General features: G+C 50.6%; 3 protein-coding genes and 1 long non-coding RNA gene across 25 annotated transcripts; 1 reads left to right on the forward strand and 3 right to left on the reverse strand.

The window, feature by feature from the left end:
- Positions 1 to 210: 210 nt before the first annotated feature.
- Positions 211 to 17237, reverse strand: LOC102938292 (killer cell lectin-like receptor subfamily B member 1B allele B). Of its 8 annotated transcripts, XM_037915097.2 has the most exons (7): positions 15126 to 17237; positions 12545 to 12783; positions 10455 to 10565; positions 8120 to 8314; positions 5228 to 5382; positions 3898 to 4010; positions 211 to 1053 (listed from the first exon to the last, which is right to left on the reverse strand). In XM_037915097.2, exons 2-7 carry the CDS (start codon positions 12591 to 12593, stop codon positions 930 to 932), a joined length of 747 nt encoding a protein of 248 aa, XP_037771025.1. In that variant the 5' UTR covers positions 12594 to 12783; positions 15126 to 17237; the 3' UTR covers positions 211 to 929. The 8 variants fall into 8 exon arrangements, 7 of the variants coding, with proteins under 7 accessions (XP_037771025.1, XP_043384192.1, XP_037771026.1 ...); XR_005227780.2 differs by lacking the exons at positions 12545 to 12783; positions 15126 to 17237 and adding an exon at positions 11696 to 12534 and having other exon boundaries at positions 4887 to 5382; XM_043528257.1 differs by lacking the exon at positions 15126 to 17237 and having other exon boundaries at positions 12545 to 14643.
- A 262-nt stretch (positions 17238 to 17499) lies between these two features.
- Positions 17500 to 24708, forward strand: LOC102938070 (killer cell lectin-like receptor subfamily F member 1). Of its 8 annotated transcripts, none has more exons than XR_006285779.1 (8): positions 17500 to 18265; positions 18743 to 18784; positions 19146 to 19241; positions 20145 to 20167; positions 20265 to 20409; positions 21034 to 21531; positions 22620 to 22732; positions 23874 to 23892. XR_006285779.1 is itself a non-coding variant. In XM_043528336.1 (8 exons), the coding sequence occupies exons 1-8, from the start codon at positions 18181 to 18183 to the stop codon at positions 23995 to 23997; spliced, it is 714 nt and encodes a 237-aa protein (XP_043384271.1). In that variant the 5' UTR covers positions 17503 to 18180; the 3' UTR covers positions 23998 to 24708. The 8 variants fall into 8 exon arrangements, 6 of the variants coding, with proteins under 6 accessions (XP_043384271.1, XP_043384266.1, XP_043384267.1 ...); XR_006285780.1 differs by having other exon boundaries at positions 17501 to 18265; positions 21034 to 21188; positions 22279 to 22732; positions 23874 to 23909; XM_043528336.1 differs by having other exon boundaries at positions 17503 to 18265; positions 21034 to 21188; positions 22689 to 22732; positions 23874 to 24708.
- A 2-nt stretch (positions 24709 to 24710) lies between these two features.
- On the reverse strand, positions 24711 to 48415 carry LOC122462897. The gene is made up of 3 exons (XR_006285781.1): positions 48405 to 48415; positions 42224 to 42230; positions 24711 to 27620 (listed from the first exon to the last, which is right to left on the reverse strand). It is a non-coding gene; the product is annotated as an uncharacterized LOC122462897 (long non-coding RNA).
- On the reverse strand, positions 24711 to 52601 carry LOC102938510 (C-type lectin domain family 2 member D). 8 transcript variants are annotated; one of them, XM_043528340.1, is made up of 7 exons: positions 51963 to 52494; positions 45950 to 46046; positions 39711 to 39920; positions 33529 to 33645; positions 30608 to 30786; positions 28847 to 28950; positions 24711 to 28371 (listed from the first exon to the last, which is right to left on the reverse strand). In XM_043528340.1, the coding sequence occupies exons 3-7, from the start codon at positions 39793 to 39795 to the stop codon at positions 28248 to 28250; spliced, it is 609 nt and encodes a 202-aa protein (XP_043384275.1). In that variant the 5' UTR covers positions 39796 to 39920; positions 45950 to 46046; positions 51963 to 52494; the 3' UTR covers positions 24711 to 28247. The 8 variants fall into 8 exon arrangements, with proteins under 8 accessions (XP_043384275.1, XP_043384276.1, XP_043384277.1 ...); XM_043528341.1 differs by lacking the exon at positions 51963 to 52494 and adding an exon at positions 46945 to 47063; XM_043528342.1 differs by lacking the exon at positions 51963 to 52494 and adding an exon at positions 46626 to 46682.
- Positions 52602 to 52872: the final 271 nt, after the last annotated feature.

A 52872-nucleotide genomic window follows, 5' to 3' on the forward strand; every position in this document is an offset into this window, starting at 1 on the left:
GGCACAATGAGGCCCTGATCTCAGCTGGGGCAGGGTCTGTCTCTCCCTGTGTGTCTGGGCAGCGCCCGGCACAATGAGGCCCTGATCTCAGCTGGGGCAGGGTCTCGCTGATTGTCTGGGCAGCGCCCGGCACAATGAGGCCCTGATCTCAGGGCCTCTATCCCACTTCACAATATTAGCAGTAAATAAATAAAAATCTGGACAGCAACATAATGTTTTTACAAAAGTTTATTTTCCCATAGAAGTGAACGTTCAATGCATCCAGCCAGGACACACAGATGGGGTCTGCAACAAGGGAAAGGCGTTGCAGCCTGTAAAGGGTTAACTGGTCACATGGCTAGTTGGGGAAGCATATTAGAGGAAGCTGGGTTAAAGGGGAACAAAGTGGGGGTGGAAGTGGAGGTTCCCTGGGGATGGGGGCAGGGAGACAGGAAGGAATTGTGTAGCGAGGTTCTGAGACTTAGCATTTTGGGGGGAAGGGGCTCCAAGCTGGGAGGGTTGGTCCCTATCTGCTCCCAGGCCCGTTCCAGCCTTCTTGGTCCCACTCTTACTCTCCAGCCCCCCAAGCTGTGTGCCAATTGTGCAAGGTTGCAATATTTCCCTTGCAGGGGCACTAGCTCCCTGGCTTTGCCACCCCTGGGGGGGAGGTGCGTGTCCTCTTTATTCCTGGGGGGCTAGAGTGGGGAAAATCTCTGGCAATTAGGGCCCAGTGGGTGGATTTGCTTTTTTTTTTTTAGTGGGCAAAGGCACAGATGCACGTCAGCTGGGGGTCTGGCCCCCTTGACTCCGGTGGAGCTGTGGCTGATTCACACCAGCCTGAGCTCTGGCCCCAGATGTGCAGCAATCCGACATTATAAGTAAAGCTGAAAATACTGTAGATGTTTCAGAGACTGAAGGCCTTTTACTTTCCCGCTCAGTCGTGCCGCAGTCTATACCAGGAAAGCTGCTTTCTGGCAGAGCCATTTTAATTCACTGCTGCAGATTTCAAACTCAGTCTTAGACATTCCTAAGTGTCCACAGCTGTTCGCTTCAGCCTGACTTAATCCTGGGACCCTGTGAAATGAAGCAGAAAGTCACAGTCAGTTTGTTTAGGTTGATGAACGAGCCTGTAGCAGCTCTTCCTCGTGGGGTGTCAGGTTGTGGTTTCTTCTTTCATCTCTGTATTTTCCCCCACAGACCCATTGTGGGAAATGGGCTGGTCAGATGGGGTCCTGGAGAACCCGTGTCCATGTTACCAAACCTTAAGCAACACGACCCCATTATGCCCGTCTGGGTGCACCCCCGGGGGACTCAGCTCTGTAGCACACCCAGTGTAGCTCTGTGCCTAAGAGACACAATCTGGTCCTGAAAGCAAAGGTACAGCCCTGCTACTCGAGCCCTGACCGCTTCAGTTTAACAACCCAGGGCCTGTCTACACAGGAACCGGAACGGAAATAAGGATATTAGTTGTCATTCACACCTTGCTGCAAGTCTGCCTGGGGACTCTTTTATTGAGGACTAAGAAGCAGGGCCGTCCCGAGCTATTCTGCGGCCCTATGCAGCCCCCCCCCTCCATGGGGGAGGGGTGTGGGGCCCCAGGCCTCCGTGGGGGGGGCAGGGCTACCTTGGGGAACGGGGGAACCTCCCCCCCAGCATTCACCAGTGGCGCGGCTGGAGCCAGGTCGCTGCACTTCCCGCAAGTGAGTGCAGGCCTGACCCTTGCTGCAGTCCTCAGGGGCGGGGCTGGGGCAGAACAGGGGCGGGTAGAGGCAGGACAGGCCCTGGAGTAGCACTCAGCTGCACAGGGCACCAGGAAATTTGGTGCCCCAAATTTCCTGGTGCCCGACGCAGCTGCGTACTTTGCGTATGGGTCAGGACGGCCCTGCTAAGAAGGCCTTCCTTGAATTTAGCTTAAATCAGTAAATTACTGCTATGTTTTTGAGTCCTTTCAGTTCTAGTTACTATGTAGGGTGACCAGATGAAACGGACAAAATACCGGGACACGTGGGGGAAGCAAAAAATACCGCCGGAGCGGAGTTGCCGAAGTGCCAAAAAAAAAAAAAAGAGCGGCCAGAGCCTCGATATCGGGACAAATGGCATCCTGACCGTGCATCGGTCGGGACGCGGGACAAAGAACTAAAAATCGGGACAGTCCTGATTTTCTCGGGACGTCTGGTCACCCTATTACTAGGCAAAGAAGCCCAAAGGAACACTGTCGTCGTAAGGCCTGTGTTAATTCACAAATGAGCATCCGATGAAGTGAGCTGTAGCTCACGAAAGCTTATGCTCAAATAAATTGGTTAGTCTCTAAGGTGCCACAAGTACTCCTTTTCTTTTTGCGAATACAGACTAACACGGCTGTTACTCTGAAACAAATGAGGATGTTACCCGCTTAGACATGCTTTACTAGTGTATCTGCGATACGGCTTATTATGAGGAGCAGGCCAAATTTTTTCCAAGGGGACGTTTTCCCATTGGAAAATGCTGACGGAATTGAAATGTCCCGTGGGACTGTATCGATTTCGTTGAGATTCTTGGTATTTTGCTAAGGTTGAAATGTTTTGCTTTGTATTTTTCTTTTCCTTTTGCCTCTTTTTGTTCTGACTTGAATTTTACCCTCGCATTATCACTCTCAATCTCTGTCGTAAGGCTCCAGGATAGTCTGTCTTCACACTGAAGCCTGGATGGCTGTAGCGTCACTGTGCAGTGATGGAGACAGCTACGTGCACGGCTCAGAGCTCTTTCTGGTCAGAAAGTCGCCCAGTCCAACCCTCGCTGCCGTTTGTTCATGACTACGGTCCAATTTTTCAGTTCTCAGCGATTAGGACAAATTACACCCTGGGACTGCAAGGCATGTAGCGGTGTCCTGCCAAGAGTCCTAGGCTGTTGTGATCTCAGAGGTGACGACAGCCAATCACCATGATTATTCTACAGCTAATTTGAATGCAACTGTGCCATTGGTTGCATGAGCGAAAGGGTAGAGATGCTGGTGGGGCAGGGGTAGGGCCTCATGGAAGGGGTGGAGTGGGGCTGGGGATGGGGATGGGGGGCGTTGAGCTCCCAGGGGAAAGAGGGGAAGTCGGCGCCTATGCAGCAGGCTGCAGGTCTGTTTTCTCCCTTGGCCTCCCTGGCACATTTCCTGGACACCCCCACGCTCAGTCCGCCACCCCTTCTTGGAAGTGGAGCCCCTCAGCCCACCCGCCTTAGCAACCTGCAACTCGCGCGAGTAGTTTAAACACACCCTCTGCCACTAGTGTACCGAAGGTCAGAGCCTCCAGTCCCGGGTGACTGTTTCACATGCTCAGGGCACATGGAGCAGTCATAGGGTTCCCAACTCTCCCGGACCGGACGCCATTTTGCCGCAACAGTGTCCCCCTTTGCATCAATGGCGTCCAGGAGAGTTGGCAACCCTAGGCAGCTGAGAAGCGTGAAATGCAGACAGGCTTTTGTCTAGGACAGGTATATTTCAGTGGTCAGGCATTTAAGTGATTGACCCTCTTTTGCTTGTCCTTTGCTCCCCCCACCTCCATGCCTTGGATTTCCAGGTCAACCTGGAGGCAAATACATAAAAACATAACTAGCGCCCACCCACCATTTAAAATGCAGTTTGCAGCTTGGTAAAGATAACAGGAGAGTGCATAATCTTGCTCAAATTCCTAAACTGGACAGTTTCCACAAAGCATTACCGGTGCAAGGCTTAAATAAGCCGCGGTTTGAGGAGTGGGCATCTAAAGCAGTCTTAGATTATCACGACAGCTGAGTCAACCGTGAAATTTGTTCCAGTGCCCTACATTGTGTCTCTCAACTGCTTCAAGTCCCAGAGGAGCTGGTGTGGGACACTCTGCATGGGCTGAACCAGCAAATTACATGGCAAGGCATTTTCTAAACATGAAATAGTAAAACTCGGGAGACACTCACAGTTCTTCACTGACAGGGGCACCGTCCGCCCAGGTCCACTTCCTCTGTGAAGAGTTGAATGTTAATCCAATCCAAACACTTTGACCAGCTGGTATGAGAGGCTGCAGGTAATCCTGCAACAGAAGCGTCTGGCTGAAGGTATGGTTCTAGAAGTCTTTTATTTCTGCCCCAGTGTTAGCAGCACATGGTATTAGGCAGACCCCGAGATGCTGCAGTGCAGAAAAATCTAACGGCAATAAACCGGCACAACACGCTGTGCTGGAGAAAGTTGCTCGACTTCTCTGGGCCTCAGTTTCCCCTTTGTAAAATTGGGATCATGAGCCTTTGTTTGACAGTCTGGTCTATTTGGATTGTAAACTCTTTGGCTCAAGGACCATGTCTCCCGATGGGCACAGCCAGCTCCCCACAGAATAAGGCCCCCATCCTAATTGAGCCCCACCAGTTGTGCTACCTTAATGGAAATAAACAATGATGATGATGATGACATTATTATTCATGCTAGATCTAGAATCAAAGCTCTCTGAGCTGCTGACCTGTCAACAAAATATCTGTAACTCACTGCTCGGGTTTGAACCACATTCTTACCCATTACCTTTTCATGGAGATGCCTGGCAGGTACTTAGATAAGTATTGTTATTTGTGCTCTGGTAGAATTTAGGAACACAGGAATGGCCAGATGGGATCAGACGCAGGGTCCATCTAGCCCAGTGCCCTGTCTCCCACCGTGGCCGGCACTGGCTGCTTCAGAGGAAGGCGTAAGAGCCCCGCAGTAGCAGCCATAGGATGATCTCACCCCACACTGGTTCCCATCCTGATCTCTAGTAGATAGATTCTAGATCTCTAACAGATCAATGGCTTAAGCCCTGCAGCGGGAGGTTTACTATCCTGTACAAAGCTCTTCCAGCATTAACTGATGTCTCTGGATATTCATTATCCACATTAGCTTCCAATCTCTTTTTGACTTTTATTTTTGAGCCCCAATCAATTACCTGGGCCCCATTGTGCTAGGTTATGCAGCGGTTCTCAAACCGTGGGTCAGGCAGGATCCCAAAATGGGTTGCGACCCCATTTTAATGACTTGCTGTGGCCCGAGGGCTTCAGTCTCAGGCAGCAGTGCTCGGGCTTCTCTCCCCCATCTGCCCAGGGCAGGAAGACTTGGGCTCCAACTCCATCCCCACTCCCCCGTCCGAGGTCAAGTAGTAATTTTCGTTGTCAGAAGGGGGTCGTGATGCAATGACGTTTGAGAACCGCTGTATAGAGACACGTAACAAAGAGAACAGAGACATGACGAACGGTTCTCTCTGTGCCCCTGACATAAAATGTACGTTACCATCTGTTCCCAGTCCTGGAGCACCAGCATTTGAGACCCCTTCCTTGAACAGTCATCACGGCTCTCGTTCCAGGCCTTAGTCTCTTTAGACAGCCAGAAGCACTTGTCCCTGTGCAGCATCCACTCCGTGGGGCAGAGTTTGCACCCGGATCCACCTGCGGGGGGCAGTGGGAAGAGGCGGAGGTCATTAATGCTTCTGAAGTTTCTGAACACTGGGGAATTCTTTCCCTCCAGTCCACTGCGGAGTCAGAGAAATCTCCCAGAGCTAGACCCTGCAGCCTTTTTCTGTGGGCTGGCCTGCTCTCCCCTCCTGGCTAACCCACCATCTTCCCAAGTCCTTGAACTGAAATGGGGACGGCTCAGAGAAAAAGGCCCAGCGCAGCTACAGCAGGGGAACCTGCCAAAATCCTCAGAGCCCAGTTGCTCTGGATGGGAGGGAGGAAGGGCCGGGAAGCCGCCTCCCCTGTTGAATAGGCCAGAGTCACACCCCGACACGGGTCCTCAAGCGGAACTGAACCCCAGCCCTTCAGCGCTAAGAGCACACGCCACTTGAGCTAAAGTAGGTCTGTAAGTTTTGGGGTTACTCTGGACCCAAACTCTTAGGAGGCCGGTGGCGTGCCCGATGTATCGCATCTCGGAGGCAAGCTCTGTCCGCACTTCAGCAGTCTGGCCATGTAGGGGCTAGCCCCGGTGGGTGCCAATAACCCCTCAGGCACATGGCTCAGGGAAAGGGGATTTGACTAGGCAGGAAGGGGAGAGGTTGCAGGTCGCCTCGGTGCAGAGGTTTAAACAGTTACAGTCATAGGCGCCGACTCCGTGAGGGCTCCAGGGCAAAAGCAGCCACAGCTGCGGGAGGAGCTCGGGGGAAGGGGGGCATAGCGGGGGTGGGAAGAGGTGGAGTGGGGGGGGGCCTTAGGGGAAGGGGAGGAGCAGGGGTGGGAACAGGTGGAGTGGGGGCGGGGCCTCAGGGCGGAGCGTGGGGTGGCACAGCCACCCGGAAAAATTAAAATCAGCACCCGTGGTTACAGTTCAACGTGAGCAATAGCGGACCCTGGGGGGGTCCCTCGGGCCGTCCGGTTGAGAGGCAGGGTCTTCTTCCCCAGTGCCTGGGCTGTCCGCTCCACTCCAGCCTCTACTCCAGCAGATAAGCGTTTGTGGGTTCCCAAGCCAGGCTCAGGTAGCGTCTCTCCCTGAGGCCCCTTTGCACCAGTTCCCTGCCCAGCCGCGGCTGCTCCCCCATGAGCCCCGCACAGGCCTGCACCCAGCTGTGATGTCCGGCCGGCCCAGCTTGTTCCACGGGTGGCTCTGCCCACAGTTCCTGGGGCTTCTCTCCTGCTGCCACGTGGCTCCCCCTTTTCAAACAGAACCTGGCCACTCCCTGGGCCAGAACCTTGCCCCCTCCCTGGGGGGGCGGGTAGGAGCAGCGCAATTTGGGGGATGTTATATAGTCCCTGCTTGGCCAAGAGGAAGGGGCTATACAGAGGTGAGGGGGCTGATGGGAGTTGTAGTATCCAGCTTTGCAGCTCCATCACACTGCCCTCCCCTGGTAGCTGGCCTTGACTCTTTCATGGACCAGGAGTCCCTGTGGCACCTTAGGGACTAACCAATTTATTTGAGCATAAGCTTTCGTGGGCTACAGCTCACTGCATCGGATGCATGGATAGAACATGCAGTATGAAGATATATATACATACCGAGAACCTGAAAAGGTGGAAGTAGCCATACCAACTGTAAGAGGCTAATTAATTGAGTATCCAGTTCTGAGAGCTCATTCTTAATCTTTCCCTGTTTGCTGTAGAGGATGTTGATCAGGTGGTTTCGCAGTTTCTCTGAGAGCGTGTGGCACAAGCTCTCAGCATAGCCTGCGTGATATGTAGAGAGACCTGTTGCCATAACAACAGGCACAAAACCTGCAGCCTCCTCTCCCCTGCTAGGGTGATCAACACCCCCACAACACCCCTTTCAAGATCCACGAGGCCGGCACAGGCCTGTCGCCACATGTGGTTTGTCTCATCCTGTGCCCTACACCCTGCATTCAAAAGAATGGGTGAAACCACACAATCGCTATGCTCTTGAATGAACTCACACAGGAAAGTGATAAAAGACAAAAACACCACATCACCTGTCGGCGAATGCTTTTCACCGAGCGACTGCTCTATATCTGCCATTTCTCTGTCCTCGTCCTCAAAGGAAACCAGCAGGACACCTTCAAAAGACGAGCCTGGGAGCTTAAATTCAAAACCTGGCTGAACACTAAAACCCCTGGTCTTCGTAAAGAGACTGGATTTATGGTTTATTACAAGAAGCTGTAACTCTTTTTTGTCCTACGACTGCAGAGGTGTTAACCAACCACTTCACCTTGAACGGTCTCTAACAAGATGTGTTTACTTGTGCTAAACAATCTGTTCTGCCTGGCATTTAGCTGTGACACTCTGGGGATGTCTACGCTGCGATAAAACACCCACAGCTGACCTGTGCCAGCTGACTCAAGCCCAGATATCTACGCCGTAATTTTATAGCCCCAAAGCCTGAGCCGCATGAGATCAAGTCAGCTAAAATGGGCCAGCCCCGGGTGTTTTACTGCACTGTCGACATGCTCTCAAGAGTACCTTTCCCAGCCCCGAGGAAGAGCTCTGTGTAGCCCAAAAGCTTGTCTCTTTCACCAACAGAAGTTGGTCCAATAAAAGATATCACCTTCCCCACCCTGTCTCGCCAGCCACCAGACAGAGGCGCATAGTTTACATTGAACCATTGAATTGTACTAACACAGTGGATGTAGATGGGAGGGAGAAATCCTATAGACAGGTCCCCCCCGCAGCACAGTGGTGAATGGGTCAGACAGCAGTCCCTTAGATGCAGGTGTGACACGTGCCACAATGAACTGAATGTTACCTGCTGAGCTTATCTGGGCCGGATCACACAGACTCTGCTTCAGACGAAAAAAGAAGTCCTCCAGGCCGGCGTTGCATTCTCTTCCACTTCTGGTTCCCTGAGTGACACCGTCGCTCTTCAAGGCTGGTCCTTTATTAGAGAAGCCCTGAAAAACTTCAGCACAGCATCCGTGGGAAGGATCGTTACTGCTTATTGCTTAGGAGAGACAGAGCGTGGGGTTGTGACAGATCAGTGACTCTGGCCTGGTCTACAGATAGACTTACACTGAACTAACTAAAGGGTTAGGGTTAGGATATAGTGTGGCTATAGTAATGTTGGTATAAAGGTAAATTTACAGGGAGCTGAAAGAAAAGAGGATTGGAGAGAAAGCAAGCTGGTTGAAAAATGAAAAAAAAAACCCCATCAAAGTTAGATTTGTTCAGGTTTCCAAATGAAATATTATTTCATGGTTTGAATGTTTTCCATCAAAATGTTTGTTTTCAAATTTTTATTTTCCTCCCCTTTTTTTTTAAATTTTTTCTCCTTCCCCCTTTTGCCTTTCCCCCCATTTTGCCACTGAATGCAACAGAACAAATGCTGGCCACGGTTTTCTCATTTTTCTGTTTGCCACCCTGTAAGTTTTCAAAAGTTGCAAAGTGAAAAGAAACGAAAAATGGAAAAAAAAAAAAACCCCAACCCCCAAACCCTCAACAACACAGGGCATTACCTGAGAGTGATTAGAAAAGGAAAAGAAGAAAGAAAAAAAAGGTTAAAGAGGAAAGATGGAAAAAACCAGGATAAAAATGATAAATGAAAAAGGTCAGAAAAAATAATCTGAAAAATTTCATGAAAATATCAGCAAATGGATAAATGAAAAAGAATAAAAAAGGGAAGGGAGAAAAAACCCAAACAACCCAAAAATGGGGAGAAAAAAGGCTATTTTTTATTTTGTTTTCAGTTTCATCAAAAAGTTTTTAAAAACAGGGGAAAATGGGTTTTAAAAAGTCCTTTTTATATTAAAAATGTTTTGATCTGCTCTGGAGAAAGCCTCCTTCATTATGGCAGATGATGTGAGATTAATGCGCCAAGCCCACAGCTGCGTCTGGTCCATGTAACACTTTGCCCTGCCTGTTGGGGATGAGGACATATCACACAGTTCACCTGGCAGACAGACTGGATTTACAGCTGAACAAGAAAACGCATTATTTGTGTTACAGTAGCACTCAGAGTGATATTGGCCTTCTGCTGTGCTATGCAATGCAGACACAGCCTCTGCCTTGAACACCTGACAGTACATAGACCAGACAGAGGATAGGAGGGGAAGGGAGGCAGAAAGAGGGGAAATGAGATGCTCGAGATCACACAATAGAGGGGAAACTGAGGCACGGGGAGGGTCAGCATTTAATTGAACTGTGTTAACCCCAGAAAGGGAGAAGGGTCGAACTTAACTAGTGACTCAGCTGGAAAGCTGGGGTCAGAAGGGCTCTCTATGGAGCAAAGAGTCACCAGGCAGGGGCCCTGGTACACTGCTCTGTAACAGAGCGGGCACCATTGGAAGTTAGCCCAGGAGGGGCTGAGGCTAATCAAGGTACCGCGATAGGCCCTGTTAGACTCACTGAGTCCCGAGACAGGGTGCCAGACCGAGACGTTACAGAGGGCACCGTGAGAAGCCACCACAGGTAATGTGAAACAGAGTGCAGGGGCAAACACGCCCGGCCGGCACGGGTGCTCACGAGAGGTGAGTGGCCCCATCACATAGGGCCGGAGCACTATCAGCCAGCCTTCCATGTCCAAATCTAACTTCCTCACCCTCATACTGTTGGGGTGCCCTTATCCTATAGGTTAACCTATTAATGCCATTTAACTCATTATCCTATACGTCCCCTGTTTCTCAAGCGAGTTTGTGGTTAGACATCTGCCCCATGATTCTATCCTAAAATGTCCCAGCCCAGTATCACTTCAATGTTCCCTGAGGTTCCAACTCCTGCTATTGTGCAAGCTGTTCCTAGTTCCCCATTCATCTATGCCAAGGGCCACGGACCACTTCTACTCAACTATGCTTCTGCTAACTTACTCAAGCTCATGTCTGACAGGACACAGGCCTGTAGCTTCCTTGCGTTACTGCTGAATATAAGAAAAGGCTAAGCGAGCTCTCTGGGCGACAGCCACTGCATCACACTGCATCGCACGCACTCATTGTCCCCACAAAAAAATCCTCTGTTAAAATAACGTTAGGGGCTTTGATCTTACAAACAGACGTGTCTTTACTCAAACGAGTAGCCCCATTGACTTCAGCGTGGTGCATTTTGCCTGCAGGAGACTCACACAGCTGAATAAATGTCCTGGAGCGACTTACCCCAAGCACTCAGCACGGCTACCATCACCAGCAGGATGATGACCCCGGCGCCCCCGACCTTCAGAACGACCCCATGCCAGCGCGGGCACTGAGGGGATTCTAGAACATTCCCTGTTTGATTAAATGTGAGGAAATTGGGTGGTTACCTGGTTATTTTGTCTTCTGAGAGCTCGCACAACGATTACACACCTGGCTAACGAGGTGCTTACATAGCCCCCGCTGGTTGCAGTTTCAATTACCCCACGTAGTATCAGTTACTCTGTTTAACATCCTATAGTGTCTTTATTACTACCCCATCCCCAACCTGCTTCTTTCTCATCCACCTATTATGTCTTGTCCATTATGTCTTGTCAATCCCTCCCATTTGACAGATGAAGAAACTGAGGCAGAGAGAGATAAAGGTTAAAAGTTTTTGCAGGAGCCTAAATGGCTTTGGAGTCCAAGTCCTGTTGACTTTCAAAGTGACTTAGGAGCTTAAGCCTTATTGGTAGACAGTGGGACTTGGCTGCTGAGTCACTTTGAAAATGCGATTTATTGGCATTTTTGAAAACTTTACCATTTAAGTGCCTAGCGCAGGTTGTACAGGGAGTGCGTGGGAGAACACAGGTCTCTTCTCAAGTCCCACTCCAGTGTCTTAGGCACAAGCCAGTGTTCCTTCCCCAAATTACATCAAGCCAACCAACCCAATGGTCAGGTTTTTCACACCCAAAGCGCAAAACATGCACCCTCAGTCTAGATCGCTTCTATCTGAGATGCAGGAAAACAACACAGAACGAACAAACAGAGACTGTCTATGAGAGAGAAACAACAAACCTACAAGTAGCCTGCGAATAAACCGGGTGAAGTTTTCAATAGTTCCTAAGAGAGAAAGGCATCTACATCGAATTAAAAATCAATGAGATTTTGGCCTCTAAGGGCAAAATTTTTAAAGGTATTTACGAGCATAGTGGGATATACAAAAGCAACCAGGTGCTTTTAAGACCCATTGAAATTAATGGGTGGTAGGAATCTAGGTGCTGTGGAAAATTCACCTACTCAAATAGTTTTAAAAATCCAGCCCTATGCCCCTTAAGTACCTTTGTTACCCTGTATCTTTCCCAAAAGAAAGTATAAAACATATTTTACAAGAGTCTACTGCTACTCCAAATGTCTCTTCGCACTCACCAGGTATTAGAAAACTGGGATCCCAGCTAAAATCCTCCCAATTTTGGCAGCAAACTAGGCAATCAACCCCCACTTACTGTGAGCTTTAGATGAAGGTGACAGCCTGGCCCCAGGAAGGTTTAAATCAGCATACACTATCTCCCCAGCCATGGCATGTACCGGAGGAGGCAAAAACACCCACCCGATAGCGTTGTGCAAAGACAACTGTCTAGCTATGTATGAACTAAGCCAGCCGACACACCCAACATCAGGAAGTAGCGTCATTCGGGGTGGCCACTGAATTTCTTTCCTATTGCTGCTCTGTGGTCTTCCCTCATAAATTAAGGTTGCTGGCTGAACATTCTCAGCCCAGGTGAACCTTAAATGCTACAGACCCGGAGGAACTTGGGCGACTGGAGTTACGATAAAGACACTGATGCGTTGGCCTGTCGTGCCCCATGCTGCGTTGGCAGAAGCAGCTCTGAATGGTCCAGAGGCAAGAAATGGATGCGGCGATAAAGTTTCCAGTGAGAATTGGCGCCAGCGGGGTGGGCGGCCATCTTGAATCTAGAAATGGCCACCTACCCTTTTCCCCCACAGATTTGGGAGCATCAGATCCTTGCATTGGTGTGTAGAGATGGAATAGCTTTGGTGAAGTCTCCTTTCCCACGCTCTATGGCAATGCCCCCTGCTGCATTGTGAGGGTGGTGACTTTAACTTGGGATGCAAATTTCTGGTCGTAACAGCCAGAAAGTTAAATGATCAGGTTCCCAGGACCTCCCCAATGGGTAACAGATCTGCAGCGTCCCATCTGTGTATCTTAATGGCCCCGTAACTATAGTATCTGAGCCCCTCATACTCATTTTATGCCCCTCTGAAACAGGGCAGTACTATGAGCCCTATTTCAAAGCGGGGAACTTGAGGCACAGAGACACCAAATGAGTTACCATAGCAGAGAAAGGACTTGAACACTGGTTGTCCACATTCTAGGCTCATGCGCTAACCGCTGGGGACCACCTTTCCTCAGAACAGCTTGTCAACCTCTTGATTGATTATTGACCAGTTGATTGCAAAAACAGACGACCAAAAAACAGAAGCTGAATTTTTCATCCATTGCAGCAAACCCAGCCTCCTCCTCTGAACAGCAAATCAGCTACCAGCCGGATATCTGTGGTTTTGACCTTTTCTGGTAAGGAGATAGAAAACAGCGATATTTTTTACACAGTTTTTCCTACAAAATGCTAAAACAGAGCTAAATAATCTTGGTAGGGGAATCGGCAAAATCAGATGAGATTGTTACCCCTTTTAGCCCGAGTGGTTACCCAATATTCAAGGCCTTGCAGGTTGTTTTGGTTAAGAGAGACTGATGACGAGCAAGGGATGTCTTTGATTCAATCCTCTGTATTTACATAGCCTGTTCACGATATCCTGTTTTCCCAGAACTCAGCAAGAATCAAACAACAGGAGGAAGTTTCTTTATGCACAGTTCCAAGCCTCTTTCTGGCCCTCACTCTGCCCAAAAAGCTCTCTCACTTTGCTTGCTTTCAGGGACACATTTCCAGTCCTGATCTTGCTGTCTGCTTGGCTGCTGCTGCATGTTACTACTCCCAGACACATCTCTCAATCGGCCAACACTCACCAAAACCCATCCACATAAGCAACTCAGTTTCTGAGAGGCCTTGCATATGGCCTGTGTTTTGGGTGGTGGCTCCTATTCTTTCAGCTATCTCACTCCAAGAAGAAGCTTAATTGCTTTTTACATTTATTCTGATTGAATAAATTGTGCCCACCAATCTATTGTGCCCACCAATTTCAATGACGTTTCACCAAAACTCCATCAAAACAATATCCAATGGCTGGAAGTTGAAACTGTACAAATTCAAACTGAAAATAAGGTATACAATTTTAACAGTGGTTCAATTTACCAAAGGGCAGTTGTGGATTCCCATCACTGGCGATTTTTAAATCAAGACTGGATGTTTTTCTAAAATGCTCTAGTCAAACAGGAATTATTTTGGGAAAGTCCTACAGCCTGAGAGATGCAGGACATCAGACTAGATGATTCTGGTGGCCCACTCTGGCCCGATAATCTAGGAATCGATAACATTTTAGATACTCAGTGTTGCCAGCTCATGAATTAATTGTGCAATATTTGGTGTGTTTCTTAAAACCCCAACTCCTGGAGTCATGTTATTCCTCAAGAATCTCAACTCTAATTTTCTGGCCCTTATGATTGGAGAGAAAAGCTTGAAGATGAGACCCCTAAACGCTCCAACACCAGAAGGCAAATAAACAGACCTACACATTATTGTTTTTTAAGTCTCCTCCTCTCGGTGCCTGCTAGTTCCCGCCAAAGTTATGGGCTTGATGCGGGAACGCTGCTGGTGTGCTCGGACCTGTCATGCTGGCCAGCAGCGTCGCATTGTTTCCTCATGCTCACGTCTGTCTGTCTGTATCCATCGATTGTCTTTTTTTTTATACTCTTTGTGACAGGGACCATCTTTTGATCTGTGTTTGTACGGCGCCTAACACAACTGGTCCTCCTCCACAACTGGGGGTATGTCTACACAGCAAACAAAAAAACAGTGCCAGTGAGTGGCAGAGCCCAGATCTCCTGACTCGGGCTTGCGCTACCGGCTAAAAATAACGGAGCAGACCTTCGGGCTCAGGACGGAATCTGGGCTCTGAGACCCCAGGTTGTTACAGCCTGAGCCCAAACATCCACACTGCTATTTTTAGCCCTGGGACTTGAGCACCGTGAAGCTGGGCTCTGAGACTCACATCCGTGGGTCTTTTTTTGCAGTGTAGAAAATACTCCGGGGCTTCTAGGTGCTCCTGTAATACACCTAATGTAATACACCTAGTGTCCAACAGAACAGGGTGTGATCCATGACTGGGGCTTCTAGAGGCTTCCATAATAGGCCCAATAATGTGCCATTGCGTGGTGGGGGCCCTGGTCCATGCCTAGGGCTCCTAGGTGCTATGGGACAATAGATAATTAATAATATCTGGGGCACAGGCGCCGACTGTGTGATTTTCCGGGGGGATGCTCAACCCCTGCTCTGCCCCAGGCCACGCCCCCCCACTCCACCCCGTCCCCGCTTCTTCCTGCCCCGCCCTGCTTCTTCCTGCCCCGGCCCGCCTTTCCTGCCCTGCCCCGCACCCTCCACCGAGCACTCCCTGCACGCCATGGAACAGCTGACCGCCAGCAGGCGGAGGCGCTGCGGGAGGGGGAGGCGCTGACCTGCAGGGCTGCCGCTGGGTGTAGAGCACCCCGTATTTCTCTCCATGGGTGCTCCAGCCCCGGAGCACCCACGGATTCGGTGCCTATGATCCAGGAGGTCAGACTAGATGGTCATAAAGGTCCCCTCTGGCCTTGAAATCTACGAAGCTATTAAATCATTCTCTGAAACACCCCAGGACAGCAGCAGACTGTGCCAGATCCAGGAGGCCCTCCTACCCCAGGAGCATTCAATTCATTCACAAACACATCTTAATGCCTAAGGCTCAGACACCTCTGTGCCTCACCGACAAAGCTCGATCCATTCTTCTAGGAAGCCAAAGCTCTTTCTGGTCCTGATCGTCAAGGCGCTCCGTGGCCTGGGCCCAGGATCTCCGAATGGGTCTACACCTCTGGGGTGAAAACCATGGGCGATAACTTTGGTCTTCTGGGCCGACTGGACTCTAAAATAAGGGGAAAGCTCACCCGTGCAGGAGACAGAACTCTCTCCAGACTGCCGTGAATTCTCCCAGGAACAAAGGACCTTCCCAAACCGCCCCACCTTCTGCTCCAAGGGCAAGGAGCGCCTCTTTGAGTGGCCTTCTCTAATTTAAATACATGACTCCGGTGCACCCAATTTTCCCCCTGGGGACAGGGTGAGAGAACAAACAAGTGTGACGGATGTTAGTCATGTTGCTTAATGCACGACTGGAAGATGCTCAAATGCTATGGTGATGAGCATGGTATAAGAACCTATATGGAATAGAACAGAATTTCTAGTCCCACGTATTGCTGAAACCCCTGGTCATCTCCCCCGCCTTCCCCCAGATGCATGTGAACTGGGGGAAGATTTTGCTTTAAGCCAGAGCGATTTATTTTTAGAGCAGCCCCGAATTCTCCGGCTTCAGGCCTATTTGTCTAATGGAAAATCTGCACCGCAGAAGCCGCGAGGTGATGAAATGCTGCCTTGACCAGCAACTTGCTTCATTCTTTCTTTTCCTGTGTGATCTCAAGCCACTGCTGTTCTGCCTGCTTGCAAAAACGTGTCAAAAAAGTGCTCTGGTTTCAGAAACACTTTGCAAAGGACCCCCTGCACTCTGCATACTCTTGATAAACAGAACCATTGTGGTATAGGCCAAGGATGTTGTTGTGGGAGAGAAATCTACATAGGGCCTCAGAATGGGACAGCGAGTGAGAAAAAGGGGTGGGAGGGCTTGATTGGAGAAGATGTGAGAGATAACTGGAGGAACCACGGGGATTATTAAGACCTAGAAACTAAAGGCCCAGCCCCAGTTTCCGGAGTCATGTGATTAGAGCAGAATCTCAACCTTCATTTAAAAAAAAGAGTAGATCTCTACCTCTCATGGTTGGGAAGAAAAGCTTGAAAAGGTGACCTGAGTGATGTGTGCAAGAGCTTGAGATAATTGCTCTGAGAGGAACTGCCCCAAGAGTAACCAACACTGCAATGTCTGCCTGAACCTGCAGAGAGCCTGAGCCAAGTGCGCTGAAAGGGGGGGATCTGCAACGAGTTTAACACTGCCTTAGTCTGCAAAAGAGCCTCTGCTAATTGCTGTGAATGGGGGAAGTGACTCCAGTGTAACCAATGCAGGGATACCTGCCTGAGTTTGCAAAGAGCCTGAGTCAATCGCTCTCAAGGAGGAACTGCCCTGGTGTAACCGACGCTAGTGAAACATACAGGTGCTATGGAGACAGATTGCAGGCTTTGGCTGTTTTTCACCTGTGCCTTTTCACTGATGAGGCTGAGGTTACGTTTATTTTTTTTTTATCCTCCTTATAATCATCTTGCATCTGAAAGAGCTGAAATCTCCAGCCTCATTAATACATCCATAGGACTATATCACCTGGGCCAGATTCTCAGCCCTCTATATGGCTCCTTCGTGCAACAGCGCAAAGTGTCCGTCCATCAAGTTGCCCCCACTGTGCAGCTGAGAATACGTTGGCATGGGGGAGCCAGTGGCTGGCATAGAGGAAGAACGGTCCAGGAATGAAGTTGTTAGTGTAGAACTTCAGGAATCTGCGTTCAATTCCCTGCTCTGACACGTGCTTCCTGTGTAACCTTGGGCGAGTCACTTAGCCTCTCTGTCTCTCCATTCCCAATCTGTAAAATAGAGAAAACAGCATCGTCCTACATCACAGGGGTGTTGTGAAGAGAAATACAACAGAGATTGTGAGATACTCATAACGGTACCATAGGCAGAGCGGGCATAGATGTCTCTATTCCCCTTGGCACAGAGGGTGATATAGGGGCTGTGGAGATGTGGCCAGAGAGCTGCTGCATTCTGGTGATCTCCAGCTGACATAATGGCTTCTTAGATCCCATTTGCTGCCTGGTTTGAGCCAGAACATAAGAACGGCCGTACTGGGTCAGACCAAAGATCCATCTAACCCAGTATCCTGTCTTCTGACAGTGGCTAATGCCAGGTGCTCCAAAGAAAATGAACAGACCAGGTAACCATCAAGTGATCCATCCCCTATTGCTCATTCCCAGCTTCCAGCAAACAGAAGCTAGGGACACCATTCCTGCCCATCCTGGCTAATACCCATTGATGGACCTATCCTCCATGAATTTATCTAGTTCTTTTTTTAACCCTGTTATAGTCTTGGCTTTCACAACATCCTTTGGCAAGGAGTTCCACAGGTTGACTGTGCATTATATGAAGAAATACTGCCTTTTGTTTGTTTTAAACCTGCTGCCTATTCATTTCATTGGGTGACCCCTGGTTCCTGCACTGGAGAAATGCCCTGATTTCAGGCATGCCTGTAGCTGGCACAATGCAAACCACGTCGGAAGGCAGCCTCTGGGTCCGTAGAGTATGAAGGTGACATGTTTGCAGAAGATCTTTAAAAAAATATTTTCCCAGATCTTTTATAAGAAGGGGGGGAAAGGTTTTTAGTTCCACCCCCTCTTTCTCTAGCTTTCTCCCCTTCTCTTTTCCTCCTTTTTCAGAGGTAAAATGGTAAAAAGATAAAACAAGAGAGAGAAAGGGGAGGGGAAAAGCAGAAAAGCACCTATTTTTGTCAAATAACTGCAAACATTTTCGAAGAAATGAACATTTCCCATGAAGATTTGCAACTAGAAAAAAAGCCACTTTCTGTTCAAAAACGTTTCTGAATCACAAACAGGGGCACTGAATACGTCCGACACCAGAGCGCCACTCAGCTGGACCTGAGAATTGGGCAGCATGTTTTGACCCACAAATCTAAATTTCCTGTGTGGTTTCACAGTCCCAAGAAGCTGCCAGGACTTCTCGTAAAGGCTGGTCAGTTTCACTCTTGTGTGCACACTTAGTTCTCATTTCAATCTGTTTGCTCGAAGAAGCAGCTCCGCTGAGTTTGGGGAAGATGGAGGACGACGAAGGTTACACGGTATTGAATCTCCGGCCGAAGAGGGGAAACTCAGCCAGCCCGTCCCCAGCTGGACGCCAAGGTATTGACGTAGAATGTCTTCAGTTTGAGACATACCCCTGTACCGCCATTGAGATCTGGATTTTTATGCCAGAGATTTCAAGGAGGGAATGAGTAGAAAGCATTTTCCCTGGATATGAGAGCTGTCCGGTCTAGTGAGTAGGAGATCTGGGTTCTAATCCTGGATCTGTGACCTTGGGCATCTCCAATGACTGTACAGAAATACTCTGTAGTAGAAGGAGGCCCCATCTGAAAAAACTGTTACTTGAGTCTGGACTCTGGCATTGCTGGTGCTCGATGTGCAGTTATTATTCTGGTCTGAAGGCTTCCTCTTCTCAGGTCAGAGTTAGGTTTGCAGATTTCCAGTATTTCCCGCTGCAATAATTTTGCAAGCTAATTTTTTCAAACTCAATTTAAATGACAGTCTTACCGACCTGCCGCTAGAGCTGAGAAGAGCATTTGTTATTGTTGTTATTATTTCGTCTTTGTTTTTCAATAGTGCCTAGAGACCCCATCCATGATCGGGACCCTTTTGTGCCAGGTGCTGTACAGACATATAACCAGAAAGAAGTCCCTCCCCTAAAGTATTTACAGCCTAAAGAGAGGATAGTGGACAATGAGACCCGAGATTCTCCTCGGTTCCAATCCCATGCTCATCACCACAGTGTCGGAGATTGAGTGAAGTTGCTTGGGCTGATGCCAGGAATCTGTGGCCCGGCAAGGAATTAAACCCCGATCACCACTGTCATCTGGCAACACGCCGGTTGGCTGCAGGGAGAATTTTGGAACTAAGATTCAGGGCTGATAACATCTACTCCTGCTCTAGCATCTTTCCTATTCAAAGCACTTTGCTGGAGTTAACTAATTAGCGATGATGTTTCACGAAATCTTTCATTTTCCAGAGTCTCCTACGAGTGCCCGTTGTTACAAAATCGCCCTAGGAGTTTTGGGGGCCTTTTGTATCATACAGATGTTAGTGATTGCACTGGGTGCTTGGGGTAAGTGTCCAGGATCCCAAGTAATCTTTTAAATCTATCGAATCCAATCTGTTTAAGGTAGATTTCTAGAGTCTCTCACCCTAGCTAAGCACCAGTATAACTAGGCTTGGCAGATTTCATTTCTTTTTTTTTATAATTTCAACAAATAATATCAGTGTTTATTTTTAAACACTTTTTTCCTATTTTTATCAAGTTAAACTTTCAAAATTACGGGTTTTAAGCTTTTTTGTGTTTGTATCTATTTAAATTTTCATGGGTGTGGGAGATTATGGGAAGGCAGGACAACAGTGGGCAGACAATAACTATTTACTGACAGCGGACGTTGAGAGTCTAACAGTTAAAGCTTTATAATTAGTCTACAGAAGAGCCTCTGCCAATTGCTCTGAGCGGGGGAAGGGCCTCAAGTATAGCCGATGCAGGGATAACTGCCTGAGTCTGCAAAGAGCCTGAACCAATAGCTCTGAGAGCCATGATGTAACTGACGCAGTGACTTAGTGAAATAAATAATTCTATGGAAACAGACTGTGAGCTTTGGCTATTTTTCACCTGTGCCTTTTCACTGATGAGTCTGGAGTTACGTTTGGAACCAATGTACTGAACTAGTATAAGCCCCGAATGTGGATGTAGTTATACCAATATAAAAGTGTTTACATTGCTGTGAATTAACTGATATAAACACTCGAGTGTCAGTATAATTGTGCGCACAAGAGGGGCCGCATTGGGTTAAAAGAGAGTTAATCAAAAACAAGATAAGCAACTCTTAAGCCTTTTGCACTAATTTAAAAACTGATTAAGTTAAACTGGTGCAAGTCTGTGTGTCAGCCAAGCCAGAGTCACTCCTCCATCACTGATCTGTCACAACCCTGTGCTCTCAGTGTTCCCATCCCTGACTGTCTGTTACAGGATGTTGTTACAAAGTTTGTCAGGCCAGAGTCACTGATCTGTCACAACCCCACGCTCTGTCTCTCCTAAGCAATAAGCAGTAACGATCTTTCCCACGGATGCTGTGCTGAAGTTTTTCAGGGCTTCTCTAATAAAGGACCAGCCTTGAAGAGCGACGGTGTCACTCAGGGAACCGGAAGTGGAAGAGAATGCAACGCCAGCCTGGAGGACTTGTTTTTTCGTCTGAAGCAGAGTCTGTGCGATCCAGCCCAGATAAGCTCAGCAGGTAACCTCAGTTCACTGTGGCCCACTTCACACCTGCATCGCAAAGGGACTGCTGCCTGGCCCACTCGCCGCTGTGCTGTGCTGTGTGAGCCCTGGGTATAGGAATACTCCCCCCATCTACATTCACATTGATGGCATAACTCACTGGTTGGGTGTGAGCTATGGGTGTCTCTCTCTAGTGGCTGTTCCACATAAAGGATAGGAGTCTACAACCGCTACTAGCTGAGGGAGCTGCTTCTTTAGTCCAAGTGTGTGTGCTTTTAGCATTCAATTTCTGTTGAGGACTGACATGGTGGGGTGTCATGCTGGCCTATTCAACGAATCCCTCCCATTCAGCAGCACCAGGCACTAGAGACTTGTTCTGTTTCCTCTGCTGCAATGCACTGTGTCTTTAATGTTTTCTCGGCAGTGGTTTACTGACAAATAACCCGATTTCAGCTCAGGGAATTGGGAGGGTGGTGGGTTAGCCGGGAGGGGAGAGCAGGCCAGCCCACAGGAAAGGCGGCAGGGTCTAGCTCTGGGAGATTTCTCTGACTCCGCAGTGGACTGGAGGGAAAGAATCCCTCAGTGTTCAGAAACTTCAGAAGCATTAATGACCTCTGCCTCTTCCCACTGCCCCCCGCAGGTGGATCCGGGTGCAAACTCTGCCCCAGGGAGTGGCTGCTGCTCAGGGACAAGTGCTACTGGCTGTCTAACGAGACTAAGACCTGGAACGAGAGCTGTGATGACTGTTCAAAGAAGGGATCTCAAATGCTGGTGATCCAGGACTGGGAACAGATGGTAACGTACATTTTATGTCAGGGGCACAGAGAGAACCATTCGTCATGTCTCTGTTCTCTTTGTTACGTGTTGCTATACAGCGGTTCCGAAACTTCATTGCATCACGACCCCCTTCTGACAACGAAAATTACTACATGACCCCGGGCAGGGGAGTGGGGATGGAGTTGGAGCCCAAGTCCCCCTGCCCCGGACAGATAGGGAGAGCCGGAGCCTGAGCACCGCTGCCTGAGACTGAAGCCCTCGGGCCACAGCAAGTCATTAAAATGGGGTCACAACCCATTTTGGGATCCTGCCTGACCCACGGTTCGAGAACCACTGCATGACCTAGCATAATGGGGCCCAGGTAATTGATTGGGGCTCAAAAATAAAAGTCAAAAAGACTTTGGAAGCTAATGTGGATAATGTCAGGTTTCAGAGTAACAGCTGTGTTAGTCTGTATTCGCAAAAAGAAAAGGAGTACTTGTGGCACCTTAGAGACTAACCAATTTATTTGAACATAAGCTTTCGTGAGCTACTTCCGATGAAGTGAGCTGCAGCTCACCAAAGCTTATGCTCAAATAAATTGGTTAGTCTCTAAGGTGCCACAAGTCCTCCTTTTCTTAATGCGGATAATGAATATCCAGAGACATCAGTTAATGCTGGAAGAGCTTTGTACAGGATAGTAAACCTCCCGCTGCAGGGCTTAAGCCATTGATCTGTTAGAGATCTAGAATCTATCTACTAGAGATCAGGATGGGAACCAGTGTGGGGTGAGATCATCCTATGTCTGCTACTGCGGGGTTCTTATGCCTTCCTCTGAAGCAGCCAGTGCCGGCCGCGGTGGGAGACAGGGCACTGGGCTAGATGGACCCTGCGTCTGATCCCATCTGGCCAGTCCTGTGTTCCAAATTCTACCAGAGCACAAATAACAATACTTATCTAAGTACCTGCCAGGCATCTCCACGAAAAGGTAATGGGTAAGAATGTGGTTCAAACCCGAGCAGTGAGTTACAGATATTTTGTTGACAGGGCAGCAGCTCAGAGAGTTTTGATTCTAGATCTATTATGAATAATAATGTCATCATCATCATCATTGTTTATTTCCATTAAGGTAGCACAACTGGTGGGGCCCAATTAGGATGGGGGCCTCATTCTGTGGGGAGCTGGCTGTGCCCATCAGGAGACATCATGGTCCTTGAGCCAAAGAGTGTACAATCCAAATAGACCAGACAGTCAAACAAAGGCTCATGATCCCAATTTTACAAAGGGGAAACTGAGGCCCAGAGAAGTCGAGCAACTTTCTCCAGCACAGCGTGTTGTGCCGGTTTATTGCCGTTAGATTTTTCTGCACTGCAGCATCTCGGGGTCTGTCTAATACCATGTGCTGCTAACACTGGGGCAGAAATAAAAGACTTCTAGAACAACACCTTCAGCCAGACGCTTCTGTTGCAGGATTACCTGCAGCCTGTCATACCAGTTGATCATACTGTTTGGATTGGATTAACATTCAACTCTTCACAGAGGGAGTGGACCTGGGTGGACGGTGCCTCTGTCCATGGAGAACTGTGAGTGTCTCCCGAGTTTTACTATTTCATGTTTAGAAACTGCCTTGCCATGTAATTTGCCGGTTCAGCCCATGCAGAGTGTCCCACACCAGCTCCTCTGGGACTCGCAGCAGTTGAGAGACACAATGTAGGGCACCGGAACGGATTTCACGGTTGACTCAGCTGTCGTGATAATCTAAGACTGCTTTAGATGCCCACTCCTCAAACCGCGGCTTACTTAAGCCTTGCACCGGTGATGGTTTGTGGAAACTGTCCAGTTTAGGACTTTGAGCAAGATTATGCACTCTCCCGGTATCCTTACCAAGCTGCAAAGTGCATTTTAAATTGGGAGGGGGGCTAGCTGTCGTCTTTGTTGTGTGTTTGCCTCCAGGTTGAACTGGAAATCCAAGGCGTGGGGGTGGCAAAGGACTAGCAAAAGAGAGTCAGTCACTTAAGTACCTGACCACTGAAATATATGGAGGAGTTGGGGGTGTGTATCGGGAAATCCCTGGACTTCACCTTTTCGTTCCTAAGATTTGACAGCCCTATAGTGGTTGTCTAGCTCTGTAGCTGCTGACATCAATAGGACAGGAGCTGGGAAGAAATAAAAGGTAGCAGGCAGGATGCAAGCAGGGCTAGAATGTATTTGGGGCTAACCCTGTGCTGAGGGTGTTTTCCTGGCTGTATAAGTAAAAGGTCTTGTTCTGTTAGCATCCACGCGGCATGTATTTTAATTGGTTCGGCAATGCAACATTCCTGGGTGGGGTGCAGGTATTGAACTCATGGCCTATGTGCCTAAAAGGCACAAATCACTCCTGTGGGAGCTAAAGGATGCAGCTCGAGCATACTCCTAATATCTGTCATGCAGCCACTACGGGAGCGAGAGCCAGACCAGAAGCACAGGTGACGGCTCGGCTTTTGTGGCCTGAACACCCAAGCTACACCAGTAATGGGGTCAATGGTGTTGCTTATGGTTTGGTAACACGGACAGAGGTTCTCCAGGACCCGCAATGGACCAACCCATTTCCCACAACGGGGCTGTGTGGGGAAAATACAGAGATGAAAGAAGAAACCACAATCTGACGTCCCACAAGGAAGAGCTGCTACAGGCTCGTTAATCAATCGAAACGAACCGACAGTGACTTTCTTCTTCATCCTACAGGGTCCCAGGATTACGTCAGGCTGAAAAGAACAGCTGTGGAGAGTTAAGAAAGACTAGGATTGATTTAGAAACCTGCAACACGGAATTAAAATGGCTCTGCCAGAAAGCAGCTTTCCTGCTATAGACCGTGGCAGGACTGATGTGGGAAGTAAAGAGTCTTCAGTCCCTGAAAGTATGTTTACTTATAAATGTAATATCAGATTGCTGCATATCTGGGGCCAGAGTGTGAATCCGCCATACTGGAGTCAAAGGGACCGGGACCCCAGCTGACGTACATCTGCACCATCGAAGTCAATGGTTTTATTGTCCACTAAAGAAAAGCAACCCCAGTGACGCACTGGGCCATAATTGCTAGAAGTTTCCCCCACTCCAGCCCCCCCCCCGGAATAAAGAGGACACGCACCTTCCCCCAGGGGTGGCAAAGCCAGGGAGCTAGTGCCCCTGCAATGGAAATATTGTGAGTCTGCATAACTGGCATGCTCCTGGGAGGTGGAGGGCAAGAACGGGACCCGGAGGGCTGGAACGGGCCTGGGAACAGGTAGGGACCAACCCTCCCAGCTTGAAGCCCCTTCGCCCCAGAATGCTAAGTCTCAGAACCTCCCTTCACAATTCCCCTCCTGTTTCCCTGCCCCCACTCCCAGGGAACCTCCACTTCCACCCCCACTTTGTTCCCCTTTAACCCAGCTTCCTTTAATATGCTGCCCCAGCCAGCCATGTGACCTGTTAACCCTTTACAGGCTGCAGCACCTTGTCCTTGTTGCAGACCCTGTCTGTGTGTCCTGGATGCAAAGCACGGGTCACTTCTTTGGGAAAATAAACGTTTGTGATAATGTCATGTTGCTTTCGAGATTTTTATTTATTACTTAATGTCATAAAGTGAGATTAAGGCTCCAGCTGAGATCAGGGCCCTGTTGTGGAGGGCGCTGCCCAGACACAGAGCGAGAGACAGTCTCAGCCCCAAAGAGTTTGCAGTCAATAAGTATGTTTGTAGCTGATCATGAATTGTGTGCTTAATTGCATGCAAGCTCACAGCCTACACAATAACATGGCCATATAATAATGATGGGTGGAAGGTTATGTAATAAAATTGCCAATTCAGTAAGCCAAGGCTAAAAGACAAGTTCAACCCCCCCACAAAGGATGGCTGAGAAAGAACAATTAAAGGATCAATCCTATAATCCTCTGCCATGTAATCAGATGATGCTGACCAGCACAGCTCCTGAGTCGTAGCACCCTCCCAACTTTCCCAAGCTCCCCTAAAATTTCGGTGCTGCCTGGGCTCCTCATTTGATCGCAAGTCCCAGCTCCTGGAATCCTGTGAGCAACTCGGCTTTCGCTCAGGGCTAGCGTTGCACAGCCGTGGTGCCGCATTGCGCCTGGTGAAGACGCTCTCTGCCGATGGGAGAGCGCTCTCCCGTCGGCATAATAAACCCACCTCGGCGGGAGAAGCGCTCCTGCCAACGCAGCCCTGTGCGCGCTGGGGCTTAGGTTGGTGTAACTTACGTCACTCAAGGGGCTGGCAATTGTGTACACCCCTGAGTGACATAAGTGATGCCAACATAAGTGGTAGCATGTACAAGCCCTAAGCAGAGGCAGATTAAGATTTATTGGGGCCCTGGGCACAAAGAATATTTGGACCCCGCCCTCACAGCTCCCTCGCCACGGGGCTCCGCCCCCTGCTCCTCCTCCCTCCACGAGGCCCCGTGGTAAGAGCCATCCAGGGAACTCAGGCTGCTGTAGGCTGACCAGACAGCAAATGTGAAAAATCGGGACGGGGATGGGGGGTAATAGGAGCCTATATAAGAAAATGACCCCAAAATCTGGACTGTCCCTATAAAATTGGGACATCAGGTCACCCTACTTCCACCTACTCTGGCCGGCGCACCCCAGGACAGTGGGGACACAGGCTGGGGGGCTAGGCTCTTGGGCCCACCAACCTCCGCCACAAGGCAGGTGGCGGGTCTGGTGCGCCCCACAGCGGCCTGACTCCCTGGGTGGCTCTTTACCATGGCCTGGGTCTGGCTTCTGGCCTGGCCAGGGGGGTGGGGCCTTGGAGGAAGAGGTGGAGCAGGGGCAGGCACTAGTGGCCCCCCCGGCTTCCACACAGATTCTGGTGGACCTGTGCATTAATTCGCCCCTGGCCCTAAGTTTCTACCTCTTGGGCTTATGGAGAAAAGTCTGGAAACATAACCCCCAGCGGCTCAGAAAACTAATAAAACAATCCATGATTTAGTTTAAAAACATCTCATGATTATTTCCAATAATCTTGTGATTTTGGAGACCTGACTAATTTTTAAATGCAGGGGGCTGGCGTTAACATCATTTGCAAATATATACACAAAGGTCACAATAACAAATGACTAGGTGATTGTGTAGGCCCAGTCCTCATTTAAGGGTCTTCCAATAATCTCCCAGGAATTTGTTCTTCTCACGATTGTGTATGTTTTAGAGAGTAGGGTCCACTTTGGGTAGATGGTGTAAACCAAATGAGGCAACAGTCAGTGCTGAAGGAGGATTATGTGGCTGGGGAAACTGGGCTGGATCCCTTAACAAATGTCTGAACTTTCTTACCAGGTACAGAGATTCTTAGTGTAAGAAAAGAACTGGGTGGGATAGGCAGAGGGGATCTGGCTATCACAACACACCCTCAACCTGTGGAACTCATTGCCAGGGGATGTTGTGAGGGCCAAAACTATAACAGGGTTCAAAATGAAGTCGGTAAGTTCCTGAAGGACAGGTTCAACAATGGCTGTTAGCCAAGAGGGTCAGGGATGCACCCCCATGCTCTGAGGGTTTGTATACACTAGCACTAAGGTCGGAATAACATATGTCGCTCGGGGTGTGAAAAAAACACCCCCCCGAGCGATGTAAGTTACACCAGCCTAAGTGCTGGTGTGGACAACGCTATGTTGATGAGAGACATGTCTCACTGACAAAGCTATCGCCAGGCGCAGACAGGGGTGTGTGCAGAAATTTAACTCTGACCTCATTTTGGGTGCTACGCATTCTGTGCTCCCCCCTGGCTCTTCCCTCTCTCCCTCCCTGTCCGGGCTCTGGCAGGAGCTCACTCTCCTCCGTGCAGCCAGGAGGAGCTTGCTTTCCCTGCCACCATGGCCCCTGGGCTGGAGGAATTCTGTGCCCCCAATGATTAGTAGCAATTCTAGTGCAGACTAGCTTTGAATGTCCCTAGCCTTTGTTTGCCAGAAGCTGGGAGTGGATGACAGAGGACGGATTGCTCAAGAGTTGCCCAGTTCTGTTCATTCCCTCTGGGGCACCTGGCCCTGGCCACTGTCGGAAGACAGGCTACTGGGCTAGATGGGCCATTGGTCTGGACCAGTCTGGCCGTTCTTGTGCTCTGCCACACACTCCACTGCCTCTGATTAAGGCATTGGGGCAAATTCAGAAGCAGCACAGTGCTTAATTTGTGCCATGGCATTACATCAGTTATGAATGTAAAAAAAAAATGGCTTAAGCCCCGGCAGCTGTCATTACTAGGGTGACCAGACATCCCGATAACATCGGGACTGTCCCAATATTTAGTTGTTTGTCTCAGGTCCCGACGCCATTTGTCCCGAAGTTTTGGCTCGGGGCTGGAGAAGGACACTGGTGAGCGCTCACCTGGGGTCCCGGCGGTGCTTATTTGGGGCGGCTCCCGGGAAACGGCGGGCAGCAGGACCCTGCGGCCCCTAGGCACAGGGGCGGCCAGGGGCGTGTGCGTCTGCGTGCTCCACCTACCACGAGCGCCGGCTCCATCGCGGCCAATGGGAGCTGTGGGCGCAGACAGGGACGCTGCGTGCTACTCACACCCCCAAGTAAGTCCCGCCCTCACAGCTTCCAGCCAATGGCAGCCGGAGCCAGTGCTTGTGGCAGGCGCAGCACGTGGAGTGGAGACCCCGCTGGCCGCCGCTGACCCGAGGAGCCAGAGGAACCTGCCAGGTGCTTCCCAGTGGGTGGGAACCGTCCCCCAGGTAAGCGGCGGGGCTGTGGGCAGGAGCCGGGGCCGTGTGCTTGGGGGGCAGGGAGGGCACGAGGCCATGCACCCTCAACCCGCGGCTTCCTCAGGCTTTGTATCCCCCTCCCCACATGGCTCCAGTGGGGGCAGGAGGGGGGGTGAGCCCGTGGCTGCCCCCACCTAAGTGTCCCGATATTTTGTTCTTGTCATCTGGTCACCCTAGTCATTACAAATTAAGCACTGAGGCAGCATAAATGGGGTTGCAAGCTACATGTGGGAAGAAGGGCGTCGTTTACATGCCAACAGCACAGTGAGCATAGCTGGGAAAGCAACCCGGTGGTTTTCGTGGGCCATATGCCTGTCGGCTGCCTTCGCCAAGGGTGAGCCTCACCCTTTCAAGGCCTCTTCTGTTCCATCCCGGTCTAGCCCTTCTTCAGATGCAGGCTGGGTTTGCTACAGACCCAGTTCTTCTCCGTCTGGCACCTCGAGGAGATGACGGCCACGTCGTTCAGATACGCGCAGCTTCCTCCTCCCTTCACCTCAAACCTGCAAACGGGAGACCCCGAGGGGAGAGCCAGTCAGTGCTAGGCAGAGGCAGAGACAGCCGAAGTCAGAGACAGACCAGATTTCGGAAGGGATTTCCCTTTCCTGGACCACCGCCAAGCTCCTCCCTCCCCATCCAGAGGGGGAACTTTAACAAGGGCCAAAATGGGAGCCGGGGGAGAAAGGGGCCAGGGGCTGGGTGTCAGGGTCCTGGGCAAAGGAAGGCAGAATTAGTGGCTTGGGAGCCAGGAACTGAAGCCAGGGGTCAGAGCCAGTAACAGGGTGAAGCGTGTCAAGATGGGGACCAAGCCGGAATCAGAAATCGGGGTCCGTGTGGCGGTTCCAGGGGTCACACCGGAGTCAGACTCTAAGTCAGAGCCAAGGTCCATACCAAGGTCCACGTTTAGCAGCCCGCTGAGCAAATTTAGCGCCAGTGAACGAACATGGAGACACTTCACAGAAAGGAAGCGGGACTCACATGCTGTTGAATTCTGTCCCGTTCATCCACTTCCAGGGCTGGTTTTCTTCCCGCCGCAGGCCGATCCAGTGGTAAGTGGGCCCCTTGTAGCGCATCAGGAATTTCTTTAAAACAAGGTGTCTTCATGAATTTGGTCTGTTTAGAAGCATTTCCAGGGGGCCCACCACCCGAGCACGTAGATCTACTAAAGCCCGCTGCCGTCTCCATGGACCTCTGTGTGCAGCCTTTGTGCAGAGCATAGCTTTGTAGGGGAAAGAGAGAAGGCTCCGAGAAGGCCAGAGGTTGAGTTGGGTAAAACTTTTCACACAAAACCGGCTTTTTGCCCCCCCACCCCCCACTGGAAAATGTGGATTCGGTGACGCCGAAACATTTCACGAATTCGTCAATGTCACCGAATTGTTCATTTTGCAGAAAAACACCCCAACATTTTATAAAAACAAACCATCTCCTAGGGTGATTGGGGGGGTTGAACATTTCTTTTCATTTCAAAATGTCTTGGATTAAAAAAAAAAAAAATCAAGAGATTTTGAAATGAAAAGAAATAGGCAAACCCAAAAATCGCCACAGGAGATTGTTTTCAATAAAGGACCATTTGAAAATGCTCAGTCTCTAAAGGAAACTTTTTGACTTTTTTTCAACTTTTTTTATTCACTGAAAATGTTTCTTTTGCGGTCTGATCTGAAACGAGGGGTGTTTTTTAATCGGTTTTTCAAAGTGCACCAAAAAAAGACAGCCTTGCCCCTCTACCTCCCCTTGGGGAGGTTCGGGTGTAAATCAAGCCATCTTCTCGGCTCAATTCACTTTACTATGGCCAATCTGCATGGAAGTCCTGAACTGGGGAAGGAATAAGGTCCTCTTTCCTCCTCCAGCAGATGACCAGGGCTGGAGCTCTGCTGGGCCATTCCTTGAGAGGAGAGGTTCTCCCAGAGGGATCGGAGGTCCCTACAATTGCACGCTGACTGGAGCACCTTGGACCTAGCCAGGGCTGGGTTCAGTGGCCAGAACTCTCAGACAATGTTGCCTCCCAGTAGAAGAAGCACCAGGGCCCCCCACTGCACTTTCCTTTCATTTTTATTTTTTTAAGTGTTCAAAAAATACTGGAAATCAAAACAAAACATTTCAATTGACCCCAAATGAATTTTGGGCCCTCCCAACTTTTCAGTTTGATGACAATTTCGAAAGATTTCCTTTTGAGTTTGACTCTATGATGCACATCGTCAAATCGAGGGCGCCCCCTCCTGCCCGGATACGGCATTGCAGGGGACTTCACCTCTCATGCCCCAGGGTCCGCTTCCTTGGCCGGCCATAGCCTTTCTCCGCCTGCCTCTTCTCCCGACTCCCCCTCAGGATATTCTGTGGCTCGGCCGCCCGGCCAAGCCACGTCAAGGGTTAAACCCCTTCCAAGGGCAGCATGAACAAGGCCAGATAAAGATTCAAACAAGGCTTCAAATTAACAGCCCTTCCGCCCCTCTCCCTGGTTGTATCCTGCCTGTTAAATGCTAGCCCAGGAGACCTCGCTCCTCTGCAATTTCTCCCCAGCTGAGCTCCCCGAGTCTACTTACAAGTTTTGGCTTCACCTCCCTTGTTGAAGGGGCAGGTAGCTACTACCCGCCAGGTGGAGAACATGATTAATTGGGTCCTTTCCCTTGCGTGGCAGGTGCTGGGGACAAAGCCCCATCACAGCTGCAAATCGGGGTTTTTTTTCAGACTTGTCCTAGAACCGAGCAAACCTCAACCACGTTATTTGCCCCAGTCCCTTACCAGGTCCTGCAAAGTGTCGATCTCAGCCAGGGAGGCACCCAGTGAAGAGCAGTGGTGCTGACTGGATTCCCAGTTCCCTTCCACTTCTGAGAAATAGTAACATTTCCCTTGGTACCCGACCCACCTGTCCGGGCAGCAGGGTTCCGAAAAAAGAGGCTCAGGGACACGAGACATTACCACTGGAAATAAGAAAGCAATATAGGGTGAGAAATCTTTCCCTTTCCGTCTCAGGGCCTGGGTCTCCATTGGCATGCGGCGTGGGAGGGAAACACCACCCAAGCATGAATGTCAGCACCTTTCGCTCTTTCTGAGCTGCCTCAGTGATTGTCCAAGGCAGAGCGCCACGGGGGACTGGACCTTCTGTATCCACGGGGAATGAGTAGAAACAATCCCCTCAGATCCAGGCCTCGCTGAGAGCTCAGGCAATGGCTTGGAGGGCAGAGGGAGTTAGAAATGAAGCCTCCATGCCCCTGATTTCAGGGGTGCTCTAGGAGGGGAGTGGGGACAAAGAGTCAGGACTCCTGGGTTCCATCCCCATCTCTGGGAGGGGAATGGGGTTGAGTGGTTAGAGGGGGTGGTTGGCAGTCAGGACTCCTGGGTTCTATCCCCGTTCTGGGAGGGGAGTGAGGTGAAGTGGATTAGACTGGAGGGAAACTGGGAGTCAGGACTCCCGGGTTCTATCCCCAGCTTGCTTGATGTGAATCAGTGGTAAATTGGCTCCCCCCCTGTGCCCCAGCTTCCCTTTCTATAAAACAAAGGGATACTGATACCAGCCTTTATAGAGTTGTGATGGGGTGTGTAGACCCCATGCTGTGACAGCCAGGAAAAGAGTTAACAGACGGATCAGTTATTCCCGCAGCTGAGACTGAGGGGCCAGTTAGCAACAGCTGCAGTAAAAGGCTGCAGGCTGCAGCTGAGAAGGCTGGCTGCCCGAGAGGTTTCTGCCGGGAGCCAGATTTCCAGAGGGAAACGACGGGAGGACATAGAATGCAGAGAGGTGTTGGTAAGAAGGAGCAAGGGTTTTAGCTGCTTAAACACAGGGTCCCTGGGCTGGAACCCAGAAAGGGCATTGCAGGGTCCCCCCACCACTCCCAGAAGGGGGGCGGTCTCAGAAAACCTCCCTGAGAAAGAAAGAACAAGAAGCTGATGACCTGATAGAGGGTGATGGACCTTTATGGGCTGTGGGACTCAGAAGGGGTGAGATTACTAATGACCTGGATTCGCGAGAAGAGCCCAGAAATGAGTCCCAGGGGGAAGCTTAAAGGGCCTGGCCATTAGACTTTGGGGGGCGGGGGTGGAGTAGTTTTGCACTTTTCAGCTAACCCTGGAAGGGAACCAGACTGAGGTGACCTGGCTGACCACAGAAGCTTCAAACCATGGCAGAACCAGGTGTTATAATAATAAACAGATTTATTAACTGCATAAGGATAGATTTTAAGTGATTATAAATAGTAAGCGTATAGATCAAAGCTAAAACAGACAAACCCCTGCAATGCCCCATCCTGGCATAAGGGGGTGCTGTGGGAGTGAGCTCTTGGGATAATTATGCCTATAATAGGTGCTGATTGAAACCCTGGAGCCCGACATTTTCAAATCCATCCTGTTGTGGCAATTGCAATTGACCAGAATGTTCCTTTAAGTCACCGGGGTTGATCTCTAGGGGATAGGGAGGGGGATGAGATGTCATGGACACTGAGTTTTTTCCTGCCTGGGTAGCCAGAGACTTATCTGTGTGAGGAAATACAAATGGGGTCGGGGGGAGGGAAGCGAGGACCTAAAACAAAACTGCGGCATGAAGGAGCCATTTGCTAAGCTTCCACTGCTCAGACAAGTCACTTTTTACACCTTCCACAGGTTCTGTCCTGCTCTGCTACACTGTAGGGTGTATGGGGCAGGGGCTTTGTCATACGGTGCTGAGTTCGTAGAGTTCATAGAGCAGCCCTATAGAGCTCACAATCTAGATTGAGAAAGGCTGGGAGAAAGGAAAGCTCATTCACCCCATTTTACAGATAGGGAGCTAAGGCACAGGGAGATGAAAAGACTTGCCCAGGGTCACCCAGACAGCCTGTGGCAGAGACACCATTTGAACCCAGATCTCCTGAGTTCCACCCCAGTGCCTTTCCTCTCCGGCCAGCCTCCTGCCATACAGGTCACAGCTGTGTGTCCTGGGGCATTTGACACTGGGGAGGCGTAGAGGGGGCTGTTTGGAGATGGTGGAATACGCACATCTTTGTTATCGGTATTATATTAGCCCCTAGAGGCTCCAGCACAGATCGGGCCCCCATGGTGCAGGGCGCTGTATGCGCATGTAACGATCAGATGGCCCCAGCCGCACAGAGCTTCAGTCTAAATTTCGGCCAAAATGAGATTATCGGGGGGAGGTTGATTCCAGTCATTCTCAGCTCTTCCATGGCTTTACTCCTCCATGGATCTGGGAGCAATCTGCCAAGGAGCCCTCGGGGTCACGGTCCCCATTTGTCAGGTGGGGGCATGACAGCATTCGCGCTTGAGCCTGCTAGGACACGTCACTGGGCTACGGAGGAGAGAGCGCATGGACTGTGCAAAGCCCCCTGCTGCCCTCCCCAGTCCTGACCCTCAGCAGCCCTCCTCCCTCGTCCCTCCCATCCTCAAAGGGTGATGGGGTGTTTCCATCACATTCCTCCCCCTTGGGTCAGCCACCCTGCTGCTGGTAGCTCATGGAGGTACACGGAGAACCTGCCTTCAAGGGGCACCAGCAGTCGCTACAGCATTATGGGCTGGCTGATGAGCTCCTCGATTGGGGGCCGTTTGGCCCTGGAGCCCCCCATGCCCTCCCCCAGCATTGCAGGGGGCAGGAGCTATAGATCCGGGACTGTGACCACAACAGCTCCAGGGGGAAAGGGGAGCCACAGAGACCCAGGCATGCAGGGCTGGCAACTCACCTGCCAGAGCTACTATCAGAATGAGGATGACGATGGTCATGATACTCATCAAGCATGCGACTGCAGTTATGGCTTTACGGGATGAGAGAGTTTTGCAAACGGCGTCCGGGGCATAATCTGAAAGAGAAGAGGAGATTAGCGCTCCCACTGGAGGGGCGGCTAGGCTGCCCTAGGAATTAGCTAAACAGTTCCTCTCTCTGTTTAACACAACAGCCCTGGATGGGCTGTTGGCAGGATTTCAGTCCAGGCCTTTCTTAGGGCTTGTCTACACTGCCAAGTTGTCATCAAAACTTTTGTCTTTCCCGTGCGTAAAAAAGCCCTCCCCTGAAAGACAAAAGTTTTGCGAACCGTAGGCGCCGACTTCCCCTCTTTCCCCTGGGTGCTCGACCCCCACTCCACCCCTTCCATGAGGCCCCCGCCCCCCATTCCAACCCCTTCCCCAAAGTCCCCGCCCCCAACTCCGCCCCCTCCCTGCCAATATTGCAAACTCCTTCCCAAAATCCCAGCCCTGTCCCCGCCTCTTCCTCGCCTCCTCCCCTGAGTGCGCCAGAGTGTGCTAACACGGCCAAACTGCTATTTGGTGGCAGCCAGGCGGGAAGCGCTGGGAGGTAGGCGGAGGAGCGGGGATGCGGTGCGCTCAGGGGGTGAGGAAGAGGTGGGGCGGGGGGGGGAGAGGAGGGGAGCTTGGCCTCCTCTCCTTGGCCTCCTGTGTGTTGACACAGCCCTGTCGCTGAAAGCTGCGTGGTGCAGACAAGCCCTTACTTGAGCTAAATAACCCAGCTTCCTGCCGCAGACTCATGTCCATACCATGGCTAGGCACTAGAGGTGCCCTGTGTTTAGCATGGCCATGCTTAGGGACTGGAGTACCGGATGCGGTATCAGGCTACTCCAGGTGGCATCATCCTAACTACTGTGAAACCAGCCATAGATTGCAAACATACTAATTTCTATCTTCACGCCATGAGCGGGGTTTGAACCTGGGGATCTAAAGGCATGAGTTGCTCCAGCTTGAGCTAAAGGGGCACGTCCTCTAATGTAGGAAGCAGTAGCAGACTCATAAATTTCATACAAGATCCAACCTCTAGAGAGCCCACAGCGTGTTGACTAGGTATCACCTACACTGTCAGCTAGACGAGTTACAACAGGGGGACCCAACCCTTTCAGCCTGACGCTGAAGATATTTCAAAAGGTCGTCCTTTGCCATGCGCTCCCATAGACTCGGGCAAAGGCAGTCAAGCTTTGTAGGGAGGCAGCAAGGTAACTCCGATCCCTCCCATTGCAATGCAGCAAACAGTCAGTGGGGGGCGCTGCAGGCCAGAAGGGAAAGCATCTGCTTAAGAATGCTTGTGACCCCAGAATTGCTCTAGATGTCTAAGATGCCTGCCTGGTGTGTCTTTCTCATGTGCTCCGGGTGTAACTGATTATCAGATCTGGGATCAAGAAGGAATTCCCCCCCCCCCCCCCGGTCAGATTGGTAGGAGCCTTGGGGGTCGGGTCTTGCCCTCCTGTGTAGCATGGGACAGGGGGTTGCCTGCTGGGACATCTAGACCCGTTTCACAAAGTTCTTGAACAATACCATCAACGGTGCCCCCGAGAGATCTTCCAAATCAAGTGGGATGACCGACGCACCAACAACAGTGTTCTGTCCCAAGCCAAAACCTCCAGCATTGAAGCTACGGTCGTCCGCCACCAACTCCGTTGGGCTGGTCATGTTCTTTGAATGCCAGAACATCGATTCCTGAAGCAGGTCACATTCTCACAACTGAACCTTGGCCAGTGGTCGAGGGGCGGACAAAAAAAACCCGCTTCAAAGACACCTTCCACGCCAATGTGAAGAAGTACAATATTGACATAAACTCCTGGGAAGCCTTCGATCCAGCGAAATGGAAAAGGACTTTGTGGCAAGGATGCCAGTATTTTGAGATCCAATGGAGACAACAAGAAATGGAGACAGGAGAAAACACCTCTCCGCAGCCTGACTCGACAATCCAGATCCGCCCCTTCCATTGGGAAACGTCTGCCCCAACTGGGACAAGATCTGTGGATCCCGGATTGGTCTCGTTAGCCACCTGCAGATCCACTAGTGATAACTAGCTATCATTTTATTGGGAGACCATCATCCTTGAATGTCGAGGGATCTCTGACCTCCCTGGTGTTCCAGGGAACGCGGGTGTGTCGGGTTCCCCAGGGTGCAACCTGGACCTGGGGTACCGCTGGGCCCTCTGTCTTACTAACCTGGGCTCCCTCTCAGCACTGTGATGCTGTGACACGCTTCAAATCTCTCCAGGTACTGCACTTACTCAGACCATCCTCAGGCAGGGACACACCCAGCTGAGTTACACGAATGCTTCTCCCAGCCACTCATGAACCAACAATAGAGAGACTCCAGCCAATTCCCCCAGCTCCCCAGCCTTGGACCCATGGGCTGTACCATCATCTTGCCCTGATCAGACGCCTGACCAATGTAGGTTCATTACTCAGTCTGTCCCTCCCTCAGTGTAGAGAGGACATGCACCAGCCCTTGAAACCTGAGCAGAATTCCAAAGCACTTCAACCAAAGCACACTGTTTTAGGAAAAATATAAAACAGATTTATTAACTACAGCAAGATAGATTTTAAGTGATTATATGTAGCAAGTGTAGAGAGCAAAGTTGGTTACCTAAGAAATAAAAGTTATATCGAAACCTGAGTTCTATAAACTAGACTGGATTTGAATCAGGCAGTGTCTCACCCTGATAGATGGTATAGTTCCTGAATACACAGGCTTGGATTCTTCTTTCCAGTCTGAGGCCACCTCCCCCATTCAAAGTCTTTTTTCTCCAGATGTGTTTCCAGGTGTTGAGTTGTGGGGGGAGTGAAGCCAAGCGATGATGTCACTTCCCCTCTTTTATAGTTTCTTACCCACTGTGTATGTCCTATCTCTGAGAAGTCTCCATTGTATACAGTTCCTGGGATAGACCTTGGGAGTGTGGATTCCTTTAGTGGGCCATCAGTGCGTCTGGCTCTCCTATTGTTGCACCTGAAAGGCTGGTTGTGGGTGTTCCCAACCTCACAACATATTTCAGTCACACACCTGTAGCAAAACTTCATAACTTCTCATCCAATGACAGCACAAACAATCCAAGAGGCTATTAATGTTCAACAGATCGAGCCTTTTAAAATGATACCTCACAAGGCATACCTTGTACAAAACATCGCATAACTATCTGACAGTGGTGAATATGGGGGTTCTGGGATGCTGCTTGGAGCACAGCGGGCACTGATGCCACTTCAGTCTCTCCTGATCTCTGAGGATTAAAATACTTTAGTTTAACTGAAGTTATTGGCCTCAACGTAGGGGTATTTGGGTGAGATGTAGTGGCCTGTGCTATACAGGAGGTCAGGCTAAATGATCTGATGGCCTCTTCCAGCCTTCAACTCTATGAATCTATCTCTTGGGCTGCCAGGGGAATGCTGAGAACGAGTCAGAGAGACAGTGCCCCTTACCTCTTCTCAATAGCAGTAGATCACAAGCAGACACTTCATGTTGTGGGATCCAGCCAATGGAGACACATTTTCAATCATAATCGAATGTGCACTTTTGCTGACCACACAGAGCTGGCAGGACAGGGGTAAACATATTTTGTGAAAAATGTGATTTATTCTGGGTTGGTTTTTTTTGCACAGACCACACCAGTTTCCAGTTTTGAGCAATGAAACATTTTCAGGACTTTTGGAAAAAATAAAAGGACACTTTTCCGGGGGGAATGAATGAGAAATTTCAATCAGTTCTAACACTACGGCTAGTTGAAACTTCCAAATTTCTGTTGGAAAATTCTGATCTGACGCAGTTCAAGCATTTGGGAGGAACATATTGATTTTGTTGAAATTGTCTAGGGTAAATTATCAAAGTATATCGTTTTCACTCTATCGTATTCAATATATCGTTTTCAGCACAGTTGAACGTTTCAGTGGGAAGTTATGAAAGTATTATCATTTTCAGGACAGTCTAATGAAGTAATCAATGTAAAACATTTCAGCAAGGTCTGTTCCATTCAAAATTGGTATTTATACCATGCTCATCACCGTACCCGAGTGCCTTCCAGCCGTGCATTAAGAAACATGGCTACACATCTGTCACTCCCCAGAGGGAGTAGCATGTGCAGTGGAGTGTCTTGTTGTGGCAGGATGCATCTTATCTTATTATAAATATACCCGTTGCGCTGTGTCTAAGAGAAGTCAAAGGCCTGTGCCTTGCACTTGGAGCGGAAGGTGCTGAGGTTTATGATGGTTCTTAGTTCTTGGGGGAATTCACACCACACAGACCAGCATTACCGTATAGTTGAGGGATCAATTGGGCCAGAGGAACAAAGCTGTCCACCACAGTCTTCATCCCAGAGTTTTAGATGGACTTTTAGGTATATTGGGCCCATGCCACGGCATGCCTTGAAGATAAGGATGGAGACCTTGAACAGTCATACGTGAGGTCTACAGTTTAGAGAGATTATTGGCCCCCCCCTCCCAGTATCTAGAAAATAGACCCTCATCCTTTCCCCCTCACCCACATCCCTTCCCTTAACAGCTTAGACGTCTGCTGCTTTTTAAATGTCAGCACAAAACCACTGACTTTGTTTATTCATCATGAGCTATTTTATCCGCCCAATCAAGTTCCGCCAGCTAGTTCTGCTAGCTTCCTCTCTCACTCACCAGCTCTATTCAGCAATGGGGACCCCTGGGAAGCCCAGGGGTATTTTGTGGTGCTGTCCAGAGACCAGCACTATGGACAACCAAAGGGCAATTTGGGACGTAGGTAGGAGGACAGCATGTGACCAGCCTTCAGAGGGATAGGATAGAGTAAGGTTTCAGGCAGACAATACATGCTTATGCTTTTAGAGCCAGAGATACTGGGTTCAATCCCCCTGATAAACCAAGCAGGGACCTTGTTACGAGTAGATGTGGAATTGAAGTGCGTCTGCTGCCTAACTCATAGCGTCTAAAACCAGAAGGACCCCCTCTGACCATCTAGTCCGGCCTAATACAAGCTAGAGAATTCCACCCACTGAGCTCATAATGTCTCTTCGAGTTGGAGCAGAGATGTTAGAGAGAAACCCAGTCTTGACTTAGACTCCAAGCAATGAATAATCCACCATGTCTTCAGACAAGATGTTCCAAAGGTGAATCATGCTCATCATTAAAACTTCACACCTCATTTCTAGTGTGTATTTGTCTCGCTTCAGTCTCCAGCCATTGGATATCGTTCTGCCTTAATTTTGCTAGCTTGAAGAGCCCTCTTCTCTCAGAAATCTTCTCCCCGCGTAGGTGCTTACAGAACACAATCAAGTCAACTCTTAACTTTCCCTCTGTTAAACAAACTGAGATTCTTCAGGCAGGTTTTCCAGACCCCAAATCAGACCTGTAACATTTTTCTGAACTCTTTCCAATTTGCCAACACCCTTCATGAAGTGTGGGCATCAGAAGTGGACACGGTATCCAGTAATGGTCTCACCAGCTCTGTATACACAGATGACACCACCTCTATTCTGTTTCCCACCCTAAGTAGAGATGTTGTTTATAAGACACCCTTCCCCTGGTATTCGGCCCCAAATTTCCAGAAGGTTGAAAGGTTGCATGAACCAAAAAACAAGGCATGTTTCTGTGTTACACTTACACCCACAGAAATCCCCATTTGCAAGAACCAGTCAGGCAACCACATGCCCCAGTTGCTCAGCTGGCCCCAACCACTGTTCAATTGCATGCATATGTGTGAGATTGCGGGTGTGCACAACCTTTGCCCAGACAGGTTGTTTGGGGATGTGCCAGCTACATTTTAAAGCTTAAAGACCTTGGCCCTCGTCTTTTTCCACTTCACACCCTGCCCGGGGGGTGATCTCCCATGTCTTTAAGTATCCTTTCTGTGCCAATCACTCCATCTATCTCTCTTCATCCGATCCCACATCTCGTCCTGCTCCCAGTCGCATTACGGGGACGGTGACAGGTTGGACATAAATTGGGTGCCAGTGCAGATGACTCCACTGAGGTGACCATGGCCCAGCTCCACGGTGGAATTTAGGCTGCTATCTTCCATGGATCTGAGCCCAAATACCTTTTGTCCCCCCCTCCCTCTTTGGAAAGTTTGGTTCTCTCTCTGTGACTCAGGGACACTCCCCAGCTTTTCCCCAGGGCATTTATACTCAGTTGGTTACCTGGCTTTGCTCCTTTCTCTGCATCGCCTTGGTCTTTAAGCGGCTTCTCTGGCTCTGTTTTCTCCCTCTGCGTGCCTTTCCCCATCTCTTCCTAGGAGCTCTGGGGTGTGTTTTGCTCTGATCAGTTGCCCTTCTTTGGATGCTGCCTTATTCCAGACTCAGTGGATGTCCAATCAGCCAGAGGTGGAACCAGAGCCGAACCCTAAAGCCCTGTAATATAACAACCAAGAGTTTTTACAAGCTGTGACTTCTGCAAAACTATTTGTTTTAGTCGCACCTCATCTGCCCAACTCACCCCCACCCCATTTGTCCCTTTCAACAACCAATTGCATCCTGTCAGACCCCTAGATTTTAAGCACTCTGGGGCAAGGACTATCTTCTTCATTACTGGTATGTACAGCGCCTAGCACAATGAGGCCCTGACCCTTGATTGGGCTTCCTGGACTCTGCCATAAGATAAATCAATAATGATATGATTTAAGGGCTAGTGAGCTTTATGGGGATCTTTTGTCATTCATCCTCTGGTTCATTAATTCATCACTCAGAACAATGGGTAGATTAATAATAAACCTTCCTTTCTCCCACCTTATGACTTTAAGAGAAACAATGTTAAGCAAATCCAATTTCCCCATAAGAATTAATGTAAATAGGGGGGTTAGGTTCCAGGGAAATTTTTTTTTGCCACATAAAAGACTATATTTTATATATATATACACACACAGTATAAGTTTTAAACAAACAATTGAATACTGTACACAGCAATGATGATTGGGAAGCTTGGTTGAGGTGGTGAAGTCAGAGGGTGGGATATTTCCCAGGGAATGCCTTACTGCTAAATGATGAATTAGCACTCAGCTGAGCCCTCAAGGGTTTAACTCCTTGTTAATGTAGCCTCACACTCTACAAGGCAGCAGGAATGGAGGGAGGGGAGACAGCATGGCAGAGAGAGACAGAGACACACACCATGTGTGTGTGAGAGAGAGAGAGATGCGCATTTCCGCTTTAAGTACCCTGACCCGCTCTTAAGTACACTGCCTGGTTGAGTTAATCCGCAAGCGGAGACTTCAGCAGCTGCTGCCAGGAAGCTCCCTCCGTCCTGAGCCCTGTTGTGTGGCCCCCTGCTCTATGGAGATGGGATAAGCAGGGTGCAGGAGCAAGGGGGAGGGGGACACCCTGACATTAGCCCCCGTCTTCTCCCACCCCCAGCAAGCAGGAGGCTCGGGGAGCAGCTCCAAGGCAGAGGGCAGGAGCAGCACATGGCAGTGGGAGGAGGGACAGCTGAACTGCCCGGCTGCCCAGGGAACTTAAGGGAGCGGGCAGCTGATAGGGGGGGCTGCCGGACCACCCTGGTTCCAAGCCCCCACCAGCTCGCTCCAAGCTGCTCTTCCTGCAAGCAGGGGACAAAGCAGGCAGCTGCCAAACAAAGTTAAAAGGGAGCATTGCACAACTTTAAAGGAGCATGTTCCCTAACTGATCAGCGAAGTAACAAGGAAATAACGTTAACCGGGGACGACTTTAAGTGAGGAGTTCCCGTAATCTGCATGTTCTTGAAAGCCTGGGACTGTTTATCTCAGAGAGGAAGCAAATAAGAGCGATATGACAGGAATCGCCTCTCGTTATTTTATATTGTGTCGATCGTGTATGTTAAGTCCCTCTAGTCTGGTTTTATAAAAACAGACCTTCTTTTGCAGCTCCTTGGTTGCATTTTTGGCAAACCCAATTTAATAATAATACCCCGTGCATTTCTTCAGTAGATCGGGAAGCACTTTACAACGGAGGTCAGGATCCTTATCCCCACGTTACAAGTGGGGAAACTGAGGCACAGAGCCCGGAAGTGACTCACCTAGCAGACCAGGGGCAGAGCCACTGGAATAAAGGCCAGTATGCACTCGGCCACACTGCCTATGCAACTGCGAATTGCTAGCTTTAGGACTTGTCTCCTCTGGAAAAAGCCAGAGGCTTTAACCACCAGTGTCCGATGCAGAGCAAACAGTACTGTTTTGGGTAGGTTTGCTGCCAGTCCAGGGCTTGCCTGGACTGGCTGGGACAAGCACTTCTTCTGCTGCACCTTGGTAGTTAAACTGTATTCAGCTGCTCCCAGTGTCAACAACACCCACACAAGCTTTCGACAAGAGAAAAGGCTTTTGTTGGATACAGTGACTTCCTGGCGCCACAGAAATGAAAGCCACTAAACAATGCTCCAAGCTTTTATTACGCTTGCTTTCCTGGTTGGCACAATGTAGCTCGGCAAAGCATTTTCAAAGGGACTCACCCACAAGGGCGTCCAAGAACCAAATAAAATGGCCCCCCTTTTTCTAAAGAGCTCAGCAGCGGCCCCCCCCTCCTCCCATGCTGTGCTAGGAAGGGAGGCAAACCTCAGTTCACTCCTGAGAAGTCTGGAGGGGGAGAAAGAGACAGAAGCGAGGGGGAAGCACAACACGGGGGACTGGGTGGGAGGGCCAGGGGGAAGCCCCAGGTACAAGGAGAAGGAGCTGTGGGGGACAGCCAGACACATGGGAACTTGGAGACCGCAAAGCAGTCTACAGAAAAGGACCTGGGGATTACAGTGGACGAGAAGCTGGATATAAGTCAACAGTGTGCCCTTGTTACCAAGAAGGCTAACGGCATTTTGGGCTGTATAAGTAGGGGCATTGCCAGCAGATCGAGGGAAGTGATTATTCCCCTCTATTCGGCACTGGTGAGGCCACATCTGGAGAATTGCGTCCAGTTTTGGTCCCCCCGCTATGGAAGGGTTGTGGACAAATTGGAGAAAGTCCAGCGGAGGGCAACGAAAAAGATTAGGGGGCTGGGGCACATGACGTCCGAGGAGAGGCTGAGGGAACTGGGGTTATTTAGTCTGGAGAAGAGAAGAGTGAGGGGGGATTTGATAGCTGCTTTCAACTACCTGAAAGGGGGGTTCCAAAGAGGATGGAGCAAGGCTGTTCTCAGGGGTAGCAGATGACAGAACAAGGAGCAATGGTCTCAAGTTGCAGTGGGGGCGGGGGGGGGGTCTAGGTTGGATATTAGGAAACATTATTTCACTAGGAGGGTGGTGAAGCACTGGAATGCTTTACCTAGGGAGGTGGTGGAATCTCCATCCTTAGAAGTTTTTAAGGCCCGGCTTGACAAAGCCCTGGCTGGGATGATTTAATTGGGGTCGGACCTGCTTTGAGCAGGGGGTCGGACTAGAACCTCCTGAGGTCTCTTCCAATCTTACTATTCTATGATTCTAAGCAGAGGCACTAACTGGGAGGCTGGAGGGGATGTGGGAGCTGGGGAAAGGGTATAGAAGGCAGAGCAAAGCAGTGAGGGGGTGAGGGAGACAGCAAGGCAGAGGATCTAATGGGGGGCGGGGGCAGCAACCCATTGAACCTAGCCGCCAAAGAACTGGAGGAGAATGTAGAAAACCTACATCATGCAAATTAGAGAGAGAGACTCCCCTGGCCATGGGCGGAGTGGGTGTAAGTCAAGGGAGCGTAGCCAAGGGCCTGTCTGCACTAGAGAGATACAGGACTGGTCTATCCTTTAGCCTGTTCCCTCGTATCCACACTCCAGTTTGCATCGGTCAGCGTTTTACTGCACATCCACCCATCCAAGATCCCCCAGGTGCAAGCAGAGGGAAGCATCTGGTGCTATCGGGGTCGCATCATCAGGGCAAACGGCCCTTCCCCTTCCCACGCTGCTGTCCCATGGTGCCCAGGCCATTGCAGAGCGGGCCTGTAAAATTACCCAGCATGCCCCGGAATTCTGGGAGTCGGGCAGCGCACCATGGCAGTAAGTGGTACTTAACGCTGGGGCTGCACCCACAGCAAGGCGCTCCCATAGTAGTCAGAGCAATCGGGCTGCCTCTGTCAAATGATGTTACGCCGGTGGATTCCTCTATAAAGGCAGGGTCTGTGGGGGCTTGATCCTGTACAGGCTTTGTCTACACTGCGGGATCTGCCCTGATTGCAGTCACCAGTGTAGCTGCATCAATCCAAACCCTAAATGCAGACAGAGTGATGCACTGTAAAGCCCGGTTTGCGTCCAAGCATCTAATCCCACTTTGGAGTAAAAAACCCAAGGGTTCCTGGGACCACACAACACCCGGCACCTCGGACAGTAACTGACGCCAGTGCAAAGTTGTTGCATCCACTCTGCGCGGGTGGAAATGACTGCACGAGATGCTGGGCAACAGAAATCAGATCCCGCCAGCCTGCGCTGTGCATGCACTTTACTCCAGGAGCTGCAGTCAGCGTAAACACTCAGGGCAAACGTGCCTGTGGTTTCTTAGCGGGAGCATTGTGGGTAAAACCAGAGATAAAAAACACAATCTGCTAAGGCCCAAGCAAAAGCTCTGTAGCTAGGGCTGTACTAGACTCGTATCCCCTGGATCAGCACAAAGGGGTGCGTGTAACATACACTCACCAGTGGGTTACACCAATATAGCCTTAAACCCCTTTCACAGCCCCTCCGAATTCAGCCTGCGATCCCTGCCCCAAGGAGGTGCCAGTATCTTATACTCCCCACCTAGGCTGCCTCAGGCCACATTTGCCAAATTCCTCAGCTCTGAGAAACAGGTGTGTTCTGTTTTGCATTTGCTGTTTTATTGGCTGGTTTTAGTTCCTCTCCCAAAGGGGATGTGGGGGGAAGGAAGTCCCTGACTTTGGCTTCAGCCAGCAGCAACTCAGATCTGTCTTTCTTCCTGCTCTGCGACCTTGGCCGAATTTCAGAGCAAGGCAGGGGCACTGTCCCCACTTCAGTGATTTGAAATACAAGAACATACAAACTAATCCAGAGCGGAATCAAGAGGCTCCCACCCATTTCCTCCCTCCTATCTCGCTCCCAAGCAGCCTGTCTCCTGTCCCCTGGTTTTGAACCCAAGCACTCTGTCCTCTGGTTCTGAACGCGTCAGCTCTGGATCCTGTCCCGGTTGGGGGGGACTCAGAAAGAAAAAGGGTGAGAACCCAGTCATAGGGGATAGGGGGTATTCTCCCCTCACCCAGGGGGACAATCTCCCCAGTAGCCCATATAGACCAGGAAGGGTGAGCTGCTTCCAGAGCTGCAATCCTATTGTTCATTCCCTGGGAGGTCCTGCTGGGAGAGGGAGGGGACAAAAGGGAAAGAGACCCACGTGATTTCTCAGAAAGGGCTCAGATGAGAAGAAATGAAAGCAAACCAGTTAGTTTCATGGGAGGTGCCAGAGGAGGAGACATTCAAAACAAGGAGCCGTCCTTGTGGCACCTTAGAGACTATAGCCCACCAAAGCTTATGCCCGAATAAATGTGTTTGTCTCACAAGGACTCCTTGTTGTTTTTGCTGATACAGACTAACAGGGCTTCCCCTCTGAAAGTAGGAGGAGAGGGGGTTGCCATCTTCCTGTTTTCTCCGGCTGAGGGGTGCGTGCTCTCAGGTGGGGCCAGAAATGAGGGGTTCAGGGTGCGGGAGGGGGCTCCGGGCTAGGGCAGGGGGTTGGGGTGCGGGAGGGGGTGAGGGATCCGACTGGGGGTGCGGCTCTGGTGTGGGGCCAGGGATGAGGGGTTTGGGGTGCGGGAGGGGGATCCAGGCTGGGACGGGGGGTGAGGGCTCCGGTTCTGGGTGCGGGCTCTGGGGTCGGGCTGGGGTTTGGGGTGCAGGAGGGGGCTCAGGACGGGGGATTGTGGTGCGGGGTATCACAAGTCTGGTGATATTTAAAGAGTTGTGTTTTTTTTTTCTTAAAGCCCCAGGTAGCATTTAGCTATTAGGACAATATAAACGTCAAACAACAATAATAATTGTTCTAAGCAATAAATTCTCTACACAAAAGAATAAATGGACACAAATCTGACATCAGGAATTACAACATTCAAAAACCAGACGGTCCCAATATTTGGGGCTTCATCTTATATAGGAGCCTACTACCACCCCCATTCCACACACACACCCCCAGTCGGGATTTTTCACACTTGCTAGCTGGTCACCCTACTCCTGTCTCTTTCTCGGTGCTCCCCACACTTCGTTCAATTTCAAGCCCTCGCCCCACTTTAGAAAGTTCAGCGACATGTAATGCAGGAAGATTCAAACATAAACCGGAGTGGAATGTCCTGGCTCCCTCCCATCCAGCCCCTCTCCCCGTCTAGCCCTCCACCCGCAGTGGGGGGAGGCTCCACACAGCCCTTCCCCACGCCGAACTGGATTAGAGCCCCCAATCTTAGTGCAGCCTCAACCCCTAGCTTACAGTGGAAGATACAACCCCCCCCCGCCCCAAGTCCCCTCCTTACTTTGCTGCTGCTGCTAAGGCAGCCTGCAGAAAGGCGATGAGAGTTTCCTGGTAGTGGTGGTTTTTTCTTGTAGTTTGACCCACCCCAGAGCAGTTTCCTGTGCAAAAGGGAAGCCAGCAAAGCACAGTCATTGTGTGACTCCTGTCCTAATAATGTCTGGGGGGAGGAACTGCTGAGAGCCACTGAACCAAACTGTAAACCCTGCATATGATGGAAACCACTTCAAGCCAGGGGGTGCGGCAGCCCCCCTAGTTCCCGCACCTCTGTGGGTTAAAGGACAGCACGAGCCACTAGCTGTCATGGTTTTGAGCCCCCTTCTCACCTCCACACATTTCACCCCACAGGGGGCTATTTCTCTCTGCTTGTTTTCCTGTGTGTGTGTGTGTGTGTATGTGTGTGTGTGTGCGCCTGTCCCCAGTTCTGCACCCAAAAACGGTCAGGATTTCCAAGCTGACGTTATGGGGGCGGGGGGGTTGGGGGTGGGGGTGCGGCCACTCATGAGTTTGGGATTGGCACCGCTGGAAGGATCAGGGCATTTCTGAAGGCAAGAAAGAAGAAGGGGGTGGTGGTTTGGGGGGAGGAAGAGGAGAACGGGGGAGGGGGGGGATCAAAGGCAAGAAGAAGAAGAAACTGAAGCTAAAAGAAAAGGAGGACTTGTGGCACCTTAGAGACTAACCAATTTATTTGAGCATGAGCTTTCGTGAGCTACAGCTCACTTCATCGGAAGCTAAAAGGCTTCACTGCAGTGAACTCAAGCTATCCACGCTTGCGTGAGTGAACTCCTGGCGCGCTGGGCTGAGAGCAGTCCCACTGTGGATTAACCCTCGCCCTGCACGGAGCGGTTGTGTGAGCGGCCGCCGAGTTGTGCCAGCACGAAAAGCGCCACCCCAGTGGGGTGAAGGGGCTTTGGGTGTGGACGGGACTTGGGTTAAGGGCAGCCCTTGGGGTATAGCCGGAGTTAACTCGGCAGGAGCACCTAGAAGAGGGGAACAAACCTTCCCGCTCGGACTAATCCCGTTTATCGGGGGCCCGGAAACAAAGGAGAAGATACGCGGCACCCTTCGCTCTGACTGGGAGTGCAGGGGAGGCCCGCCCGTGAGACAGTTGCCCCGCTTCTTCTCCGCCTCCTCCCCCTCCCTCCCGCAGGGGCGGCAAACAGCTGTTTGGCAGCGGGGGAAGCGCTGGGAGGGGCCGGGAGCGCGGCAGGCTCGGGGGAGGAGGCGGAGGAGGGGAGAGCTCGGCTGCGGGGGGGGGCAGAGCGGGAGCCCCAGGAGCCGGCAGGACCAAGCTTCTGCCCCTGCAGCCGCCTGGCCGTGGGGCCCCCTGTCATAGCGGGGGCTCATTCAGACCTTGCTCACAAATCATAATTTGAAAGGATTAGGCAGGCCAATAGAGCCGAAAGAAATGTGCCGACAGTGTCATAAACAGCAGCTGTGTGAGGAAGCTCGTCTTGGTTCAGACTTTTCAAACCCGTTCTGCTTTCTCGGGGACGAGAATTTTCTCATATACTGTAGATGCCTTTAAAGTGTGTAGTAATGTTTGAATTTCCATTCAAATTTCCAACCAATGACTAAATTGGCAACACCGCCTGAAACGGTGGGAGTGTGCTGAGGAAATTATGGGGTGGGGATGGGGATTTACACCCCTCCCAGGAGGGGTCTGGGGAAATCCCTGCTGCTTGGTGACTCACTCTCATGTAGGGCGACCAGACAGCAAGTGTGAAAAATCTTGGATAATAGGAGCCTATATAAGAAAAAGACCCCCAAATCGGGACTGTCCCTATAAAATCGGGACATCTGGTCACCCTCCTCTCATGCCGTATGTTTGGACCTATCACAATGAGGATTTTTTGTTTCCAGTGGGGTTGCTTGCTGCCGGGATCAGGTTCTCGGTGTTGAGATCAGACAGTGAGTCATGGGACTGAAAGATGATTTCACTAGGGATGTTTGTATCTTTCTTGCTGTCTGTGTCTTTTTTTTGCTCTGAGAAGGATCTAGCAGCCACAGTGAACAAACAACTCAACCTGAGCTCCCGGTCATCTGCTGTGGCTAAAAGGGCAAATGTTAGCCTTTGGATGGACAAACAGGGGAGTAACAGGAAGGCGTAGAGAGGTGATGTAAGCTCCGTACAGGCCACTGGTGAATACTACGCCCAGTTCTGGTGTCAACCTTTTTAAAAAGGATGTTGAAAAATTGGAGAGGGTGCGGAGATTAGTCTACAGATTATTCAAGGGCTGGGCAAAAATGCCATATGGCGAGAGATTGAGGGCTTAGCTTGTTCACCTGACGATCCAAGAGGTGACGTGGTCACAGTGTATATGGACCATCCTGGAGAGAAATTACCAGGTGCTAAATCGTGACTCTCGTGGCGGAAAGTGGAACAAGAACCAATGGCTGGAAGTTAAACAAGGCAACTTCAAATTAGAACTGAGGCCCGGCCAGCTGTTTGCTGGCACGAGCAGACGTCACCACCGAATGTGGACTCGGTTCTTGTTTGGGAGGTTTTCTTTGCTTCCATCAGTGCTACAGGCTTCTTTAAAAAAAACTCTGTCATGCTTAGGGTCTGTAGACTCAGTTCCACTTTGTATAAAGGATTGGAGCAGGGGGACACCCCTTCTTTGGGGGTGTACTAATTATGAAGCTTTAGAGTCATTTGCTCTCTTATTCACTCTCTGGCCCAATGATTCTTTAGTTATTTATCCACAGTGGAACAGCTTCAGGGGAAGCTCCACGTCAGCATATTCCATAGCTCAGTGAACTCACCTGAGTAGTGGGGAAACCCCTGTTCAAATCTTTTCCTCCCCCTTGGGCAGAGGGGGGAATTGAACCTAGATCTTCCACATCCCCCAGGGGAGCATTCTAACTAGGGTCTGAGCTGGTAGGCCTGGTCAGAACACGCCTACTGGATCCATCCCTGCATGCAACTTAGGTGGGTGAGCAGCAACGATCTTCCCCTGCTTCATAGATCATTTGACTAATGAGACTGAGAGGAAAACCTGTGTAACTTCTGTGAACAGCGTGTACTGGAGTCATGGGAACAAGTGACAAGGCTCAGAGAGTGGGAGTACTTGGAGGGGTGAGATTGAGCAAAAGAGACAATTTCCATCAGGCTATGGTACATTCTCCCCCAGGGAAGCAACGGAAACCCCATTAGTGGAATGGCTTAAATGGGACAGGCGAAGCCCTGGAGAATCAACTGTAGGGAACATTTTTGCATTGCTTGCAGGGTGACAAGACGGGATTGAACCCAGGCTCTTGCATTGTTGATTTCTTTGAAAGTTTCTCACTCTGCTTCCTCTTTGCGAGGTTAGCTGCAGATCTGGAGTTCTCTGTGTAGCACCTCAAAGCCGCCCCAGGCAGAAAGCAATTTCCTTCCCCCTCTCTTATCGCCAAGCTGAAACAGAAAACAATGTAATGTCCATATATAGCCACAGAGTGAGAGGCATTCAAAAACACAGCACCGGAAAAAATGGTGGAAGAGAGCCACGGCGGGTCAGATGCTCGGCTGGTGTCGCTCCACCATAGCCAACGCTGATCTGCAATAGCTGATAATCTGGTCCTATATAAACACAAGGGCTCCGGATTTCCCTCTGGAGCCTAATCTCTTTCCGGCCAGCGATGGAACAAGCCAAAGGGGAATATCAAAGGGATAGAATGGTGCAGGCCTGGGGGGAAGGGACGGGAAGGGGCAGGGCATTTTCTAGTGAGGGACTGATGGGGCTGGTTTTCCATTCGTTTACACTAAGGTAAATCAGGAGCAATCCCACTGCAGTCAGCAGAGTTACACTGGTATGTGAAGAGCATCGAGCTCGAATCTGCCATGCTCCTCTGGTTCCTGCTAATGGTCAGAATTCTGTGTGGACGGGGCCAACTTGTTGGCAAGTTCAGTCCATCTGTGCCCAGCACAGGCTCAGTCTGCCGGCCCAGGGGTCAGCATGAAAAAGGGGGAAGCGTTTCTGGAGGATCAGCAGAGTTGCCACTAGGGTGACCAGATGACAAGAACAAAATATCGGGACACGTGGTTGTGGTGGTGGGGCGGGGGGGCAGCCACAGGCTCATACCCCGCACCCCACTGGAGCCATGGGGGGAGGGGGATACAAAGCCTGAGGAAGCCACAGGTTGGTGGTGCAGGGCCCCGGCTCTGGGCGCAGCCCCGCCATGAGTCGGGGGCTCACAGCCCCCGCTCCAGCCCTGCTGCAAGGTTGGGGGTGGGGGGGCATGGCCCCGTCCCCCGCCACAAGCACAGGGCCCCAGCTCCTGCTCACAGCCCCGCCGCTTACCTGGGGGACGGTTCCCACCCACTGGGAAGCACCTGGCAGGTTCCTCTGGCTCCTCGGGTCAGCGGCAGCCAGCGGGGTCTCCACTCCACCCCGCCGTTTCCTGGGAGCCGCCCCAAATAAGCACCGCCGGGACCCCAGGTGAGCGCTCGCCAGTGTCCTCCTCCAGCCCCGAGCCAAAACATTGGGACAAATGGCGTCCCGAGCGTACATCGGTCAGGACGCGGGACAAACAACTAAATATCGGGACAGTCCCGATGTTATCGAGACGTCTGGTCACCCTAATTGCCACTACGGCCAAAGCTTGATTTGACTGAGAGGCTGGTTCTGTCCTCCTACGTCAGGAAACTCCTCGTGAAGTGGATTTGCTCATTACCCTAGCTTTTCCTTGAATTTGCCTTTTGGTGCACATTGTGATGAACGTAGGCTTCTCTGCACCGGCTAGGAGATAAACTCCCCATAGAAACAGGCCATTGGTTTAGCAATACAGGGCATTATTATCTGCCTAACCCACGGGACCTCCTGGTCAACCTCCTCCTGGCCCTGGCTAAAGTGGTCATCTATAAAACCAGGGTGAGGAGGTTGGCCAATGGAGTCTCCTCTGACTGTGGGGCCTATTTCCGACCCTCCGTCCGTTCACGCTTCCGGACAGAGTTCCTCTGGGCGGCGTCCGCTGACTCCCTTGACACCTTCGAGGAGCAGTGGGCGCTGTCCGGGGTCCTCTTCTCGGTGTCCCCGTCCGGTTCCCTTCGTTTGTCCCTTTGACCGCACTCCTGTCCCTGTTGTTCATTAGTTGTCCCCCGTAATTATTTGGTTTTCCAGGTCCTGTGGACCCCCCTCTTAGGCTGTGGGTGTGTGTGTGTGTGTGTGGATCCTTTAGCACTTCCTGGATCCCAATAAGACCGGTGTTTAGAAGCCCCAGCTGAGATCAGGGCCCTTTGGTGCACGGTTTAGAAAAGCCTCTTCCATCAGTGACCCCAAGTGTCCACACAGGGGCGCCAGAACCTCAGAAACTCCTATCCTAGCCCCCCCCCCCCCCATGTAACTTGATCCTTTTTTGGCTTGAGACATTTGGTTCCCCTAATGCAGCAGGAGGTGGGATTTAAAGGAGAAAACTTCTTGGAGGGCAGGCCAGAAATGTAACCCTTTCAGTGCCAAGGTGACGGAGCAGCAGTGCAGTTGCCCATTAATTACTATTTATATTATGACATTGACGGTAGGGCTGGGGCCCCATTGGACAAGGGTTTGTATCGATGGACCTGAAGAGTTTACAGGCTAAGGCCCCTGACCTACGTGATTGCCTTTACTACTATGAGCCCTGATCCCCAGCTAGTGTAAAGGGCATAATTGCCTGGAGGACTGAGGCATAGATTAGACCAGACAGCAAGTGTGAAAAATCTGGACGGGGGTGGGGGGTAATAGGCGCCTTTTTTAGACAAAGCCCCAAATATCAGGACTGTCCCTATAAAAGTGGGACATCTGGTCACCCTAGCACAAACAGAGGCAGGATTATTTCCTAGCAGGGAGGGGGAAGACCTGGGCCATGCAGAGTTGAAGTGGTCACCCAGGGAGTTGCTGGTGGTATAATACAAGTGGTATTTGAACCCAGGTCCCCAGGCCAGTGCCCTCACTGCAAGGCCACCCTTCCTGACCCCAGGAGGGGGTTTGAAATGGGGCCCCTAAGAGGAATGGTAAATAGAGAAAGTGGGGTGCAAAAAGGAAGGAGATGGTTGTTACCTCCATGGCTCCCTGCAGCCTGGTCCCAGCATCCTCAGTGCTTCGCCGGATGGATGTCACTGTGTCAGACTCGCGGTGCCAATTCCAGGCAGAGGTACCACCCTGACCTCCTTCCCGTTCTGCGCTTCCCATTGGGTCCGGAATCGGAGATGTAGCAATCAGGGCGGGTTTACCGTACATTTCCCCCCTCCCCTTGTCCTCTTCATCGACACGACCAACCAGCATTTTCAGTGACATAATAAAAATAAAAATTCCATATCCTCAGCTCCATGAGAGTCAATAGGTGCAGATCCCCAGCTGCTGTGTCAATCAGGTGTAGCTCCACTTAGGTCTGTCTACACCAGCTGGGGATCTGGCTCATCGCTGGTGCAAATACTCACCTGGCTGGCGGAGCAGCAATTCCCCGATAATCCTCTCCATGCTAGAAAATAAACCGGCTGAGACTCCTCTTCGCCAGATCAAAGTGTAAAAGCCCCAGCTTGCCCCGTTTGGAGGTGTAGAGAGAGCACCATCCCCTTAGAGATGCAGAAGGGTGTGAATCTGGGCTAGTCAATTTCTTCTTACCCTTGCCACTCCAGCTGCTGACTCAGCCAGTGGCGTGTTTGCAGAGGCCCAATGGCTGGTGCCATGTGTAACCACAGCCCCTCCCACCCCCTCTCCGCAAGCCCTGCTCTGAAAGGGACGCTCCCTCAGTATTCCTTAACCTTTTTGATACCAGGCACCGGCTCACTGCCTTCCTAAACCGTGTCAGGGAGATCTCAGGGACCGGAACCGGTCCTAGGGTGACCAGACAGCAAGTGTGCAAAATCGGGACAGCGGGTGGGGGGTAATAGGAGCCTATATAAGAAAAAGACCCCAAAATCGGGACTGTCTCTATAAAATCGGGACAGCTGGTCACCCCAACCGGTCC

The sequence above is a fragment of the Chelonia mydas genome, chromosome 14 (genome assembly GCF_015237465.2).
Source record: "Chelonia mydas isolate rCheMyd1 chromosome 14, rCheMyd1.pri.v2, whole genome shotgun sequence".
Lineage (NCBI taxonomy): Eukaryota > Metazoa > Chordata > Testudines > Cheloniidae > Chelonia > Chelonia mydas.

Excerpts from the sequence above, each read along its gene's own strand:
- LOC102938292 (XM_037915094.2), bottom strand. The coding sequence starts at position 11,882 with ATGACGCTACTTCCTGATGTTGGGTGTGTCGGCTGGCTTAGTTCATAC. Across the intron at positions 8,315-10,454 it reads AGCCGTGCTGAGTGCTTGGG|CAATAAGCAGTAACGATCCT; the intron begins GTAAGTCGCTCC and ends GTCTCTCCTAAG. Across the intron at positions 1,054-3,897 it reads GCCCCTGTCAGTGAAGAACT|GGTCCCAGGATTAAGTCAGG; the intron begins GTGAGTGTCTCC and ends TTCATTTCACAG.
- LOC102938070 (XM_043528331.1), top strand. The coding sequence starts at position 18,181 with ATGGAGGACGACGAAGGTTACACGGTATTGAATCTCCGGCCGAAGAGG. Across the intron at positions 21,189-22,619 it reads TCCAGGACTGGGAACAGATG|GATTACCTGCAGCCTGTCAT; the intron begins GTAACGTACATT and ends CTTCTGTTGCAG. Across the intron at positions 22,733-23,873 it reads GCCTCTGTCCATGGAGAACT|GGTCCCAGGATTACGTCAGG; the intron begins GTGAGTGTCTCC and ends TTCATCCTACAG.
- LOC102938510 (XM_043528344.1), bottom strand. The coding sequence starts at position 39,795 with ATGGGGAAAGGCACGCAGAGGGAGAAAACAGAGCCAGAGAAGCCGCTT. Across the intron at positions 30,787-33,528 it reads TCTGATAGTAGCTCTGGCAG|TGGTAATGTCTCGTGTCCCT; the intron begins GTGAGTTGCCAG and ends TCTTATTTCCAG. Across the intron at positions 28,372-28,846 it reads GGGACAGAATTCAACAGCAT|GTTTGAGGTGAAGGGAGGAG; the intron begins GTGAGTCCCGCT and ends TCCCGTTTGCAG.